Source organism: Balaenoptera ricei, chromosome 10 (assembly GCF_028023285.1).
Source record: "Balaenoptera ricei isolate mBalRic1 chromosome 10, mBalRic1.hap2, whole genome shotgun sequence".
In the NCBI taxonomy this organism is placed as follows: Eukaryota; Metazoa; Chordata; class Mammalia; order Artiodactyla; family Balaenopteridae; genus Balaenoptera; species Balaenoptera ricei.
In genome coordinates, this window is record NC_082648.1 from 42,323,932 (window position 1) to 42,393,461 (window position 69,530).

Below are 69,530 nucleotides of genomic sequence, written 5' to 3' on the forward strand. Positions count from 1 at the left end.
GAGGAAGCCAGGGACTGGGAGGAGTTCAGTCAAGGGAGGAACAGTAAGTCCTCCTCCTGGCTGGTCTCCCCTCCCGCTAGCGCCCACAATGGCTCCCAGATGCCCACCTATACAGCAGCTTTATTAGCATGCATGCCGGGCTTCTCCATGCTGCAGAGCTGTATGCGACCCCATTCGTCGGCTTGTCCAGCCCTCAGCCTGGTGCACCAGCTCCTGCCACAGCTTCCCCGGTGTTTGCTCAGCCTTCTTCGGACTCCTCCAAGAGCTCGGGAACTCACTACCTCACCAGGCAGGGTTATTATTAGAAAGGTCTCCCTGCCCCTGCGCCCCTTACTCACACCTAATCCTCTTAAATGAGAATAAGCTTGTTCCTGACCCCTCCTCACCCCTCTTACCCATTGAGAAAGCGCTTTTCAGCCAGGATCAAAAACAGTGTTTTGCAAACTGTGAGTGGCAACCCATTAGTGGGTCATGAAGTCAGTTTAGTAGTTGTTACCTAAATGAGTTTTTTTAGTGAAATAGAGTAGAGGAATTTAAAACATCACATTTAGGAAATATTGCTTTGTGAAATGTTAGTTTTAGTTATCTGTCTCTTTCTGTCCATTGAGATAATGTTTATGGGTTAGGATATCAAATGTATTTCTTCCTGCAGGTCTCAGTTACAAAGGTTTGAAAGTCACTTGCCTGGAGGAAGAGTTAGCCACGAGAAAATGGTGGTGACACCTGTCCCAGGTAGAGGGAACAACGAGTATCAGGGCCCCAAAATGAAGGAGTTGGCCTGGCCTTGTCTTATGGGCAGTGGCAGCCGTAGGGTGGTCAGGTAAGATCCCATCTTATTCATCTCTGGGTCCCACCCCAAGGGCGCGAGGGAAATGGCAGGAAGCTGTCTCTGGGTCTCCCCAGGAGCTTGATCCTGTGACCTTCCCGCCTCTACCTGGGCCTCGGCTGTCAGGACTGCCTGGCCTTTGAGGACGAAGTCAGCCAACCACGGGGGCAAAAGCCTGAATTTCTGAATCAGACAGATATGTATTTATAGCTTGTCTCAGCTCTTTACCAGCCTTGCGATCTCAGGCAACTTTCATAACCTCTCTGTGCCTCAGTTTCCTCCAGTGTTCAATGAGGCTAATAAGACTCATCCCCAAAAGTCCTTGTGAGAATTTAGTTTGAAACCCAGATGTCCCCAGGCCTTCAGTCCTCTGGGTTCCCTCTTTGCTTTCGCATAGAATAGGGTTGTCAGATTTAGCAAATAAAAATACAGGGTACCCAGTTAAATTTCAATTTCAGATAATGAGTAATTTTTCAATATGAGTGTGCTCCAAATATTGCTTTGAATATACTTATGCTAAACAATTGGTTATTTCTCTGAAATTCAAATGTACCTGGGCATCCTGCGTTTCGTCTGCCAACCCTACATAGAAATCCAAAGGCGCGCATTCCATCCCAGAACTGCGTGGATCCGACACCCTACAATACTTTTCAGGCTTCCTGAGGGGGCCAGAGCCGCAGACTCCCAACCCCTCCTGCCAGCTGCTGCCTGGGGTTGCTCTTTTCACTCTGTCCCACTTCGCCCGACTGCAGATCTGCCCTGTCCCTTCTCCCTCCTTCCCCAAAGTTCCAGCCTCATGGGCTGGGGTGTGTGACCCACTTTTACCGACCTCGTAGGGACAATGGAGGGCACTTGCAGCTCGGCTCAGAGCAGGAAAAACACCTCACTTCATCTGTCAGACAGCACCGGTCCTGAATTCTGTCACTGTGCTTCCACATGGGGCACCCTCCCTGGCCCAGCTCCCCACAGACACCCTCCTCCTACTTCTGCTTTTCCAGAGTCTCGGCCCCCTCCTTCAAGCCACCAGCAAACAACACACAAATCCCCACTTCTTTAGTAATCAGAGTCCTTTAGCCTTCTTTCTCATTTCTTTCCTATCTTGATTATTTCACAGGGTGGGTATGAGGTAGGGGTTCACTTTCACAACTAAAAATGTCCTCTTAAAGTCAGACTCCTGAGACTTCCCTGGCGGTCCAGTGGTTAGGACTCCGCGCTTCCACTGCAGGGGGCACGGGTTCAATCCCTGGTCAGAGAACTAAGATCCGCAAGCCATGTGGCGCAGCCAAAACAAAAACAAAAACAAAAATAAAAGCAAAAAAAACCCTTCAGACTCCTGGGATTCTAATTCCGCCTCCCCACTTACTAGCTGTGTGGTCTCAGGAAAGTTACTTAACCTCGCTGTCTCATTTTCCTCATCTCATAAAAAATGAGATAATTTTAGCTCAGGGACTTCCCTGATGGTGCAGTGGTTAAGAATCCACCTGCAAATGCAGGGGACACGGGTTCGATCCCTGGTCTGGGAAGATCTCACATGCCGTGGAGCAACTAAGCCCGTGTGCCACAACTACTGAGCCTGTGCTCTAGAGCCTGCGAGCTACAACTACTGAGCCCATGTGCCACAACTACCGACACCCGCGTGCCTAGAGGCCGTGCTCTGCAACAAGAGAAGTCACTGTAATGAGAAGCCCGCGCACCGCAACGAAGAGTAGCCCCTGCTCGCCGCAACTAGACAAAGCCCGCGCGCAGCAACGAAGACCCAACGCAGCCATAAATAAATAAATGAATAAGGGAGAGCACAGCCCAAGTAGGGGCCCAGTCATGGTTGGTGCCCTCCCCTCCTTCCACACTTGGGTCCAGACCGGAATGTGGGCAAGTCACAATCTCTCTGGACTTCATGTTGTAATCTGTAAAATGGGATCCATAGTCTAGATGACCTCTAAGATCCTGCTGGGTTCTAAATGTATGACCATGTGACTGAATAACCAACATACACATACACAAATTTGGGCTGGGGGTTAATGGCTACAGAGAGAAGTCATGACACCGCTTTTGGGTATATCGGGAGGTAAGAGATTTTACACTTGACCAGGTTAGGGGAGATCCTGCCCAGAATCAAGGGTCAGAGGGCCACTTTCTCTCTCAAGATCATGAACACTTTGACCAAAGAGGAAAGACCAGAAAGGCTGTGTGGCCCATCCAAGGGCACACAGCAACACAAGGGGCTCCACTCTTCAGTCTCCAGTCACTCTCAGATTTCCATTCCTGGGACTGTGACTTGCCCAGGGACCTGCTGGACAGGAGAGAGAGCAGGGCCCAGAGCTGGTCCTCTTGGTCACACTCTGAGCTTGACCCTGCCTTTTGGTCCCCAGGAGAGGGCGCAGGGCTGGCAGGATTAGAGAAGTGCGATGGAATGGGGCCGGGGGGACTCCCAGACCTAAATGTCTCTAGACCTCGGGCCAGAGTGGCATTGATGGCAGGAGGTGGCATTGCCCAGATGCTGGGCTGAGTGGGCACTGAGGCCGGAGGGCTGCTTATTGCAGCCTCCCTGAGCCTGCACAACTCACTGCCCCACAAAAATGTCCTCCCCCTGTGGCCTGGGTGGCTCCAAGCTCCAGGGTGTGCCTAGAGCCTGTCACAGCTTCTGGGACCCTGACATGTGAGTTTGGGGAGTCGTGGTCTCCACCTCAGAGTATAAATAATGTTATTAATAACAGGTGATATCAATTGATAGCTTGCTGTGGGCCAGGCGCAGCTCTGAGCACTTTCTATGCATGAATTCATTTACTCCAAACCCCAAGCCCATGTATGTTTATTATCCCTTTTAAATCACAGAGATGGACCATGGAACAGAAGCCCGCAGCTTCCTCAGTCGACCCCAGGTTGACTCCATCACCCAAGGCCAGGGTCCCAATGCCTCTGAAATCACCCCCTGCCTCCAGGCTATGGGAACTGCTATTTGGCTGGGGTTTCAGGGAGCAAGTGAAGCTTAATAACTTATGGATGATTGACTGCAAGAAAGTGAGCACAGAAGAGACACAAAACCTTTATGCCTTGGAAGGTTCACGTCACATCAACCAGTTATTTTCCATTCCCTCCCTGCAAGAAAGGATAATTGGAGGTCAGACAGCAGGAAGAACTTCCCAATCACCAGAAGGGGTAGCGTTGACACCCTGTCTCATGGTCAGTTTTGTAAGGTGTTGCCCCTGCCTTGGCCAACAGTTTGAATCAGAGAGAGGGGTTTGGCGGTGCAATCCCCTAGAGAATCCCCCTAGGACGGGGGTGGGGGGGGGCAGGGGAGGCCCTGGGGCAGCAGCCATGGGGTAACCAAGGGAACAAACACGGAAAACTAGGGGACGTCAGTCCTTATCTGGAGCTCATTAATGGGGAACATTATTCAGCTGTGAAGTCCAAGATGGGGTGATAGGCATGCTGCAGGCAGGGGTGGAGAGCGGGGGCAGGAGGCAGCCACAGGGGACAAGAGGTACTGGCCCAAAGTCCACCTCCATCTCACGTGTCCAAAACCAGGCTGGAAAAACCCTATAAATGCCCATGACCAGCCTCCCCAGAGACCCTGAGAAAGAGAAAGACGGAGAGAGAGAGAGAGCGAGAGAGCGAGCCGCAAGCTTCCCGTCCCTGAGACCACTGGACTAGCCCATAGAAGTCTCCACAGCATGTGGGAACTCCGATCCATAGCCTTCTCCAGGGCGGTGTTTGCAGAGTTCCTGGCCACACTCATCTTCGTCTTCTTTGGCCTCGGCTCGGCCCTCAACTGGCCACAGGCCTTGCCCTCTGTACTGCAGATTGCCATGGCCTTTGGCCTGGCTATCGGCACCCTGGTGCAGGCTCTGGGTCACGTCAGCGGGGCCCACATCAACCCCGCCGTGACTGTGGCCTGCCTGGTGGGCTGCCACGTCTCCTTTCTCCGAGCTGCCTTCTATGTGGCGGCCCAGCTGCTGGGGGCCGTGGCCGGGGCCGCTCTGCTCCATGAGATCACACCACCAGACATACGAGGGGACCTGGCAGTCAATGCTGTGAGTAGCCAGAACTTTGTCCTTTCCACAGGGGCAGATCCTGGGGAGTCTCTTATAAAGGATGACATGGGAAGGACCAGATCTGGGTGTGGGTCTAGGTGGGGAGAGAGAGAGAGAGACAGAAAGAGGGAGGGTGGGCGTATGGGGGAGGGGCAGAAATTCGAGAGCCAGGAACACAGCTGCCATAGGAGGGTCAGGGTAGAAGGAGCAGTAATGTCAGAGCAGATTCTGGATACACACGGGTCTACTGGTACCTTCTGTCCTGAGCCTCTTGGAGGAACAGGAGCATCAAGGTTTCTGTTGACTTGGTACCTGCATTACAGTGAGGGCTGCACTAGGACTCGGTGGAGGACAGGGTCCCAGAGCAGACATGCTTTACGAGCTGGGAGGAACCTCAGAGGGCTAGTCCCCAGCATCTTCTCGAGGGAAGAAGACCCAACATTTCTTCAGCATCTACTGTGTGCAGGCCTCACAGCAGGGGCTCCTCATGAGCCACACGTTGATACCTCACAACAGCCTGCGAGGGAGGGATGAGAAGATCCACTTCTTAAGGACACGGAAACTGAGGCTCAAAAAGGGGAAGTACCAGAGCCAGCCTTCAAACCCAGGCTTGACTGCAAAACCCAGGATCTTTCCACCCCACCAACGTCCCCTTCCTGAGCCACCACCTAAGCCTTGTTTTGCAAACAAGGAAACTGACGCTCCGAGAAAGGAAGTGACAGGCTAAAAGTCCTACAGTTTGTCAATACCAGAGAAAGCACCAGAACCCAGGGCGAAGCTAAAGGGGCAAGGTCTCTCCAGACCTCGGAGAAGGTCCCCAGAGCCCATGAGCTAACTGATGATTCCATGAACAGTGGCTAATCGGGAGCCTTGGGCACTTTGGGAGCTGAGAGTGACGCCGCAGCCCCTTCCCCCTCCCCACCCCCACCCTCCCCCTCTCCCGGGTCTCTGAAAGGCCTGGGCATCTGAGGGCATGGGTGGGAAGGGACAGTCTGTGTCCCCTCAACACAGCTCTTGCTCCATCCCCCATCCCAAGCCAAGACGGCAAGTGCCTCTTTTGTGCGTCAGTCTCCTGCATTTCTTGGCCTTCTCTATCCCTGGGCCACTGGATAAGAGCTCTGATGTCTCTGAAGAGTCCTGCACAGTCTCTGTGGCCATCCCCTCCTCTGCACAGGTGGCCTTCCTCATGCAAGGGGCAGGGGTATCCCAACTGGAGAACTTCTCTCTTCTTCAAAATGGAAAATATCATTAGGCTGGGAGCTCAAGGTGGAGAAAAGGCGAGAGTGGCCATGGTGGTGGACAGACTGAGAAATCTGACCATTTCCACTGAGAATGAAATTAGTTCAGTCTGCAGCAAGATGAGGTCTAGTTAGACTGAGAGAGGAACTTCCTGAGAGCATGGCCAAGAAAGTCTCAAGAATGTGTGGTTAGGGAACCTCCTCTAATAGCAGGGCAATGGGAGTGCTAAGGGGCCATGAGGACATGGCCTCCTGCTCTTCCATCAGCTCACAGCTGACTAGGGTCCTCAGAAGGGAAGGGTCTGAGGAGGCTCCCCCAAGTTACTGCTCAGCATTTACCATCTTGAGGGACTGGCGAGAACCTTCCTGGCTGGAATGGGGCAGCCGTGGGACTGACTTGTCCTGAGGCTAGTGAGAGCTAGTTGACCCCCATGGCTGTCCCAAGTGTCCTCTGAGGTCACTGGAAAAGCCAGTCTGTCCACCAAGAAGTTACCATTGATGCGCATCGGCTTCGTGCTAGGCCAGATTTCATCTCATTCTAGGTACAAGACTGTAAGGTGAATTCTGTGATTCTCCACCCTGAGTGGTAAACTGAGGTTCAGCATTTAATTGACTCAAATCACAGAACCAGTGTCAGCACCTGGAAGTGGACCCAGAGCTGTCTGACACCAAACCCACATCCACAGTGTCTCCCTTAGATCCACTGTTTACCAGTGGGAGTGGAGCTGCGGTTCTGCCCTTGTCATTTCTGTTTCCCAGACAGTCCTCCAGGATCCATTCTGTTATCCCAATTTTACAGAAAGACAAACTGAGGCTGAAATAAGTACGGCCCCACAGCAAGTCAAAAGCGCCGAAGTGTCTGCCTTCAAAGCTCTTGACTGCCGCCCACTATAGGCTCTGACATTGGAAGACCGGGGGGGAGGGGGGCACGGGGGCGGGTGTTGAAGTTAGACTCTAGAGAGACCCAAGGGTGCCAGCTTGAGGGCTAGGACCCGGGGTTGGGGTTCAGGGCCTGGAGAAGGATCGTGGGAGCTCAGAACTATCACAGCTCCGCCCAGTGCAGTGCCCAGACCCAGAGGGCAGGATGTAGGGAATAAGATGACAAAACCCAGAAAGAAATCCAGTACTGGGTGCAGCCCAGTTATGAAATCGCCTCTTTGCTCAGCCCCAAGTTCTCTTGTTACCCAAGGCAAGGTCTGCTGGGACCATGGGCACCCCACATGGGTGTGGAGGCACCACAGTACAGGGCTCCAGCACCCCAACCTCAACCTCTGTAGGATGTGCAGGGAGCCAATCCACAGGGCAAAATTGAGGCCTGAAATGCAGTTCGGAACAGGCAAGGTCAAAGGGAACAGGCAAAGGTTAGAGGAAAGAGTTGTACAATGCAGTCACAGTGGGAGGGGGCACACTAGCACCGTCCCCTAGATCCTGTTCCTGGAAGCCCTTTGACCACAGGAGGAAAGACCGCAGGCCTCTCGTTACACCAGTATCTGAGAGGAAGGTCTTCCTATTACCTGGCCTAAAGCTTCCTGCTGCTATCAAAACCTCTTCCCTCCTTGTTCTTCAGGAAGCAGAAATTCTGGATCTCAGCATCCTTTTCCTTTCACATTGCAGGCGCACAACCCCAGCTCCCAAATCTAATGGGCTATGGAGTCAGTTTCCCTACCTCTGGCCTGGGGACCACAAGCAGTTGTAGGGTCCATCCCCCTGCCTTTGTGCCATGGCCCAGGAAGAAGCCATCAGTAGTTTGGACTAAGGTGGCTGGTGAGCCCTGGTGTTCTGGATTGCTGCCCGGAAGCCTATCTGGAGCTTTGACTGCAGGTGGGCAGGAAGATGGCACCAGTGTGGGGAGCATGCTCAGTGTGTCCCCCCCACCCCCTCTCTGTCCCCAGCTCAGCAACAACTCGACAGCTGGCCAGGCCGTTACTGTGGAGCTTTTCCTGACCCTGCAGCTGGTGCTCTGCATCTTCGCCTCCACGGATGAGCGCCGTGGAGACAACCTGGGTACCCCCGCCCTCTCCATTGGTTTCTCTGTGGTCCTGGGCCACCTCCTCGGGGTAGGTCATGGCCACTGGTTCCAGCATCCCTGGAGGGACAGACACACAGACTTTCCGCAAAGAAACAGACACACAGACGACTCTAGAGACGGATACACAGAACGCCCAAAAGTGAGAGCCACAAAGACCCCAGAGGGACAGATACACAGAACTCCCAAGAGGGAAAGACACAGGGACACACCCCAGAGGGTTTGACTTCCATATACCACAAAGGGACAGATATCACTCCAGCTTCAAATGAATAGCGAGCCCTGTAAATATAACATGAACTCAATTGTCCATCGCATGGATTCCCTTTAGGCTGAGGTCAAGCACTGGAGAGAGGCACAGAGACTCCCTCCCGCCCCTTCCTCACCTCCCTCCCCTCCCTGACCCCTGCCTCCCATTGCAGATCCATTACACTGGCTGCTCCATGAATCCTGCCCGCTCTCTGGCTCCAGCTGTGGTCACCGGCAAGTTTGACAACCACTGGGTAATGGCTGAAACCTCCCTGCCTTCCCCTCCCCCAGAAACCCATCTGGCTGGAAGAGCTTGGGGTGGGATCAGCAAACCCTCCACAGTCATCCTCTTGGGGCCCCGTGGAGTCTTGGGTCCACCCTTCAGGTCTGACGCCAAAGACTCTGTTTCCACATCTGTAAATGAGGATAAGAGCAGTTGTTGCTTTGGCTTTTTGTAAAGATTAAGTGAGGTAACTGGTGTAAAACAGATGACGCAGTGCCTTAGAACTCGATAAATGGTAATATTTATACTACGTAACATATTTCTATTATTTAGCACTTATCTAGTACTTAGTATGTGCCAGGACTTCTTCTAAGTGCTTTGCAAATATTGACTCATTTAGTTTTTCACAAGAACTCCAGAAAGTACGTCTTATTATAGTGAGGAAACAGGCACAGAGAAGGTAAGTAACTTGTCCAAGTTCACCCGGGGAAGTCGGCTCCAATTCGCACCATTAGCCCCATTAACAAGTCTTCCCAATTGCTCACTAGTCATTGATAACTACATGGATACGCGTTTGATTACATTCACCGCGTGAGGCCCCCTTTCAACGGGAAGCGGGAGAGGAGCACTCCCGCGAGCCGCCCTCTCGCTCGCCCCCAGGTCTTCTGGATCGGACCCTTGGTCGGCGCCATCCTGGCCTCCCTCCTCTACAACTACATCCTGTTCCCGCCCGCCAAGAGCCTGTCGGAGCGCCTGGCCGTGCTGAAGGGGCTGGAGCCCGACACTGACTGGGAGGAGCGCGAGGTGCGGCGGCGGCAGTCGGTGGAGCTGCACTCGCCGCAGAGCCTGCCTCGGGGCAGCAAGGCCTGAGCGCCTGGGCCGGGCTCGGGGGAGCTCGGGGGAGCGCCCGCCAGCCCCGCCGGAGCCCCTCTCCCCAGGTCCGAAGCCGGCCCCCAGGGCAGAGTAGCTGCTTCCAGGACGTGCCGAGGCCAGGGCGGGGGTAGCGGTGAGCGTGGCAGATCCCTTGCCTGGAGGCTGCGGGGCAGCGAGTAGGCGAGTAGTCGACCCCGTGGCGCCTTGCAGGGAGCTGGGGACTTGGGCACCGCGCTGGGGAGGAAGGGCAGAGGAAGGCTCTGGAGAGCCTGCGCAGTGTACTGGGTGGGCTGCGGGGGACGGGGTCTGGAAATGGGGCATCAGGTTTTGCGCGTTCATCCCCCAGTGCCTCTCTGTCCCCAGGTGCAGGGTTGTGCATGCTCCTGAGTGTAAGCAGGTGTGCCTGTGGTGATGCAAGTGTGCAATGGCTGGCCACCTCTTGCTCCCCTCTGGACCCCTCCCTCCCCCATCTGCAATAAATCCACTTCCTCTGCAGTGGATGAGTCCTTCCGGCCATTCATCCCCAGGAGCTCTAAGTGTGCTTCCCAGGAGAAGGGAAGAGGAGGGTATGGAGGCCACTTTGAGAAGCCGAAGGGAGGCCCTGATATCCAACCCCTACCCTGCCCCTTCTGGAAAATTTCCCCAAGCAGTAGCACTGGGTCCTAAGACTTGCCAGGACCCATTGCTAGACGTAGTGAGGTATCAACCAGAGAACAACTCCCAAAGTGGCCTCTGGGCCGTGGTTTGGGGGGGGGCGGGGGGATGGTGGAGTGGCCAAGGACCTCCTTCCTGCCCTAAGAGAGGACCTCGCCCAGGGAGGAAGCAGGCATGTGTGTGTGTGCTTGCCCAACAAGTGTACATGCTTTCGACCTCATCTCCAGGGGGGGCTCCAGACTCAGAGATTAGCCTCCCACTGTGGCAGAGAAAACAAAAGGCCTTTGTAGGCCCCTGGCCTTTGTCTTGGGAGAGGGGGAGATTTGCAACTAGACACTTCTTGAAAGGAGACACTCAGTTTCACAAGTGAGCCCTCTCGCCCAGCACACACCTATGGCCGGCTGGGCAAGGCACTCAGGCACGCAACCACAGGCACCAGGCAACACGCCTCCATCACCCATCGCACCGCCAGCCCCGCTCCCCAGGCAGCAGCTCTTCTTCCCCTCTCTCCCTTCCACCCCCCAGCCCTGGTGCTCCCTCCCTTCTGGCTCCCACCACAGAACGTTACTGTGCAGAGAGCACCCTAGTGCCCTCAGGACCAAAGAAGGGAGATGACTTTTCCAGGCAGAAGCAGGACTGTGTCTAGAGCTGGGCTTCTAAATTTCCAGGCCAATGCAATGGTTCTCAAATGAGATTAACTAGGATTAAGTGAGATGATGCATGTAAAGATGCTGTGTGAACTGTATTCCTCATACCATTATCATGCATTATTGGGATCATTTCATCATTTCTGATTCCTGGGGGGAGAATGCAGAAGGGGCCTGAGCTTTGGCCTCCTTTATCTCCTTTAGTTGGTGGTCAAAGCAAAGGAGAGCCCTGCGGCCCCAAGGTGCGGGCAGGAGATGGGTTTGGGGCTGGCCCCATCCTGGTCCAGCCCCTTAACCTCTCTAAACCATGAGCGCACACTGGCTGTTCTCCCCTCCCCTCTCCCCACCACCAAGACCGTCCATTCTACCCTCCCTCTCCAGCCTGCCGCATAGCTAACCTAAGAATCACACCTTGAGCCCCCTTCTCCATGCTCTGTTGCCTCCATGCTTTCAAGGCTTTTATCTGTGTCTGTCCCACACTGCACCAAGCACCACTGTGTACCAGTTTCCAGCCCCTTTGGGCCCTCCACTCCCTTCAGAGACTGACTGTGTATGAGGAACACATCTCTGTAATTATGCCCACTACCTCCTCTATGCTCTTTTCTGTCTTCCTTGAACAAACCTCCCTTCGGGTTAGAAGGTCATAGGTGCTATGGAGATGATTCTCCCAGTCCCCGACAGCTGATGACAGTCGCTTAGCCTCACTACCGGGGGAGGGGTTGAGTCAGAGACCACAGTGACTTCTGGGGCTGTACTCTTGTCAGCTGAGTGTCCTTGCTCTGGAAGTTCAAAGGCAGCAAGGCACTGAGCTGTGAGCCAAGCCTGGATGTGTCTCAGGTATTTCATCCTCACCTCACCTCTCCCCAACAGATCACTCTAGAAGTTGCCAAGAATTTCTCTCTAGTCTGTTCTTCTTCCAAGATTGCGTCTCCCCCCCAAACTAAATGTGAGATCCCCACCACTTCCAGACCCTATTGCCCAGTTTGGGGGTCACTGAGGTCAGAGGTCAAAGCAGGATTCAAGTGATGGGGGTGGAGGGGAACTGACACCTATTAAGCATCTCTTGTGTCCCAGTTTCTGTGCTGGGTGCTTTACCTGCGTTAGCTCATCTAATCCTCCTAAAACTTCAGGCAGGTTAGGGAAGGACAGCAGCCAGCAGCCATGCTGGGTTTTACTTTTTCCAAAGCACTCCCTTATCATCTCCTGTAATTATCTCCCAACCCCTCGAGATAGGGCGAGCAAATACTGTCCTTCCCATTTTAGGCTGAGGCTGAAAGACTGGTCTAAAGTTACACAGCTGTATATAGAGCTAAGACTTGAACTCAGGCCTTCTTATGCAAAATCTCATGATCTTTCCACTCAGAAATCAGAGGAGACGAGGTTTGTGCTGAGACCAATCCTAGGCCCCTCCTGGGAGCCCCTGGCAGAAACCAGCGCACACAACCCAGCCTGCCCAGCCCAGCCTGCTGCCTTGTGGTAGACATGGGGCCTTGGGGAGGGCCGTGGCCAGGGAGGGAGAAAATGACAAAGACACGAGCTGGTTTCTGCCCTTGAAGAGCACCCAGTCTGGAGGAGGGTGGATATCAGACACACGCCAAACCAGACAGAGGCAGGGAAGCATGGAGGCAGATGAACAGAACTTCAGGTCCCCAAGCTGGAGACTGAGAAGATTCTGAGCTGAGGGGAGGAGTGGCTGACCACTGGGTCCCAGCTGCCTCCACCTCCGCGCTCCCACTTTGTGCCAGATGACTTTGCACCTGCACATGTTGCTTCCATATTGTTTTGTATCTTTTAAGCTGTGATTCTGTATCTAGGCGGTGCCTCCCAGCTAGACTGTGAGCCCACTGGGGGCAGGGCTCCTTCCGCTTCTTGGATGGCACCCTCCTCTCTATCTTCCCTCCGCACGCAGTGAACACTCAATAAATGCTCATTTGTCAATGAATGCTGTTTCTTTCACAACTTAGAAACGGTCCGTGCAGTCCAAGGTGCCAGAAGACAGACTGGGGTCTGTGGCATGTCATGAGCTTCCCAGAGCTGCTGCTAGCGATGGTGCAGAGGGGACTTCAGTGCTGAATAAGCTCAGCTAGGAGAACTCTGGTGGCCAATTCCCACTGTCAACCTGGCCAAAATGGGCATGCTGGGCTCTGTCACCCAGATGGCACCACAGGGAGGCCACCAGGACATGGGCCGGCTGTGTGTCCTCCAGAGAGAGCAAAGGACAGCCCCTTTCAGTCCCCTCGTGCTGGCTGTAGCACCATGCTGGGAAGTCAGGGCAGGGACCCTAGGGTCTAGGACAATGCCTAACATTCAACATGTCCAAAACTGGCCTTCTGCTCATCTCCCCAAACCTGCTTCTGCCACAGTCCTCCCCATCCCAGCTGATGGCAACTCCATCTTTCCAACTGCTCAGGCCAAAAGGCTTGAGTCATCTTTGACTTCTCCTTCTCACACCTGACCCTGACTCCACCAGGGAACCCTGTCAGTTCTACCTCCAAGGGATCCAGATCCCATCGCTCTCACCTTCAGCACCCACACTCAGGGCCAGGCCACTGTCTCCCCGCTTCCATTCCCGCCCCTCCCATCTCTTCTCTACACAGCAACAGAGGCGTTGTGTTAAAACTCTGTCAGCCCCCGCTAGTCCCTGCGTAATGATTCCCTCTTTCGAGTGAAGCCTGTGGTCCGTCAGGTGACACACAAGGTCTGCCCACTGCTACCACTCTCTGCCCTCCCTTTCTCCTGCTTCAACACGGGCTGCTCCCACTGCCTGGAAGTTTCTTCCCCAGATACGTGCACGGTTCTTTCCCTCTCCTCTTGAAACCAAGCAGGACCCTGTGGGGCTCCTGGGCACAAAAGCCTTTCTGTGTCTCCTTCTCTGAGTTCCAAAGGGCAGGTTCAAACAGTTGCTAATCAGGGAAGGGAAGGGATACGGAGACAAGGAAGGAGCAGTCAAGAAACAGTAGTACAGCCTTGAGGGCAGGGTCCTGGTTCCCCCTCAAGGGATATACACATAATGTTATCTTTGAGCTCTTCGGAAGAACTAAAACCCTCACCAAATGGAAGATGTGATGAAGCATTCTTCATTCCAGAGAGGGTCACAGTTCGCCCATCATAACCTGACACCAGATGATCTCTGGATTGAAGGAATGCGGTCCCTGCATGCACCCTGATCCTTATCAGCAACCCCACCCCTGGACTGTAAGACTCCTCACAGGCCCCCCCAGGGTGGAGCACACAGTTTTGAGGGCATTAGCCTACTGTGTCCCCCTTTACCTGGCAAAACAATAGAGCTATTCTTTTCTACTTCACCCAAAACTCTGTCTCTGAGATTTAATTTGACGTTGGGGTACAGAGGCCAGATTCGGCTTCACTCTTCAAGTCTTTCCTCAGATGTCACCTTCTCAATAAGACCCACACGACAACCATTTAAAGTGCAAAGAACCAGTTTCCCATAACATATTCTACTTTTCCATAGCACTTAACCACATTCTATCGTACTATATAATTTCAATATGTCCATTGTTTATTGTCTGTCTCCTTTCACTAGAATATTAGCTCCACAACGCAGAGACATTGTCTGCTGGCTCATGGCTATATCCCCAGTGCCTAGAACAGTGCCTGGTACATAGTAAGTGCTCAATAAGTCTTTGTGGAATGAATGAATGACTCTTCCCCAAACCTGGGGATATGTGGAGTCCTGGCAGCATCACCCGCTGCCAATTACCCTACCATTTCTGCCCTCAACCAGAAACTGCTCCCAAAGAACCAAGGGGGCCCAATATCAGGAGAGGAAGAAGGGGTTCCCCCTGAGAGATCCTAACTTTCTGTGTCACACATGGGGAGATCCATCTCCCAGCCCAGAGTGGTCCCAGGGAAGCATTCCTCTGGGTCTGTGGCAGGGAAGGGTCCAAGTGCTCAGGGCAAAGATAATTCCGGCATGTAGGTGCTCTTGTGACAACCTGGGGACAGAGTGACCCTGATGGTTAGAGAGAGGTGGAAGGGCCTTAAGCACAGGCCTAGGAGATGTAACCAGCTGCCCCCATTTGAGCAATCTGGACAGATAGGGTCTCCTTCTTCAGCCACACCAGGCCACTTCTGACGACGCCATGGGTCCCATCTCAGGTCATGTGTGACCCTGGGCAAGGCAGAACCTCTCAGTCTGATCTTCCTCACAGGTAGCTTGGAATTTAATCACACAGTGGAGGCCAAAGCCATTTGTTAGCTGTAAAGGATTGGTCTCAAATCCTCAAGTAGGAGCTTCCTTCTCCTGGTGACACTGCCGAGTCCTTCCCACTCCACGTGTGGATTCACAACAGTGCCTGAAGAGAGAGGATGAAAAAGAAGGTGGAAGGGGGCAGACTGGAGGCAAGTTCAGCAGTGAAAGGGCTTAGTCCCCAAAGGCCTCTGGGGTCATGAGGGTCATTGTCCCAGTCTGTACCAGTCTGAACCAGGCCCCGCAGAGCCCTGAGCCCTAAGCCCAGATGAAGATCCTGAATACAGCTGCCATGCTCTGCCAGGGGCAGGGCCCCAGGACCCATGGCAGAAGGGACAGACGGGCCTCCTGCCTTAAGAGGAGAGACCTGGGGGAGGAGCTGGTCCAGCAGGAAACCGGGGCAGAGCAGGAACAATAGCGAGGTTTCTTCCTTCCCTGTTTTCTTTGGCAACTTAGCTGCCACAGAGCCCACATCCCGCTCCTCCAGGTCCTTGGCTTCCCTCCGCGCCCCTCCCTTCAGCCCCCTGACAGAGGAGCACCTGTTCTCTCCCTCTGCTGCACCCTCTCGCTTTGCTCCACACAGAGCCCTCAGGGGGGTTTTAACATTACAGTCACAACTTGAGGAAACTTTATTGAGCCTTACTCTGTGCCAAGCACTGTGCTGAGTGCTTCCCAAAGACGTGTCATGGTAGTGGTGGTGGGGTGTTCAGTGCATCTCCACTCCTGGAATCCTGGCGGTGGGTCCTTGCCCCTCTTCCAAGCCCTCGAGGGCCCTCCAGCCTCATTCCCCACATGCCTAACCTGGGGGTGGGAAGAGGGAAGGGTGGGAGGGGTGGGTGGAAAGCAGCTGGGAGCTCAGAGGGAAGGGGCAAGGTCGGAGGGGGGCGAGGAACGGGACTGGAAGGAAGTGTCACCGAGTCCAGGGGTAGGAGGACTTGACTTTGGGGAAACTAAAAGAAACCACGTGTAAGAGAGACAGATATGGAAAAGGATGTAGAGACAAAGTCATAGAGAGTAAAAGAGATGAGGAAAGGTGAAATAGAGAGAGTAGGTTGGATGGCTGAGTCCGGGGCAGGCTGGCACGGTGCCCACTTATCTCAAAACGCCCCCTCTCCAACCCTGGAGGCCTGCCGGGCAAAGTGCGGGAGAAGCCCACGATGGCCGGACCGCCCCGCACGGCCCTGCCCGCCGCCCGCCCCTGCCACCGGCCGGTAGGGAGCTGGATGGCGGCGGCGCTGTCCTCAAGAAAGCGCATCATTCCAACCCTGCCGGGCGCGAAGCCGGGTCAGGATGCCCAGGTCGCAGGAGGAAATGGAGGAGCTGGACCCAGCGCCCGAAGAGAAGAAAAGGGGAAGACCATAGCCGGAGATCAAGGCCCAGCGGAGGCAGACGGCCGGAGGTCGGTAGGACGAGAGAGCCCGGACCCGACAAAGTCTCCCGGGGAGCCCGGAACAGGCAGCGCGGAGTAGAGCACGGGAGCCGCCCGAAGCGCACCGTGCGCGGGTCCCAGGCAGCCCGACGGGTCTACACCGCCAGCCGGGTCACGTGGCCCGAGCGGGCGGGCTGCTGCCCGGGCGGGGGGTAGGGGAGCGCGGGGCCTGGGTCAGCGGCGAGACCGCGGCGGCCTTGAAGTTCCCTCCCAGCGCGCAGTGCTGGCCGCCGGGTGCGGGAGCCGCCCACTGCCCCCGCCCGCGCGCCCGCCCCGCCGCGGGGCGCCTGCCTTGTATATAGCGCGCCCCGCAGGGCCCGCGCCAGGAGGCGAGGCACGCCGCGGGCGCCGGAGAGCGCTCGGCGCCCGGGAGCCAGTCCCCCCCGGCCCGCTGCGCCGCCGCCCCGACGTGCGACCCCTGCGGGGGCTGCTGCCTCAAGACCATGAAGAAGGAGGTGTGCTCCGCGGCCTTTCTCAAGGCAGTGTTCGCAGAGTTCCTGGCCACCCTCATCCTCGTCTTCTTCGGCCTCGGCTCGGCACTCAAGTGGCCGTCGGCGCTGCCCACCATCCTGCAGATCTCGCTGACCTTCGGCCTGGCCGTAGGCACCATGGCCCAGGCCCTGGGGCCCGTGAGCGGTGGCCACATGAACCCCGCCATCACAGTGGCCCTCCTACTGGGCAACCAGATCTCCCTGCTCCGGGCAGCCTTCTACGTGGTGGCCCAGCTGGTGGGCGCCATTGCCGGGGCTGGCATCCTCTATGGGGTGGCACCACGCGATGCCCGAGGCAATCTGGCCGTCAACGCGGTGAGTGCCCACGGGGCTGGTTGTGGGGCAGGGACCCTGTGGTGGGCTCTGGACCTGGCCCCCAAACCCCATCTCCCGAATGGGTGCCACAGAGTGGTCCAGTGCACACCTCTGCCAGGAAGGTCACAGCCTCCTAAGGCCGGGAAGATGAATCTCGGTGTGTGCCCCTCAGCCCACTCCTGTGGTTCATATTCACCTCCTCTGCCTGACCCCCTCGTGCTGCCCCATGCTGGCCTCTCTCCTGGTGCCTGCCTACTGCCCCTCTTTTCTTACCCCAAACTTCTCTCTCTTTGCCTGTCTTACCTCTGAGCTCTTCTGTCCTCTTGGGCGCCTCATTGCTCCTGTGTGCTCCTCAGTGGAGTGGTCTCATGGGACCATCGGAGAGAGGTGGGTTGTGATGCTGTCTTCGGTGACCCTGGCCTCTCCGGGTCTCGTTTTTCTCACTCACACTACGTGGGAATGGCCGTAACAGCAGGGACTATTACGTGGGACTCCTCCATAACAGCAGGGGTCAGGGAGTTACGTGTAGAAACCGTGCTTGTGAACTCCCTAATGTGGTGCCAGTGCATGCAGTCTCTGATGAGTATTGGTTCCTGCTCCTGGCCCCCTGCTGCCTCCCCCGCACGCAGCCCCAGATTCAGCCCCCATGTCCCATGCAAACTGGGTTCATTAATCAAACACAGAGGAGGATTTTCTCGGCCATTGTCAAGCGGTGAGTCAGCCCCGCCAGAGAGACGGGTTTGAGGTTGGAACTGGCAGCGGGTCAGGCACAGGCGGGAGGCGGGCTTGGGGGGTGCCGTAAGCAAACTGGGCAGCTGCCCATAGGAGGGAGGGTAAATGCCAGCTTGTGGGGATTGGGGACTGGGCAGAACGAGTGACAGGCCTGTGTCCAGGAAGAGCTCCCGTCACACTTGCCCTTTAGCCACAGCTTTGTGTTCCAAGCTTTGTGCTCACTGCGAAGTATGTAGTCTCTTCAGCAGATGACCTCCCTGATGTGACAGGGCTTGGCTTCCAGCTGCTCAGGCTCTAGATGTCCCTGGAGACCAAAAGCCCATCCCCCCAAGTCCCTGGCCATAGAGGCAGAAGAAGGCAGGGTCTCTACCACACCCTTCCCTTGCAGCTCAACAACAACACAACTCCGGGCCAGGCCGTTGCGGTGGAAATGATTCTGACCTTCCAGCTGGCGATCTGTATCTTCTCCTCCACCGACTCCCGCCGCACCAGCCCTGTGGGCTCCCCAGCCCTGTCTATTGGCTTGTCCGTCACACTGGGCCACCTAGTGGGGGTGAGCATTGCTGCCCCTTGGGGCAAATAATGGGGAGTACCTTCTGAACCAATGAGCCTGGCAGTTAAGGCCTGGAGTGGAGCTGCTCTACTCTGGCCCAGACTTGATCCCCTCAAACCTTCTCCAGTCTGAGGAAAGATGGAAGTGAGTGGGAGTTGGGACGGGGGCAGGAAGCCAAGCCCAAGCGCAGGACAGAGAGGAGAGGAGGGGTCCGTAGGAACCTGTGGAGGGAGAGGTCACCAGCCTAGGAATTGGGAGACAGTTGGAGACCTGGCTCAGCCCCTGAACTGCTGGGGGACCCGGGGAGAGTCCGGGCCGGATGGGAGTAGAGAAGCACGCTGCCCTCCTCACCACCTCCCTCCCTCCGTCCAGATCTACTTCACCGGCTGCTCCATGAACCCGGCCCGCTCTCTCGGCCCCGCAGTGATCATGAACCAGTTCAGCCCCTCGCACTGGGTGAGTCTGGGCCTCCCCTGGCTCCCTGACAATGAAGGCCTAGAAACCCAGCCTTAGCAGCTGACAGCTAACAGGACTTTCCGGATGATGGGGGCCTAGAGCTTGGGGGTGGCTGGAGAGAGAAGGGGATGCAGCCGGAACAAGGACAGGGGCGGGGGTAGATTTTTTAGGCAGGGGACCCTGGTTTGAGGGGAGGGACTGACTATGTGTGTCTGTCCCTCTGGGGAAGGGAAAAGGATCTGTACTCCAGTGCTGCTCTCTGAGGATTCTGCTTCCACCTTTCTGGGTGGTGGGGGGCAGGGGGCCCGTGTGTCTGTCCTCTTTGATGTTTTATTTATCTGTCCCTGTTGGGGGAATGGGGAGAGTCTTCCTCCCTGTGGGTCTGTCCCTCTGGACAATCTGTCTGTCATCTCCTTTGAGAGCTCTCCAGAGTCTGTCTCTATCCCTGTGTGGAAGGGAGAGGCGTTCTGTTCATCTCTCCGAGGATCTCCATGTCTGTTCCCTCTGAAGGTTCATTTGTCTCTCTTTAGGGTGGGGTTGGCGGGGCCCTGTCCCTCTGGAGATGTCTGTCTCCTCTGAGGATCTGGGTGTCTGTGGTCCATGTCCCTGTCATTGGGGAGTGGGGTGTCAGTATATCTGTCCCTGAAGTGGGGAGAAGTCTTTCCTTCGGGAGGTCTGGAAGTCTCTCTGTCTGTCTCCTCTGAGAGGCCCATAGGTCTGTCCTCTGGAGGGGGAGCTCTTGGTCTCTGAGGCCTGGGGCTCGGCCCACTGACACTGCTCTGTCTCCACCAGGTGTTCTGGGTGGGGCCCATCGTGGGGGCCGCCTTGGCTGCTATCCTCTACTTCTACCTGTTCTCCCCCAACGCCCTGAGCCTGAGTGAGCGTGTGGCCATCGTCAAGGGCACGTACGAGCCCGAGGAGGACTGGGAGGAGCAGCGAGAGGAGCGGAAGAAGACCATGGAGCTGACTGCCCAGTGACCAGCATCACGCGGGGGCCAGCCTCTCGGCCCCTGAACCGCAGGGGGAAAGAAGAGAAATATAGGACAGCAAGCTTCCTTCCCCCGCAGCCGGGTCCTCTGGGCTGGGGAGGGGGTGCTGGCTCCCCAGGCTGAACGGTTAGAGTTGGGAGGAGGAGCCCAGGATGGGACTCTTGGGGTGGGGGCCAGGGGCTGGGGTCTGGTGGGGAAGGGGTCTCTCTGGCACAGGGCAGACTGCTGCAGCGAGGTCAGACCTCAGGCATTGTGAACGCAGTGCTAAGCTTGCAGGCTGCCCCAGGCCAGGCCAGGAAGGGGTGGTTGGCAGTCTGTGTCCCCTCCCTCTCCCCAGCCCCTCCTCAAGAGCCAGGGGGATCCCAGCCCCTGGGACAGCAGAGGCTGACCTTCCCCAGAGCTCTTTAGGAGGGAGGCAAACTGGTTCATTACATGCCGCCTTATTTATTTCTGCTCAAGGATGCATGGGGTAGGGCTGCTGGTGTTAGGGGTGGAGGCTTCCCAATAAACCACTGACATTCATGTTCGGCCTCGTCTCTCTCCAGAAGCCTCACCTCAGGATACTCTGGCTCATCACCTCTCCTCCTCATCATCCCACACCCTCTTTCACAGTCTCCACAATCCTCTGGGGAAAGACAGGGAAGCTGAGGCCAGGGGAGGCTTAGAGAGTCAGAGACGGGGTTGGGAGGAGAGAGAGAAAGAGACCAAATGTAGCAACAGAGCTAGAGGTCAGGAGGGGGGCAGTGGGAGCAGAGAAGGAGGGGTCCTCACCGAGTTGCCTGCCTGCTTGCCCCTCCCTCCTCAGCTATGTCAAGTCCCTGCCACTTGAGGAGGGCCTGGCACCAGTGCCAGGGTGTGCTAGGCAGAAGTGAACCGGCCGGGCAGCCCCTTGAGATGCCGATGGGGTGACCAGCCAGGTCTGTCATTGGGCAGGAGACACAGTCCCGGACTCCCCTCTCTGCCCCTCAGTGTGCCAAAAATGTGCCACGTTGGGCGCCTGTGCTCAGAGGGAGAAGCCCCCTGCCCCCATCCCTACCAGAAGCCATACCCAGCCCAGCCTCTACCAGCCATGGTTCCCACCGTCTTCCCCTCTGGGCCTGTAGCTCTGCCCTTACCCGCCCTTGTCCCCTTGCCACTGACACTCCTTAGGAGACCCCCTTCAACTCACTAAGCCTCCCATCTCTTAAGCTATAAAGTGAGGATAAAAAATGCTTTCCTCACAGGGTCCTTGTGGGGTCGGATGAAGGGAGGGAGTGGGATTCCTGGGGCTGGGCTGCTCTCTGTGGCGAGAGGGGCACACAACAGCTCAGGACACGACTCCTTATCAGAGTCACTCTGGCTTTGAGTTCAAACCTGGTTGTGCAACTTTGGATAACACAAGCTGTCTGGGTTTTAATTACCTCATCTGTAAAATGGGGATACTTGTACCCATTTCATGGATTGTTATGAGGATAAAATGAAACAATGGATAAAAGGGAAACCCTTGTGCAAACAGGGACAGGCACCTCAGATCGAGGGCTCGATTTGCTAGTGTGAAGAAAAACCAGCACGTCCACAGCTGGGACCCCAGCCACACCGCAGTTCTGGGCCTCTGCTCTCCCGAGAGTGTTTAAACCCGAGCTCGCGCTTCTCCCTGGTGTGGGAACCTCTCCCCCGTGGTTTTCAGTTTTGCCTCAGAAGAGGAGGGGCCAGCAGGGCCAGGAGATGGACTGAGAAGCGATGGGAGAAGCTATAGACAGTGGCTGGCCAGGGTCAGTCCCAGGGGCTGTAGGTGAGGCGGGGCAGACTCCCCAGCCCTCCTCCAAACTTGAGTCTAGTATATGTAAATGGCAGCGGCAGCCGGCACCCTGCCCTGCCTGCCTGACGGCTTGCAGTAAACACCAAATGGCAGTGTGTGTGAAGCCCCGGTAAAGGAGCGGTCCCCCACCCGCTGCCTCCACCCCTGCCCCTACCCAAGAGCCCGGCGCAAGTGTCAGCTCCGACCAGCAGGGGGGGACCTCGTCCACCGAATCCACCGCTGCGGCGCTTCCTCTTCCCCAAGTCCCGGGTCTGGGCCAGATGCGGCGTGGAGGAGAGGGGGCCCTGGGGAGTCTTTCAGGCCTCGGTCCCCTGGGCCACCAGGAAGCAGTTACCCCCAGCCCCCCACCCCCACCCCACTGTCTGTACAGAAGAGAGGGGATTCCTCTGCCCGCCCAGGGGCTGCCAGTTTCACCTGGTAGGAAAGTGGACAAGGTGACAGAATGGAGAGATGGAGGAGGACTAGGGGTCAAGGCCAAGAACAGACAGAGGGTTAGCTGTCTAGATGGGTGGGCAGGAGGATGGGTTGCTGGGAGGGTCGGCTCTCTCAACCCCAATCTGAGCCTCAGCTTCCTCCTCCGGCGGTTGTGGACGAGAATATCAGACCTCCTCGCAAGACTTCCACGCAAAACTCAAGTGAGGCACAGCCGTGACTGGGAGGCAGGCCTCTCCATCCAGCCCAGCAACTTGGTTCCTTTCTCCGACGGGTCCCACGGGGAGCATGACGGGGTGAACGGTGGGCCTATGAGGGACAGGCCCTCAGGGATGGGCGGGGCACCCAGTCCGAGGGAGGTACTGGCCAGTCCGAGGGCGAGGGTCCGCCTAGGGCATATGGGGCTGACTAGGTGCCGCGGGCCGGGCAGTTTGGCCAGCAGAGGGCGCTGCGCTCCCTGGTGTCGGATCCTCCCCGCGCGGCTCGAGTCCGGGGCTCACAAAGACCTGCGCACACACGAGCCCGCACACGCTAGCGCCGCTCCGCAAGGATCTTCGGTTGTACCCAGCGGGCTCCGTCTTTCGGCATAGACCGCTCACTCCGCGTGTGTGCAGAGCCACATCGCCCGTCCCCCATTCCCTCTCACAGGGCCGCTCGGGACCAGACCCAGCTGCCTGGCCCCACGTGTTCTCAGCGAGGTATACGTGTGTGTCATATCCAGGCACACACATGCTCAGTCATCCCTCTGACCCTCTGCTCCACCTGAAGACAGAACCCAAAAGAGCTTTGACTCTCCTGTAGGAGGCTTCCTCCCCTTCCCCTCCTCCTCTGCCCAGGGGCTACCAGTTTCACCCGGTAGGAAGGTGGACATGGTGACATGATGGAAAGATGGAGGAGGACTAGGGGTCATGCAGAGAACAGACAGAGGGTTTGCTGTCTAGATGGATGGACAGGAGGAGGGGTTGCCGGGAGGGTCGGCTCTGTCAGCCCCCTTCTGAGCCTCAGCTTCCTCTTTCCACCATTTTGTGGGGAAGGGTGAGGGGATACAAGGGAAACTACCTTGAATCTTTCCCTTTCTGTCATGTTTTTATTGTCCCTTCTCATCTCTTCCAGTTCCCTCCTCCTTCCCCTCCTTCTTGCTCCCCCATCCTCTCCAAGCCCTGAGAGAGAACCTCAGTCAGAGCTCACATTGCCCCTTGTGTCCACGCACACACCACACACACATCTCCCCACAGAGATGCCCAACTCGCTAGTCTGGGGAGCCCAGAGACAGGCCTCTGAGAGGTTAAGAGCACACAGCCACCTGACAGGCAGCTGTAGGCAGCCAGGTGTGGGGCTTGACAAAAGCTCTTGGAGCAAGAGTGACCTCAGAAGCGTGCTACCAGGGCCCAGGACTGGCTGGGTCCAGGGACATGCTGGCTGGAGCTGGAGCAAGTCCTGGCCAATGTCCACCTGTCCTCAGTGGGTGAAGGACCTTGTTCCAGGCCAGGCAGGGCCCCAGGAGGTTCTGCTCTAGGCCAACTGGAGACCAGGGCTGCCACTACACTTAAGACTCTCAGTCTCCAGGGCCCAGAGCAGGGGCCTCAGGTGCTGCTTGTCCTGGACCCTTCCCACCCCAGCACGGCCCTCACAGCTGTCTCGCTGGAGTGGGAAGGGAGGTGACAGTCCTAATAACCAACATTTTCTGACTGGGGGACGCTCTCCTAGGGAGGTGGGAATTATCAGCTCCACCTTTTTTTTTTTTTTGGCCATACCACGTGGCTTGCAGGATCTTAGTTCCCCAACCAGGGATCGAACCTGGGCTCCTGACAGTGAAAGCTCAGAATCCTAACCACTGGACCACCATGGAATTCCCAACATCTCCATTTTAAAAGTGGGAAAGCTGAGGTCACAGGAGTTAAGCACTGGTCAGGGGTACAGAATATGTGGCAGTGTTCAAATGCTTTCACTTTCTTGTCTTATCAAAGGTTCTCAACAGACAGGCATTACTGCTGTTTGGTGCCTGTGTACAGGTGCAGAAACTGAGGCTAGGTAAGATGTAGGGACCGGCAGGTGTCTGTCCCCAGGCCCTGTATGACCCTGTCTGAGGGGAGGGAAGGAGACAGATGCCCGGGAGATTCCCTGGGACAGCCCCTAGGCAGGGAATTCCCCCCACCCTCACCCCCCAACCCCAGGGCCAGAGAGGAATGTCACTCACACTACATTCCTTCAATCTTGAGCATTTCTTGAAAGACTCCTTCATGCCAGGCAAGCCTGGGAGTCTGCACTGGAACAGTGGAGGCACTGAGGAGGTCAAAGCCAGAAGTAGCCACTGGCTTTGTCCAAGCCCAGCTTCTCTACAAAGCTTGCCCTGACTCTCCTGGAGGTGAAAATTAGGGCAGGCTTCATAGAGGAATTGAACTTGAGCAAAGTCTTGAAAGAGAAACAAAGAGGAAAGGCATTCCAAACCCATGGTCTCTCCACTACTCCGTGATTACCCAGGCACATTATAAAGAAGCAGCCAGGAGAGGGAGAAGTGAAAATTGTAGATGAGGCTGGGAATGGCCAAGAGAGGGCCCCAGTTGCCCAAAGGGAGACAAGAACACAAGGAGGGGCCCCCTGACGCAGACACAGGAGAAGGGCTGCCTCTTCTTCAGGGTCAAAGGGAAGCTGGTAAGGGCATGGGGCAGCTGCAGGTGAGTTTGCGGCTGGGGGGAGGGTGGGGTGGAGGGATGGGAAGAAGTCTTGCCAGCTGGTTTCACTTTCTAGGTAGGACAGGAGGCAAGTAGATCTGCCGGAGGAAAGCCAGAGCAAGGTAGGGTACTTGAAGAGAGTACGGAAGGTTTGAAGTAGAGCTTAGAAGAATGGGGAGAGAGCCGCCTGGCGACGGTGTGGTGTAAGGATTGCTGAGCAGAGCTGTGACCCCTACTGAGGCCAGAGACCATGGACTTGTCATGGCGGCAGTCTGCACGGCTGGGCGAGTTTCTCCAGCAGCGCTCAGCAGGGCAGATGGGGGCAGAGGGGTGTGGAGAAGAATGAGGATGGAGGGACACGGTTGGGGGGGGGCGGGGTGCAGAGAACAGGGAGCTGGGACAGAGGGCACTGAGGTGAGATGCCAGGGGATCTGGCTGGAGAAGGTAGAGTCAAGCCAGGATGGCTGGATGAACAGAAAGGGGCTGGGGGAGACATTGGGGAAGAATGTGACTGGGACTGAAATGGGGGAGGGTGGATGGACAGAGCCTGTGGTCAGAGTTGGGATGTTTCACTTGAAGATTTCAGAAGACCCAGTCCCAGGTGAGGACAGGTATAAGGCTGTAAGGAGAGCCAGCTGAAATGAAGCAGACATGAAAGTCACCTGCCTCCAGGAGGCCAAGAAGCTTTTATTCACTCATTCATTCATTCAACAAATATTTATTGAGGACCTTAGTGGCAGCAGTGAGCAAATCCCTGTGCAAGACGTTACATGTAGGGATGAACAAAACTTGGCTCCTGCCCCCTCACCCAGGAAAGGGGGAGGTGACATCAAAGCTGAGCCTGAGGAATAGGACTCACCCAAGCAAAGGACGTGGGATGGGCTTTCCAGGGAGAGGAGAGAGCATCCCCCAAGGCGAGACCAGCATGGAGTGTTCTAGAACCATTGGCCATTTGGTGAGGCCAGAGGGTAAAGGACAAGGCAAAAAGTGGGGAGAGGTGAGGTAGGAGGAGCAGGATCCCAGAGGACCTTGTAGGCCAGGCACGGAGCTCACAGAGGGGACGGGAGGCTTTAAAGTGACGTTACCAGGGAGCAGCAGGATCAGATTTGCATTTTAGAAAGATCGCTCAGGCTGCAGCGTGGATAATTGATTGGCGCGGAGCAAGGGAGAAGACAGAGAGAATGGTTAAAGGCTGCAGGGCAGCAGGGGTGGCAAGAAGAGGGCACAGTCAAGAAAGATTTAGGATTCAGTATCAGTAGGACTTGCTGCCTTCGCTGGATGGGGGCGGGAGGGTGAGGTCAAGGATGCCTCCCAGGTGCCACCAACTGAGCTGGGGACAACAGGAGGAGTGCTTTTGGGGTCACAGGGAGAGATGAGGATCTCGTTGTGAGACAGGTGGCATTTGGGGAGCCTGAGGACACCAGGGGACAACCACTGGGCAGGGAGATATGGCGGGGGGTGAGGTCAGGGCACCCAGATGTGGTGAACAGGTGAAGAGTGTACTATTTTAACAGCTCGGCAGGTTCTTCTTAGGGAAGGAACACTTTTATTTGAGAAAATACCTTGGTATATTGCTGGGGGTTAAAGGGCAGAGCCTAGGGCATGGGTAACCTTAGGGCCAGCATAGCCACAAAAATAGTAAGCTACGCTGTGTGGCGTGAGAGGGATTGTTTTGGCCCCTGAGAAGGAGGAGAGCAGAGAAGTAAGGGGAAGGGCTGAGTTGGGGGAGGGGAGGCAGAAAGAGGCAGAAGTGGGTGAAGGGCCAGTGGAAACTCCTGGCTGGCGGGCAGCAGAGGTGCCCATTGCCACGGCTGTCACTGATCAGCTGTGGAATAAACACCCCCTCCATCTGCCCCCCTGCACCCACACAGGCCCACGTCCTCAGTAAAGCTGACTCCGTTCACATCAGCTTTCAGTGAGTGGGGTTTTAGGTGGGAATGGAGGACAGAGCTTCATTCATATCTGGGTTTATGGGGCTCAGAATAGCATGAGCCCACTTGGAGGCCGAGCCTGCAGGCAAAGGGGGCCGGGAGAACAGGTGCTGCGGAGAGTGCACAGGGCCCTCTGAAGCAGGCCTTGGACTTGGGGATCTGAGTGATCTTGCTCTGTCTAAGCTGACATCGGGGATGGGAGCGCCCTGGAATCCCACGGCCCGCGCTACTCCGGCACCTGCGGCCCCCGAGGCTGGGCGTCTGCCCGCAGCAGAGTTAGGCCTGTCCAGCTTGGAAAACTCCTGGGAGGTTCCAGCTCAGTGCCCGGGGAGGGCCCCCCTCCTCCAGCCGTCAGGTGAGCTTAGGGTGGAGCGGGCATGTGAGAGCCACCCCTCATGCCACCCCTACTCCCACCCACCCAGACGCACATAACCCTGGCAGCCCGCCCCCTGCCAGTCTGACCACACAGTCCTCAGGACAGCAGCACTGTGGTAGAGAGCTGCAGGCTGGGGCCGGAGCAGCCCGGAGACAGGAGACCAGAGGAGGCAGAGGAGATCAGAGGGAAGAGAAACAGAGGCCCCGGGAGCAAAGGCACCAGGACCCGGACGCAATGGAGTCAGGCAGGCGCAGCTTGGCCAAGATACTGGTGTGCCGGCTCTGGACGACCATCAGCAAGGCTCTGTTTGCCGAGTTCCTGGCCACGGGGCTGTACGTGTTCTTTGGCGTGGGCTCGGCTCTGAGATGGCCCTTGGCGCTTCCCTCTATGCTGCAGATTGCCATCACCTTCAACCTGGCCACGGCCGTGATCGTGCAGATCACCTGGAAGGCTAGTGGGGCCCACGTCAACCCTGCTGTGACGCTGGCCTTCCTCGTGGGCTCCCAAATCTCCCTGCCCCGTGCTGTGGCCTACGTGGCTGCCCAGCTGGCAGGGGCCACAGCGGGGGCTGCTCTGCTTTACGGGGTGACGCCTGGGGACATCCGAGAGACCTTTGGGGTCAACGTGGTAGGTGCAGAGAGGGGGAGGGGGCAGGTCCATACAGGTGGAAAGGGGGGTAGGGCCAGGCTGGAGGAGAGGGGACAGGGAGGTAACAGAGCATGTGCTCCACACCTGCTCTGGGCTGGGACCTGGGACCCAGGGGAATGACTGTGGCCTTAGTGCAGGGAGGGCAGGAATGGGATTGTGGTGCAAGGAACAGGGGGAGCAGGAAGAAGCCACACTAAGGGATAGGAGTCGGAAAAGAACCAGGCACTTAAGGGTGGGGGTAGGTGGGGAGAGGTGGAGCTGTGGGTAGCGGCAGGGGACCCTGCACGCACTTCACCTCCCCGGGTCCGCCCCACGTCCCCCGCTCCTCTGTTGTCCCCTGTTCCTCCCTCCCCAGCACCCTGAGGCCTGTCTCACTCCCCCAGATTCCTCTAATCATCTGTGTTCCACTTACTTCCCTGAGTCCCCACCTTCCACTCCTACCCACGGCCCCTCCCAGCCAGGCAGCTTGCAGACGTGCGTCGTGCATCTTAGCTGCCCCAGCCTTCCTGTTCCCACCAGTCCTGGGCCCCCGCCTCCCCCTGAACCACTGGCCCCAACCGAGCCGTGGAGTGGGGGGGGGGGTGCCACTCGCTTCTGCAGGGAGCAAGTGTCTGGGGCTCACCTGAACCCCACCACACAGCTCTCCTCAGCCCATTAGCTCCTTAAGTCCTGGGACTGGCAGTGGCGAGGCGTCTCACCCCTTACAGTGAGGAAATGAGGCCCAAGGGGTCACCAGCCCCGGGCAGAGCCCGCTGGCTGCAGTGTAACCCCCTTGCACAGGTCCGGAGCAGCGTCTCCACGGGCCAGGCGGTGGCAGTGGAGCTAGTCCTGACCCTGCAGCTTGTGCTCTGCGTTTTTGCTTCCACCGACAGCAGACAGACTACTGGCTCCCCAGCTGCCACGATTGGAGCCTCTGTGGCAGTGGGCCACCTCATTGGGGTAAGAGGCAAAGGGGACACCGGGCCCATGTACCCACTGGTCCCTCCCTGGGGAGGCTGCAGGGGCCCTGAAGGCGAGGAAGTGTCCTTCCCTGAGCCCTCGTGTCTTGGGGCCAAGGCTGTGCCCCGCACTCCAGGCCCCGGATAGGGTGTTGCAGAGGCCAAGTCTGGGGCTGGGACTCTGAGCCATGGTGGAGGGCACCGTCCCCTCCCAGGCCTGCCTTCAGCCTCCTCACGCCCTGACCTGCACTCACTCCCCAGATCTACTTCACCGGCTGCTCCATGAACCCAGCCCGCTCCTTTGGTTCTGCTGTCATCGTCGGGAAGTTCGCAGTCCACTGGGTGAGACCCTCTGCTGGCAGCCAGGGGAAGGGAGAGGGCCCCAGTGGCAATAGGGACTTTCACCAGCAGGAGGACCACAGACACCTGGGGAGACAAGTCCCCCTGCCACAGACCATCTTGACCCCCAGTGGAGGTTTCCCGAAGCTCAGAAGACCGGGGCCAGTATCCTTTCTTTCCAGCTTCAAAAAGTCTGGGGTACCCAGTGGACTGGCAAGAAATGAGCCAGGGCAGGAGCTGCAGCCTTGGCCCAGGCCTCAAGTCCTGGCTGTTTCCTTATTCACTCCTTCCAGCTGGACCAATTTCCAAACTTGGATAAAGAAAAAGACAAACAGAAATAGACACACACACACACACACACACCAGCAGGGACAGGAACAGCACTAGCCGGGGTTCTGGGCTGGAATGGGAAGGCGAGAAGAGAGAGGCAGGGGTGGCGGGGAGCCTGGCCCAGCCCTGTGGGAGGCAAGGTCCCTTCACCTGCGGGCACTCAGAGTGGGAGGTCAGGACTTGTGCTTCTCAAATCTGCCACCACGTAGATGGCTCCAGGGTTCCTGGGAGACCAAGTCAACACTGGGAAGCAGGTGGGGTCCCAAAACCACCCTATGGTCCTGACGGCTCACGAGCAGGGTACCCACTTCTGCCTCCTCAGATCTTCTGGGTGGGACCCCTGACGGGGGCTGTCCTGGCTTCGCTGATCTACAACTTTATCCTGTTCCCTGACACCAAGACCCTGGCCCAGCGACTGGCCATCCTCACAGGCACTGCGGAGGTGGAGGAGGTGGAAGGGGTGGAGCCCCAGAAGAAAGATTCCCAGTCCAGTTCAGAGGACACTGAAGTGGAGAATGTGTGTCAGGTGGCATAGAACCTGGCCCCTGCCCTCAAGCTTCTGAAAAGAGCCCTGAAAGTGGGCAGCATGCTTTGTGTAACCAGACTTCAGGTTTTCCTGGGGGGCGGGGGGCTTGCGAGGTGCGGTAGGGAGGCTTGGCCTCTTGTCCTAACAGGGTGGGCGGGGGATCCCTGGCATTACATTTCTAGATGGAATCTGGGAAGCAAATCTGCTCAGTTTCCTCCTCCTACCTCTCTTTTAATGGGACAGAGCAGAGCGAGGCAGGGGGAATTCATGATTGCTCTCCCCGTCTCTCATCTGTCTGGACCCCAGTGGGGGTCCTGGGCTTCCAGGTCCCCATGTCTTGGAGAAAAGGGAATTTGAGCGCAGACAAGACACTCTGCTTAGAGACTGAGGGCTATGGGGACCTCTGGGAATCCCAACTTCTCACCCCACCCTTGGGGAGGAGGGGCCAGACTTCCCAGAAGAACCAGGCCCTAGGACAGCCTCTGCACTCCTCAGAGGGATGTCTCTGCTCTTGGATGAGGACGGGGGCTGTGGCTCCCCCCTCAGACGGGGGGCTTCCTGAGGCCAGAGATCGCCCTTCCAATAGATCTTCATTCCTTTCTCCTCCAAATGCTCAGCAGAGAGCCCCTCCCTTGGGAAGAGCTGACACAGAGAGGAACCTTTTCTCCCGCCAGCGGAGGGGCATGATATAGGCAAGGGAGGTTCAGGCCAGACAGGCCTTTCTCCCCAGGTGTTCTCCTGCCTTCCACTCCACAGCCCCATTCACAAGAGCAATCCTGAGAGGGGAAATGTCCTATCCCAGCATTTGGTCCCTGACCTGGGCCTGAAGAAGCCGTCTCCAGCCTCATTCTCAGCTCTGCCGGGATCCCCAAAAAGCTGTTGAATATATCCCAAGGATGGTAGGAACTCAGGAATGACCCAGGAAACCAAGATTTGCAATTCAGTGCCTCTGAAGTATTATCTGAGTCTCACCTTGTTTGTTAATATTTACAAGCTGTGGTAAATCTACTCTACCTGTGATTTGCGGTCCTGTCTGGATCTCAGCTTCCTCAGCTGTAAAGATCTCCCCCAGAGATTGATGTTAAAACAAACAAGAGGTTGGAAAATATTTTTGGAGGTTAAAAAGCTAGAAAAACAAACCCAATAAATGATGATTATTGTTGCTGTTACTGTAATTATTGGGCTTGAATATAATTGCTGTTGGTAATGGGAGGAAGGAGGCAAGAAGGGAGAGGGAGATGACTGAGAGGGAGGGAAAAGAGAGTAGGCTTTTCTTTTCATCTGCTTTACTTACCAAGGGCCCTGCCTTCTTCTCTCCTGGGCCTACTGACCTGGGAGCTTTGTGAGTGTGTGTGGGGGGTGATTGGGGGAACCGGAGTCAGGCTGGGGAGGGACCCTGGAATGAAGAGAAAAGCCAATAAAAGTCAGTTCTTCTCATCTCTATCGTGCCCGTCACTATGGTACCCTGCGATAGAGCAGCCAAATGCACAAAAAAAGATAGTTCCTTTTCCACAATGCCTCCAAAGGGGCTGGAGATAGGGGAGGGGCTGCCAAAGTCTCCCAAGGACAGGGCCCAGCCTGTGACAGTGCAGTAGCTGAGTCCTAAATGCTCGTGGCCACAGCAGCTGTGTTCTGTAATATCGTCAGTGCAGAGTACTACTCACATCTCTCCAAGCTGGGCCCCACTCATCCATCTTCATGATCTCTCAGAGCCCAGGGCTTCCTGTGCCCTTTTATGAGCAGGGACAGCTGGGCACGCACGCGCATGCGTGTGTGTGTGTGTGATTGACTTGCTAAAGGTCATCCAGCTCGGTACCACAGCCCCCCAAGGTCTCCCCAGCTCCCAGCTTAGAATTTTCCAGAATAGAGCTCCAGGGGGGCTTATACAAACTGCAGCCAGAGGAAGGAAGGAAGCAGGAACTAGGAGGTTGAAGAGGTCAGGGGGGTGGAGCTCCCGCAGTAGGCTTTAAAGCTCCTAGACAAATCATCTCCACATCCCCAGAGCCAAGCACACAGTGGGTACTCAATAAAAGTTTGATGAATGAATGAATGAGGCTGGTGGCTGCGGAGGGGAGGTGGTAATTGATCAAGAGGAGAACTCAGGAGTCATAGCTCTAAATGAGCCAAGATGACAGAAGCTGAGAAGCCTATGCTTGCAGGTCAGGGGAGCTGCGAAGAGGGTGCACAGCCACACTTGAACCTCCGCCCCTACACCAGAGGAGACTGGGCAACCTCTGTCCCAGGGACTTCCGGGACAAGAGGGTAAGGGTGATTGCCTGAAGAGAAAGCTGGGGTCTATTTTCACAAATAGTTCTTTAAAGCTGTTTTCTGTCATAACAGACTAGAGCAAGAGGAGACAAGCTTCATGAGAGGTGAGGAATTAGGTTAGAATCTGAAGAGGATCCAAAGTTAGACACAGGAATAGTAACCAAAGGTTAGCTTCTCCTTCTCTGGAGCCCTTTAATAGGACAGCCGGCCATCTGCTTGGATGTGGGAAGGGTTGGCTTTCGGGGGGGGGGGGGGGGGCGCAGATCTCAGCGGTGCCAGCCAGGGGCTTCGCTTCACAGGCACAACCCCTGAGCCTGGATGGGGGTCGGGAGCCTGGGGAGGGCAGAGACCCAACCAGGCCGACCCTTGGTGTGCGCTCCCTTCCTCCCTTTTTTGTCAGGGGAAGTTTTTAATTAATGGTGTGTAATCTGATCTGGCCCTTCTCCCCGCTGAGCACTGCCTTCAATCATCGGAGCCATCTGCAATTGCAATTCATAATTCTCCCGAAAGGGAGGGGGGCCCAGGGCGGGCGCCTTGGTGATTAATACAATTAGCCTTTTATGTTGATGATTGTCTTAGCAGGAGCAGATGATGGGAACACAGAGCCATCCATGGCTGTCGCATCCCCATTGGCTGGCAGGAAGCCCCTCTCCGCTCCCCCCCCCCCCCCCGCCACTGCCTCCTCCGGGTGTAAAGAGGACAGGTCTAATCTGGGACCACGCTGCACAGTGGAGGCGGCTCCACGGAGGGGCCAGGCTCCGGGACACATTCGGGCTCCATGGACTGAGAGGAGAAGAGGAGCATGACGACGATCCGGAGACTTTCACTTTCCAGAGAAAATCACTTTGACCTGAAGGAATTCTGTACACCAAGGTTTTTTAAAAAAAAGACCATGTAAAGATAGAATAGGGGTTGAGAGGGTTGAAAGAGTTTAAATACAGGCTCAGGCACTTACAGCTGCATGAACTTAAGCAAGTCACTTCAGGATCCTGAGCCTCACTTTCCTCATGTGGAAAACAGGGTCTGTTCATAAGCGTCTGGAAGAACCTTACGGGGCGTGTGCGTTCAGCACTGCGCCTGACACACAGCTCTCGATCAGTGGTGGTTTTCACCATCATCATGGTAGATTGCCATGCCCTCTGCCAATGAGCTCAGCTGTTTCTCCTGCAGTTTTTAACATGGCCAGGCTATTACTAAAGAAGGGATTACTTCCTCCCCATACCCTAGGCTTAGCTTGAGTAAAGGAGAGAGAGAGGAGGAGGGACGGGGGGAGGGGAGAAGTCAGGGCTAATCAAGATGAAGCATCCGGCCAAGCGGTCACCACTTGGGCAGCTGGGGAAGGGGGTCTGCACAGACACGTAATCACTTCTCAGGGGGGAGCAGCTACACTGAGGAGCAGTCACATATTTAGTAAAAGCTGCAGAGGGGAGGCACGGTAAGTGAAGGGGGTTTATGAAAGTGGGGAGCCCAAAGACTCTAATTAATAGGCTGCAGTAATGGGCAGAAAAGGGGAGGATGAAAATTTTTCAGAGCTCTATGTCAGATAAAGGGGCAGTTTTTCTCAGAGCTGGGGGTGGAGGAGGCCAGAGACAGAGGCAGGGACCAATAACTCGCCCTGCACACCCGTGGGCAGATGGAACAAGGCCCAGCCAGGCCAGGGCCCAGCCCCGGGTCAGAGGAGAGACCAGGACAGCAGTCCAGGACAGTCTCCGGTTATGGAGCACCAGCCTAGAGGTGCTTCCCCAGCCCCGATTGTGCGAGAGGCCCGGTTCATGCTGAGACCCCACTTTGATGTCATCACCGCTGAGGCTCTCTGAAGCCTCCAGCTCCTTCCTCCTCTGAGTTCCCACAGCACCCTGCACCCACCTCCGTCCTGGCACTGAACACATCACTTCATAGTTATTTGAACACCTCTCTCTACCCAAGCAGGAAGACTTTCTTAAGCAAAACTGTATTTTTAATCTCATCTCCAGGCAACAGGTTCCTTAACTTGACCATCTGTCCCCTTTTTTTTGGTGCCCTACCATGGCCTTCCAGTTTCTAGTGAGGAAAGACCTCTGGTATTCTGGATTTGGTGAGCCAAAGGTTTGCACAGATTATCTAACACCTCTGTGTTAAAGAACCCTGAACGTTTCAGTACTATACTGTGATTTCAGAACTCCACCAGAAGGTGCTATTTTTTGGGTCATAGCCTCACTGATTCACAATGGCTTCTTTTGCCCCTTCCTCAATTCAGGGGTCACACGTGAGGGCTCTGGGGGTCATGATTGGGACAGATTTTGATCCTCTCCTACAAATTACTTGTCTGCTTCTTCATGCCAAGCGTCCTGGGGTTGAGCCTTGCTTTTCCTACACTGTAGCTTCCCTCAGACCTGGGGAAACTCCCCATTTTAATCTTTTTCTGATCACAGCTAAGTAGCAGCTTCCCTCACCTCCACATCTGGTCTAGCCAACAGCCTATCTCCCAAGAACAGCTAACATTTCCAACCCAAATAATGTTGATAATAAGATGCACCGCTATTGTACAAGCCACTAAGAAAGAAAAGCACTGCATTATATGCCACTGATTGTAAGTCATCTCAATACTCAGATATTAAATTGTATTTTTAAGTGCATTTTACAATCAAGGAAATGATCATTTCTCCTTCAAATCTTGGCTCTTTAAGTCAGATTTGGGAATGGAAGGCCCAAGGGGGGACCACATTGGAGGGTCTCAAGTCTTCTTCCTCTAAAGGGGATGGACACCATTGCCCTTGTACGCTCTCAACTCCTCTGCGCATCTGTTGCTATTCCAGCTTTTGAATACCCAGGCTGCCCCTCACCCCGGCCATCTCTTCTCCTTCAGCGCCAGGGAGTCCACTGAAGAGAACCCCACTTTCCTCACAGAGGCAAAACAAAACACAAACCCTGCCAAAGCCGGGACCGCCATTTTTTATATCATCACCTAGCACTCCAACACCATTTATCCAACCACTTCCCACCCTACCGGGTTACCTTCCCCTAAGCCTCCAGGCCAGTGCCCTGAGACGATGCCGAGATTAGTTATTTCCTCCTAATCGGGCTAAGACAGCACCGTTAAGCTGCCGACTGCAGGCAGTTCCCATTAAAGCAAAGCAGCTGGAAAGGGCTTAGCCCTTTAATGCCAGCAGCTGTATCTCCACAGTGCGGCTGCTCTGTGAGGGGCTGGACTCTGTCCAGAAGCATCAGGCATTTAGCCCCAGTCGATGTATATTAACCTAGGAGGAGAGAGCAGCCAGCTCCCTGGGAGAAGGGGAGGGGGTTCAGTTAGGCACCTCCACCCACAGGCTTTGCTTTCCAATAAAGAAGAAAAATCCCAGCCCCTTTATAGTGTTCACTCTACTAAAATCTGGACAACTGGTATCTCACAGGCAGAAAGAGCTTTCTCTGTAGCAAGAACGACTCCATTTTTAAAACTCACCTAAGGACAGATCCACTTGTTAGTTCTGACAAGACTTTAGGCCACTAACCACACACTCATTCTCCTTTGAACTGATTTTTTCTCTGAGGTCTCAAGTATTGTTTGGATCCCAGGTGTGTGTACATGTGGACACAACAGACAGGCTTCCTCTTCTCAGAGAGCACTGGGCCCTGGGGTTGATGAGAGAGAAAGCTGAACAGCCCTCAGAAAGCCCTGGCACAGAGCGGGCTGCTGAAGAGAGATCACTTGAAGACTTCTTACTCAAAGCCAGATGGTGAGCATGAGACGGGGTGAGAGCTAATGCCACTCAAGGGGAAAGCCAATAAGCTAATCCGCTGACACGTCTCTCAAAGCAGGCCGATGGCTTTCGCTCAGAGACTTGCCTGTTTTTGGCTCTAAGCTTCAGAGCACACAAAACGCTCACGGGTGGTCTGACAAAACAGACTCCCACCAGGAGCAACCTCAAGCTCCTCCTCCACCAGCTCATCCTCCTCCTTCCACACAGAGCTCAGCCCCGGGCCACCAAGCCCAGGTCCTCCATCCTACGAGACAACAACCCAACGTTAAGACATTCTCCTATCCCACTGCTTTTCCCAGCAGCCTGGGCCTTCCTGCTCTTTCTGGGTCATCTGTTGAGAGCACATAGGCACATCCACATACAGCCCTGTGTGGAATTATTTACATACCTAATAATATATTAACAGGCCCCACGAAGCTGAGGAAGTCTGAAGCAGCAAGCACCACAGCTGACCTCCAGAGCAGGAGCTGTAACCTCCAGGTTCTAATCCCAACTAAACTATAGTTTATGAGAATTTGAGCCAAATGACCTCTCTGAATTTTTCATCAATTGGGATCATATCACCTATCCCGCCCACCACACATGGGTGTGCCGAGGTCAAATAAGATGATAAATGGAACCAACCAGTATACTGTAAATCACCATATTATATTTCCTAGAGGCTTTGTGGGGAATCAGTTCTTGATTCCATCTTCATTGATGACCAGAGAAGATATTAACTGGCAAGTGCTTTATGAGAAGTCTACATATCCATTTACATGTGTCTAAGCCTAACACACAGATGGTGTCCAGCCATGTGAGATGCGAGAGTAATGCTGTATAAAAACAGTGCAACTAAATGAGGCCTGGCAAGTTACAGAGGGAGAAGGTATACAAGAGGAAAAAATTCCTGCTTCCAACTCTGTGTCCCTGAAAAGTGGCCTCCTTTCCCATCCCACACGACTGCAGAGGACAAGGCTCCCACACACTGCAAGGTTATTCTTGGTGACGTCAAGCTGTCTTCAGCCTGACTTCGTGAACAGAAACCATCAACAAATACAGACTCTGAAAACGAGAGTCTAATAAATTACACGAGTTAAGGACCTCTTGGCCTGGGACCTTCACTTATTTACAAAATATACCAGCTACAGGGAGCAGCTTTTTTTAAATTACTAAATTCTTAGGTTAAGTGGCCACTCTCCAAACCCCGTTTATACTAAAAGCACAATGACTAACATGCCCTGACTCTGCATGCTTAAAAGCTTTTCGCACCAGTGGCTGAAGCCTGAGTCACAACTGAGATTACCATCAAAGCACATTGATCGAGAACCTACTGTGTGAGCTGTGCCAACTTGAACACTGAACTCTGTGCCTGCCACCCTTGCTTCTCAGATCTGGACGCCACAGCAGCTCCCTTCCCCGCTCCTGCTGAGAATCTAAGAAAAGGTGATGCATGATTAAGCAAACTGGTCAGTATTCCTGGCACAGCAGTTGGTCTCCCAAATGCTTTCCAATAGGAAACCATATACCATACGTATATGCGTGTGTGTACGTCTGTCTACCTACCTGAAGCATGAGGTGGGCAGAGAAGCCCTATAAAACAAAAACAGCAAGCCTGGGATCTCTGCTCACTGCACTCACACAGCACTCCTTGTCACTTTGTGCTGCCTGATAACTTAAGCATGAATTTAGGAACTCAAGACCCCTTTCAATGCCACAGCGTCAGTTCATAGCCAAAACTTACTTTTTTCCCCATGGTAAGTCAATTGAGTATCCTTGTAGTCCTCTGATGGAAACATATGATGCCTTCTTGCCCTCTATTTCTGCAAGCAAAGAATTCACCTTCTTAAGAAAAAAATCGTTAAATGCCAATAATAAACACAAATTGTTGCTGCTAAATCAAACCATGTAATGCTTGCCCAGTTAAATAAGCATTAAACTTAGGAAGACTTACATAGATTGATGGAGGTGAATGGATTTAAAGATGTGAATATTCCAGCTATTAGCAAGTGGGGTAATAAAGCTAAACTGCATTAAAGACAGAGGAAGAGGAAGCATCAGAAATGGTTAGGAGCAGGAGGTGGGGTGACACCCACTCCAAAGCCCCTTCCATAGATCTCACATCAAGGGAGCATAATTTAATTAAGAAAGCCCTCGAAATTCAAGCTGTTCCACATGAAGTACTGTTAAAGAAGTTGAAGGTTGGTACACATTTCCCTCTGCCGATATCAGAATTATTTTCATGGCTAAGGTCTCTTGGCCTAGCCCAAAAACTGAGCAACTGGCTGCCAACATTTGACACACAGGACCATTTCCTTTTTCGTTAATGGGCCATCAGTTCCTGCATAGCGTCATCTTGCCTTCACTCACATTATACGATCCATTTACTGCCTCTACGTTAGCGACTTAAAATGCACCTTGGGGAGACACCACAGAACAGCAAATACGGAGCCAGGCCAGCACTAGGCTTGCAGAGACATAAGAAAGGAGATGGCATCTAGAACAAAGTTTAAAAAAACAACAAAACATAACAGGCCTGTGTGTGTGTGTGTGTGTAAAGGGGGGTAAGGGGAGACAGGACCCATCTTCTGTCGATTTGCTGAGGCAGATGGGCCCTGCTGCGAGAGCTGCCACCTCCTGGGAAAAAAGCCAGTAGGTTGCCTCCTCTCTCCTCTATTAAGCCTGCCACTGTTTACGTTCAATCTCAGATACATTCTGTTCACCAGCCTCAGAGTTCCAAGTGCAGGTGCCCTCAGTTAATCATCCCAGCTCACTCCGGAGTCACTTCCAGCAGTGAAGGATGTTCCAGGCAGTGAGCCAGACAGAATCGTTTGGGTTGTTGCTGTTGTGGTTGTTTTTCTGCACCATTCTGGTCCCTAAAGACTTGTTTAAAAAGTTTGTTTTTTGTTTAAAGTCGTTTCTTCAAACAAGAGGGTAAGAGGAAAAATCTAGGACTTCAATTTGGACAATGAAAGAGACTGAAACGAAGAAACAAACTCCTTGTGGTGGTGAAGTTGGGAGAAGGTGGTGATGGGGGAGGGGAGAAATGAATGATAGACTCAGGACACTTTGAGGAAAAATATTCCTAAAAAAAAGGAATTTAAGGTTACCTTCCAGGGCAAGAAAACCAACCTCACATTCATTTTGAAAAAACTATTTACTTTTTTCCAAATATTATTCCAAATACATGTTTTACAGGCCACTATGGGTCAGAAACATTCTCTAAAAGAAAGCATTTTGATAGACATTGGAAATAATTTTAATAGAAGAAAAAGCTCATATTTATCTAGATGTAGCTATGTTACACAGGAAGATTTCAGTATCCAAAGTGCAAAGACAAAATAACTGTGGCTTTTCTTGCCACTCAAAATATTGACAATCCTCCCTTATAGCCTACTCTTAATTGTTAGTTGGGTACCAAATAGATGGTACACTGACCTTTAGAAGCAGGGCTTCTAAATGGACAAGGGGGTGGGGGGTGTCAAGCACCAGAATGAATTCAGTTTAAGAACAAACTGGCTTTGAGCCCAACCAAACCCAAAGTCCAGCCAGAGGCCCATTAGAAATAAATATAAATTGTAGTATCACTTTTACAAGGTTGTACCACTTAACACTATTAAAACCTAATCAATCCAAATTAAAGCTAAGCACACTCCCATTATTAATTCAGTCCTCACCGTACCCCATTTCTATGAAGGCTCCGTGTTATAGCTCAGTTCACAATGGGGGAAGGGCAATTTCCAAGTTCTCGAAGGAGCCATCCTAAATCTTCTGTCAAAACCTTTCTTTACCCTGCCCTCCCACTCCCCACCCTGAGACAAGTCAGTCTTTCCAAAGAGGTAGGGCTTCTACCAGTCTCATGGAAATTACATCAGAGAAAGGTCATTACATGAGAGAATTTGGCTTTAAGCCAAAGGGACGTACCCCCAGCCCCCAAAAGAATCACAACGAATTTCATACCCCACTTCTACCCCGTAAAGATCTCCCATCTAAAAGCTCCCAATGACAGCACAAGGTGTTGATATTACACTACTTGAGGAGAAGGAGATATATATAGTTTTCATAAAGCCCCCATGCACAATTAAACTTGATTAAAAGCCTGGAGAATGCTAAAAGTAGTAATGAGTACAGGAGGCTGCAGAGCAGAGAGTACAGGTGCGCCCTTCCTTGCAGTCAGTAAACGCTGGCAAGTAACAGGAGACGTGACTTCACTTGAGCAATGGAGAAGCAAAAAAGTTGCCTTGTCGTCCTAGGTTGGTGGCAGACTTGCTTTTGCTCCCAAATCTAAAGAAAAAGAGAATGAACTGGAAAAGTATTCTATAAAAAATGATAAATAAACAACTATAACATTATTTGACATAATCAATTAAAGTAGGAAACCCTCAACAACTACTCTGTAAGCTACTATTTGTCACCTGAGATGAGGGAGAGGAAACAGTAAAGACCTTCAGACCCTTTTTAAAAAGAGGCTTTTAAAGTCGAGCTGCTAGCTAAGATCTAATTCAATTTTTCTTTCAGTAAGCTTCAGCATGATGGGAAAGAAGTCTAAGGAAGCGGTCATTGTTTATTTCCTGAGCAGACCAATTTTGCATACCTGGGAGTGTTCTTGGTGAAGGTGGAGCGGACTCTCTTTGACAGGGAGCTGGATGAAGGAGTCTTGAGGAGCTGATGCTCAGGAGTGGTCACAGGCCCCAGTAAACTCACTTCAATCAAAGGTAAGACATATTTTTAAAGGAAGGGAAAAAAGAAAGCACTCTTGCAGGCAGCCAGTATTAAGCTGAATATCCTGTGAAACACTTAAGAGCTAAGGTTAGAGACCTAGCAAAGTCCCAGAGGTCATTTTTGTCATCATTTTATAACACACCAGTATATTTTTTTAACTATGCAGGCAACTGCTCAACGAGTAGCTGACATTCATTTTCTGAGTTAAGCCATTCTCACATTCATTTTCTGAATTAAGCCATTCTCAAACTCCAAACTTCACAAATCTAACATCTATTTGATTTTTCCCTATACTAGAAAAAACAATATGCTCCCTTAAAAAGGAACTTGCAATAATGAAAGAACAGGTCTCTGAAGCCAGTGAAGTTGGAATGAAACCAGCCTCATATATTTTTGGTGGCAGTACAAACTGGCAAAAGCCTTTAAAAACTCAAGTTGGGGCTTCCCTGGTGGCACGGTGGTTAAGAATCCACCTGCCAATGCAGGGGACACGGGTTCAAGCCCTGGTTCGGGAAGATCCCACATACCGCGGAGCAACCAAGCCCGTGCACCACAACTACTGAGCCTGCGCTCTAGAGCCCGCGAGCCACAACTACTGAAGCCTGTGCACCACAACTACTGAAGCCCATGCGCCTAGAGCCCGTGCTCCCCAACAAGAAAACCCATCGCAATGAGAAGCCCATGCACCGCATGAAGAGTAGCCCACACTTGCCACAACTAAAGAAAGCCTGCGTGCAGCAACGAAGACCCAATGCAGTCATAAGTTAAACACATAAATAAATAAATAAATAAATTTTTAAAATCTATATTAAAAAAAGAAAGAAATAAATCAAGTTGGTAAAACATACCAAGAAATAAAAATGTTTAAAACCTTTAATTCGGTAATTCCCACTCCTGGGAATTTATCATTAGGGAAAAAAAAATGGTATATACATATAATGTTGATGGCATCACTATATGTAATTATGAAAAGTTGAAAAACAACATCAATACCTAATAGAATAAGCAAATTCTAGTTTACAACCATAAAAATGATAAATAAGATCATACAGTAACAGAGAAAGTTCTCACAAAATGCTAAGTAAAATAAGAAATAATTATATCTAAATTATTCTATCTATATTTTTTAAAAATATCTATATGGGTAAAGAAAGAAGGAGAATATGGAAAAGTGAAAAAAAAATTAGGATGGAACTGTACAAATTTTTCTTTAATGTTAGAATTCTCAAAATTATTTTAATTTTATTGAAGAATATACATTTCAAACAGCTCTAGCAAAGGCAAGGAGAGGGCCCCCGACCAAAAACCAGAGAGGGAGTCAGGCCCTTTAAAAAGCACACCTTAGGCCTTACCTTACCTTTAACATCTGGGGTCTGTGGTGTTGAAAAGGCATTTGAGTTTTCGATGACATGCATGGGGTCAATGTTCTCTTGTTCCACCATCATGAACTGACTCCAGTATTCCAGGGGTAGTGAAAGCAGGCGCTCTACCACCTAAATGCCACCAAATATGTTAGCAAACTTCCAAAGCTCAGGGCTTTTACCTCTCACCATTCTCTCCTGTTATGTTACACAAGTTCATGTATATAGACATACATGCTTGCTTACCTTGGGTTGACGCTTGATGTCCTGTAACATTATCACTGGATCTGGATTGGGCACAGCATGGGCAACTATTGTAGGGCCAAAGACTTTAGCCAGATTTGCAACATCCATTTTAGTGCTTGGGCTCTGAGCCACTCTAAGTAAAAGAGCATTAAATTAGAAGACTTGTCCCTCTGCTTAAAAGCAGACCAAAATATAAGATCTATAGGAAAACAATTCACCCCTCACATTCCCTCCCTAACACCCAACCCCATTCTCTTCCCCTTGGCAAAATTCCCTGACTCCCAGAGACAAATTTCTGCTCTACTCACCTCTGCAAGTGAATCATGAGGAAAGCTAATGTGTCTCTGTTGGCCTGGGGCAGTTCACTAACAGCCTGGTACATGGCAGCTATGCTGTTGTCCTCATCTGTGATTTCTATAAATGAAAAGAAAGTACCAAGAGGCCTAGACTTCTTTCCTTTGACAGCGGGCTTCCCAGATATTGATCACAAAGTCTCATCTATACAGTAAGCTTCTGAAACTTCTGATTAAGTTCATGACTGCATCAGACTCTAGTTTCATTAACAAGCAGGATACTGGCCAACAGCTCAATATTAGAAATCAGAACTCTTAAAAAACCAGCTCTTGCAGTTAGGGAAAGCAGCTGGAAACTCATGTTTCCAGGAATGCAGACATATAAGTGCAGTGACTACAATTATTAAGAAGGTATTTGTTCACAAAACATGTTAAGAGCCTACTATGTGCCAGGCACTGTTCTAAGTGCTCAGGATCAAGCAGAACTACCAGAGGAGTCAGTCAAAAAGCAAATACCTATCAGGCAGTGATACATATAATAAATAGTAAGGCAGGCAAGAAACTAGAAAGTAATGGTAGCTGTTCTTTCTGACAAGGTGGTCAGGAAAGGTGTTTCTGAGGACAAGCTATCCAAAAAGAAACCCGAAAGGAAATAAAGGAGCAAATCATGCAAATCACTCCAGGCTGAGACAACACACATGATGGCCTCGATGGGAGTAAGCTTGGTTATGTTCTAAGAACTGCAAGAATTCCAGTGTAACTAGAAAAGAAGAAAGGAGGGGAAGGGTGTTGAAAGAAATGTTGTTGCCAGGACCCAAATCATGTGGGGTCTTTGGGGCCTGTTAAGGACTGTGGATTTTATTCTGAGACTTTTGGGAAGACTTTGGAGAATACTGAGGACAGAAGGGACATTACTTAACTTAAATTTTAAAAGGACCACTCTAGCTTCTGTGTGAAGATTATACTGTAGAGGGCAAGAGTAGAAACAGGAAAACCAGTAGGTTCTTACATCACTCCAGGGTAAGAGAGGTCAAGATAATAATAGGAGTGACACATTTTAAATTTAAGATATATTTACAGGGCCTTTGTTGACATGATTTGCCAATGGATTAGATGTTGGGCATGAGGTAAAAAAATCAAAGATGGCTCCAAGTTCAAAAGGACAACCTAATTGTGATCAAATTTTCGACTGATGTGGTGTACTGTTAGTATTTTTAATTTTTAAAAATACAAAAATAGGTCTGGTTTTCCTTTCAATTTAAATCTGCTGTTCCGAAAGTAGAGAGGGAAATCCTATCTAGGTTTGAGTAATTAGTAATAAAGATGGTTTCCAATTAAAAAAAAAAAAAAAAAAAAAAAAAAGGACAACCTAAAACTTGACCAAAAAAACAACACAAAGCAACAACAAAAAAACCTGTTAGGATCCTATACAGTTTAGACAGGAAGAGGAGATAGGCAAAGGGAACATGGATATAGTTATTCATCCATCAAAGTATTTGAGCATCTGCTATGTTTCAGGCACTGTACCAGGCAGGGGATAAAACAGGAAACAGAAAAGTCAAAAATTCCTGCCCCCGTGGGACTCACATTTAAGGGTTTTTTTGTTTTGTTTTTTTAAATTTATTTGGCTGCACCGGGTCTTAGCTGCGGCTGCTGGGTGCAGGATCTTTGTTGCGGCACGCGGAATCTTTCAGTTGCAGCATGTGGGATCTAGTTCCCTGACCAGGGATCGAACCCAGGCCCCCTGCATTGGGAGTGCGGAATCTTAACCACGGGACTACCAGGGAAGTCCCACATTTAAGTATTAAGATCTGCTCTTACCTGCTGCTTCCATAAAGGTCTTGTTTAGCCGAAAGGTCAGAAGGGGTTCTTTGAGGTTTCGAAGGAAGTCTTTCAGGAGGCTACAGATAGCATGGATGTCATCCACTTTGCTGAGGAGGGGTACAGTTTTCACTCTGAGGAATTTCTCTTTCAGCTCTTTTACTGTCCGGTCACAGCCTGAGATCCGATACAGGCCTGTCTATTATCAAGATGACACTTTCAGTTAAAAACCTCTTAATTACTGACACAAGTAACAAATTCACCCTCTCCAAGGGTGGACTCTTACCTCGGTCAGCCCTCTCTGCTCAATCTCATTTACACAGTGGACAACAATTGAAGGGATCATTGGAGAAGTCTGGGACACATAATCTGCCAGCATTCCCTGAAAAAGGCGAGTTTAAAATTAGTATTTACACCACTTAGACCAGCAGATGAAGACCAATGGAAAGAGCCATCCCCAGACTAATATTCAGGCTGGGACATCATGTTTACTTTTAAATTCCTCTTCCCAAAGCATGTATTAAAACAAAGACTCAATTATTTTCCTACCTCCACACCAGGACTGATTTATGGTCACATATACCACACTCTTGCATGAACAAGTAATAAAAGACCACTAGCTACAACTCTGTCCCTGCTCCTCTTATAGTCAAGGACATCAGAAAGAAAGCAATAATGAGATCACAGGTATGGAGTATAATATAAACTAATTTATTACTCTAAAAAAGAAAACCTTTTCTATACTGTAATTAATCTTAGTAAGAAAAATTATTTAACACAACTAACTCACAGTTGATCATGACACAAACCTATCTGTAGGAGAGAACTCCATGGTTCTATATTAGAATACAGAAAATTTGTAAAAAATTACATGCATGGATAAGAACTCTAAAGAAAAGTAACCTTTGATTTGCTGGAGGCTGGGTAGCAGCATAGCCATTTTGTTTTGATTCTTGCTAATGTTGCTTATAACAATAATTTCTTAATCAAACTTTAGAAATAATCTAATCTTAAGAGCATAGTATGGAATATCTCTAACATAAGAGAAAGAATATTCAAAGATGAAATTACATGATGGCTGGGATTTGCTTCAAAATAATTCACTGAACAGGGTGAGGAGGAGGAGATGGGGGTATTAATAAATCAAGACTGGACACGAATCAGTGATCGTGGAAGTTGAGTGATAGGAGCTAGCGTTAGTTATACTAATCTCTCTACTTTTGTATAAGTTTGAAATTTTACAAAATTGGATGGGATGGGGAGGGGAAGGAGGAGGAGGAGGAAAGGAAGGGGGGGAGGGAAGGGAGAAGGAAAAAAGGATGAAAACAAGGAAAGGGAGGGAGAGAGAAAGGGGAAGGGAGGGGAGGAAAAGGAAGAGGAATTTGGTTTAGAAAGGTTACTAAACAGACAGACAAACCCAAACAGGATTCTGCTGCAGGTTAACATTTTATAATTTCTATTCATTATTTGTGGGAAAAAATATATGTGGCATCATTAATTTTTGAAAAAAATGACCTCAAGCTTTTAAAAGCTAAAGAAGCCATAACACAGTGATGGCTCCCACAGGTCATACATACTTCTCCGATCTTGACAGGTGTCCCTATCAGGGTAGGAATGCAGGGAAGGGGACAGCGGTCCCGACATTCTGGATGAGAGACCACACGACAGTCTCGACACTTCAGAGACAGCTTGCCAAATTTTATTCGCTTTCCACATGGTACACAAGATTCCGGTTTAATAACCTGAGGATGAAACAGGAAGTGGTATGAATTAGAAAATTATCATCATATCAACCGATGTTTATTAAGGACTTAGCATGTGCCAAACAACTTCCTCATCCCTTTACACATATTTACTTGTGTAATTCTCACAATAATCCTAGAGAATAGGTTTTGTTTTTTTTAAGATAAAGAAACAGAAGCAAAAGGAGGCTAAGTAACTTGCATAAGGGCATCCAGCTGCAAGGGATCACTGTACAGTAGTGGAAAGAATTTGTTGGCAAGGAGTCAGAAAACCCCCATGTTAACTTTGCTACTTACTATCCTGTGGCTCAAGCAAGTCACTTAATTCCTCTGAGCCTCAGTCAGTTTGCTTGGGTTTTTATGAGTAAATCAAGTGGGACAAAGTTAAAACGTGCCATGTTCAAGCATGAAATGTAAATACACATCACTAAAAAGCAACAACTGCTTCTGAAAAGTTGCTTTCTTTTAATTTAATATTACTCACAGAATGGAAAGATACACACCCTCTGTAACCCTGGAAAGCGGGATAAGAAGGAGGAAGGAAATTCGACATTTAACTTTATAACACTAAAGTATTTAAATTTGTTGCTAGTAAATATTACTCCCACAATTAAAAAAGTAGATGTGCCCAAGAGCAGCAGCAATCCCAGATTTACCGTCTTAGAGACAAAGTCATGCAGGCGCATCCCTCCATTGCTTTGTGGAGTGTTGGAGCCGTCTGTGTCGGTTTTTGGCTCCGGCTGCCTGCTGCTCAAGGTGGAGTCACTGTTCCAAGGCTGTAAAGAACCTAGAAAGCAGGCAACTCTAAGCTTTGTGTCTTAGGTATTTTGTTCCTTCTGAATTTTTTTTTTCTTTTTGTTGCACTGCATGGCTTGTGGCATCTCAGTTCCCCGACCAGGGATTGAACCCGGGCCCTCGGCAGAAAGCGCAGAGTCCTAACCACTGGACCGCCAGGGAACTCCCCCTTCTGGATTTTTACCCCAATTTTAATATAACTGGTAGATAACCAGTAATCTGTAACAATAATCAGAAGTGAATACAATGGCTATTCAAAAAACTGTTTCCAGAGAAACAAGTTATATAGTGGTGTAGGCCAGGTTAGCAAGCCAAAGGCAGGGCATGACACAAACAGTGCTGTGGCCCTCAGTAAGCAGCAGTAAGAAACTACCCAAAACATCCAACCCCTGCCTCATGAGGGTTCTAAGAAACCAATTCTCCCCAGATTTTACCAGTTGTTTTACACAGGCAATTCAGCCACAAACCCAGCGGACCTGTTTTCCTTCGGCTCCTGGTCCAATATGGCACAGTCTCAATAGTGGACACAGCTTCAATGGGCCCGCCATCATTGGGAACAGTCACTGTAGTTTTTGCAACTATGGATTCATTTCCCTGAAACAAAGGTTGTAATGAGGGAAGGATAAATCTAATTTCCCCTCTACTATAGGTGTTTTGGAATAGTTAAAAAATACCTGAGTCTCGGTCAGGACTTAAGCCCCCAGCCCCAAACACTCTTAAAGTTGAAATCTCATACTTTCAAATAGAAATACAGGTCACAGGAACATACATACAAGCAACTAAGAACCACACATAAAGCTGACAGCTGTTTACTACTCTATTCATATGGATGATAAGGATCCTATTACACAGAAAAACTTTCACTGAACATCTCTCTCAAAATAACACTGCAATGTTGACTTGGGATTTTTGATGCTTGGGGCCGCTAAACTTTGATGTGTTCAAGACCACAGTTCTCTTGGCCTGGCTATTCTTTTTTTTTTATTTATGTATGTATGTATGTATGTATGTATGTATGTATTTATTTATTTATGGCTGCGCTGGGTCTTCGTTGCTGCGCACAAGCTTTCTCTAGTTGCGGCGAGCGGGGGCTACTCTTTGTCACAATGCGTGGGCTTCTCATTGCGGTAGCTTCTCTTGTTGCGAAGCACGGGCTCTAGGCGCGCGGGCTTCACTAATTGTGGCACTCGGACTCAGCAGTTGTGGCCCGTGGGCTCTAGAGCATAGGCTCAGTAGTTGTGGCACAGGGGCTTAGCTGCTCTGCGGCATGTGGGATCTTCCCAGACTAGGGTTCGAACCCGTGTCCCAGGGTTCTTAACCACTGAGAGATTCTTAACCACTGTGCCACCAGGGAGGCCCTGGCCTGGCTATTCTTACCTGGTCTGCTGTGGAGCCAATGGAACGAGTTTTCTTTACAGGTCCGGGGGGACCATCAATGAACTGTCGGCTACTAGAACGCTAGAGATGGGGCAAAAACCAAGAACTTTAGTGCCAAATAGAAGATCTGAAGCACAAAAGATAAAATTATTCCATTGGATAACTTGGATGTAAGCCCTAGGTACCAGGACTGCAGGAAATAACAATGTGCACTCTCTCACTGCCTATTTCCACATGAAGCTTAAGTTGTACCAACACAAAAATGCCCTCAGTGCCCTAGAAGAAACAAGCAAGCTTTGGAAAAATTTAGATGACAGCACCAGAAAAAGTAGAGTGTAATCCTATCTAAGGACATGAAGTCTTTGGAAACATATTAAGGACCCTAAACAAGCACAAAGATAGATCTCTGTATATCCCATTATACACACATTTCATCTGAAGCTTACATCAGAGCACAAAAGTCCTGCATAAAAATTCATATGACAACTCAAACAAACTTAAATATATCCTTTTACTCTCCATGAATGAACTGAGAGCAGCCCAGAAGAGTGAAACAGGACGGGATCCTGTCCTGAGTTAGGACATCAAGGAACATCAATTACTGCCCCCGCAACATGGATTCTCTTGTAATCTGTGTTTAACAACAGCTAGAGCAACATGTCAGGAATGCAGTACAATGGCAACATTTCTGGAGAAAACTTTTATTGTTACTTTGTAAAAACAAACAAACACAAAAAACCCCCAAAACTAAACAAAACCATACATACCCTCTTTTCTCTCTTCTTCAGTTTAAAAGTCTTTACCAAAGAAGAATCCCAATCCTGTTGACAATTACACTGTATTAATTTCTTTCTTTGGTTAGTCCTCCCCTAAACGCTGTACAAATAAATTTACAGAGAATTTTAAAGGCCTCTTGAGTCAGAGTACCTAACTCACAATTTGGGGAGACAGAAAGGGAGGGTCTCAAATGTTATAGCTATAGAGCTGTAGTAAGTTAACATGCTTTCTTTCCAAAATTGAAGCTATTATAATAGAATCAGGAATCAATACCACAGAGGCAAGAAAAGGTTAAAGGATCAACTTCTGTCATGATTATCTTCAGCCCGGTCCTTTATTTCTGATTATTTTTGTAATTAGTTTTAGAACTTACAGAATATTGGGCACTATACTGCTGGCATTAGATGTGAGCCTTACTCTTAAGGGACTGCTATCATCTAATCAGATGTTCTGTACAATGTAGCCACTTTAAAAGTTCTAGTTTAGGTTTTACATCTCTCAATCATCCCTCCTCCTTGGGCCCTAAAAGACATTCATGTGGACACTGAAGAATTATTTGTCTTTCACTGTGGTCTAGTTTCACTTCACTCATTTTAACCATTTGCATTCATTTTTAGTAGCTACCTATGACCTCCTGATCCTGATAATCCCCGAAAACACAAAATCCAAAAACAGTCGTATATAGCTTAGCTAAATAAATTTAACCTCTCCAATTTATGGTCAAGTAATTTTAGCTACTGGTTGTTTGATTCAGCTTCAGTTACAACAGATATCACATCATAGGTCTAGCTCTAAAATCAGCTAGTAGTATATTCTAGTTTTATTACATATCCCAGACTATGTCATTCCTTATTTCAAAAAGGTGATACCTAATACTAATATCTACAAAACGGCAATTATTTCCCTAGTCAAACTCTGACAATTTGGACATAAAACCCTGCCTATGTAACAAGTAGTTGTCATTTATTTTGCTATCATCAGAAAACCAACTACTAATAACCTCCTGATTTATTGTTTTGTTTGCTAGCTTTCAGCCAGTAAAACAGGAGAGATACATAAACCAATAAACTACAAGTCTCTGGAACATCAAAGATTGAAATATCAGGAGATGACCTTTTATGGAGAAACACCACCATAAGTTACAAGAAGGGTTCTGCCCCACAAAAGCAGGGTAACAAAGAGCTTAGACAGGTGAACCACTGTTCATCAAAGCATTATCTCGTGCCTGGAAACTTTCATCAGTCTTCTGGCTGAAGTTTCAGGGCACTGGTTTCCTTCTAATTGTGAAGTATGTCTAAGTTTTCCTCAAGAACCAATTTAATTTAGAAATAAGGCACAAGTCTGTTCTCCCCAAGAGCAGCAAATAAACCCTGGCTGGATAGAGTCTTGCTAATTATTATTATTATTTTTTTGCTAGCTGGGGTTTTAATAAGTCAAGATGTAGTAATCAATTAATACAGGCAGTTCACAGATCCGTTAAATAAATTTAACCTCATGCCAAATCCTAAATTCTATATTCTCACTTCCAAAATTAAATATATAAGCCAGTCTCTTACAGCTTATATTTATATTTTTAAATGCTAGTCAGTATCTATAACATATCAACTAATAAAATAGTAATAAGGGAATTTCAGAAGAGAGGACAGGAGAGAGGTTCCTGAGGGAGCAGGGTTAAGAAAAATAGATAACTCTCAGAAATCAAGTGTTCATTACCAGCGATTCATCAGTCTTGTCAAAGCTGATATCCGATAAAATGGAACCGGATTCATCAATGGTTGACAGTCTAAATGAGTGAAACAGTAGTGTTAGAAACAAGACTGGAAAGTAAAATCCACCAACACCAGAACAAGTCACACTTGTCAGGTAACATCAGCTATTTCACAGTAGCATCTTCCCTGTGGAGATAACTACAAGCTCAAACCCTAGCTGTGGTGGGTTGCTTTTTATGGTTTTCATGGGGGACTATGTGCGTGTGTGCAGGAGCACACATGCAGCACAGTTGCTATTTTCAGCTAAGGCCTTATAACAGAAGTTGAAAGTTACAGTCAGGGGTATGGGTGCTATTCCCTGCTGAGTCTGTACTACAGGCTACTAAAAATTCACAAGGCAGATGAGTGAAGTTTAATTTGATCCCAACTGTGGTTGCTTTCTACAAGACAGAGTATTACCCAGCATTAGCTTTTTAAGAAATGAAGCCTGTACATCTTGTTAGTTATAAAGATTCCCCATAAAACAACCAGGCAACAAAATAAATAGCTCTAAAAGAGTGCTGACCTTTCCCTACGTATTGTATTGGGGGTGTTAAATTGAAAGCCTGGTTGAGACTATTCTAAATAGCGATGCAGTGGAACCAAAATTATTGTCTGGTCTTGGCTCACAGAAGGCCCTTCCAAACCAGAAGAGCTACGAGAGCTCTCTAGAGAGTAAACACTGCAAGTATTGCTGAACTGCCACTTCCACCTTTAGGTTTCTTAGCAATGTGCAAGATTAGTTATTGATGTGCAATTCAGCATCAACATCAAATTTTACCCATGATGAAACATCCTAAGGAAAAATAAAAAAATAAAATAAAGAGGGAGGCCTCTGCGCCTTTATTTCCCACACACCCTTCCTCCAAAGTCTTTTTCTGCTTTATTCAGCACATATTCCAGAAGCAGTATATCTAAGAGTTTAGATAACAAGAACTTATGACAGCTGTGTTGCTTATGATCAGATAACAACAGATGCAGTTCCCCCACCTTTTGTTCCCAGCATTGCCGCTGGATGGTTGGCCTCTGTTGAGAAAAGCCAGAGCTGATCTTTGCTCCTCGCTTAGTTGAATGCTGCCAGATGTGTCACACATGAGCATCTCTCGAATCAGCTGAATCTGTCTTTCCTACAGACCAAAGAGGAGTAAAACACCCTAACTAACCAGGGGAGAAAGCTTCACCTCAAATTTATGGGACAGGCAGACCAGAAGACATTAAAATACAGCATTATGCAAATGAGCCTTCAGGAAGGCTGCTACACCAATAGCATATTAATTCACATCAAGCCCAGGTTGTGCCTCCGATTTCTGACTTGTAAAATGAACTCCATCTAGAATAGTGGGGTTTCTGCTACAGGACTTTTGGATCAAACCGCTAATCCAAGAGAAGACAGTACTGCAAAATGAGAGTCCCAAAATAGATTTCACGTAGCAAAAACACTTTAGTGTCATCTAATTAGGACAATTATTGGCTTCTTCTACAGATCAAAGCAGCCACCCACCTTTCTAAATGGTGGAGCAAAATGCATTAAAATGGATATAAAGCTGTGATGCACTGGAACCAGACAATTTGAGCTTACTGAGGCATCTAACACTGTACCAAGATGAATTAGTCCCTCCTAGCAAAGGCTTGCCTTTGTACCATGACCCACCCTGGTACATCAGAATGATAGTGCTCTATGTTCTAGTGTTCACATTGGCTGAATACATCTATCCCTTTACCCTAAATTAAGAGCAGTGATAAAGGAAAGACTTAAGAGTTGTCCTGCCTATATCAATGACAAAGTACTAGCTATTGATATCTTATATGAGGATGTTCTAGGTAGCACTTATAATCAACAATGAGACAGATCAAATATGCTAGGATTTCTCTGCCTTTCCCCCTAATTTTAATTCTTTAAATTCTCATTTGAAATCTGTCTATTAAGTAAAAGTTTCAGGTCTAAAGGAGAAAAAATTTTTTTAATTTAAATTTCAGCCTATGAAGAATAGGATTCCTTGGCTGCAATTTCAGCTCCAATCATAGACAAACTGCTTTTAGTTCTTTAATGCAGAAGAAGAAACTGGGTATATCTGGGCAAGTGGAAACATTATCCGTTGATCTTCCCCCGTCCCCACTGTCACAGTTGTAGCATAAAAAACAATACACACCAGCTTTTCACAGTCAGCCTCAGCTCGCTGTCTCCGTTTGATCTCTACATCCACCTGATTGCGTGCATGCTTCAGCTTAACATCCAGAGCACTACGCTCAGTCTCTACTTTCATCAAAAGATCCTTGTATTTGCCCAGCTCGTGATCTGTTCTCTGCCACTTTTTACGGAAATCTTCAAAGTCCTTTGCCAACTGGATAAATTCTAAGAAAAGGGGGAAACTTTAATAATTCAAGCACCAAACAGAGTATAAATGCTCTAATAAATGAGTCCTCTGGTTAGTTTTACTCCAAATGCATAATTAAGGGACCAGCTGAACTATGGGCAAATCCATCTGAAAATAACCAGGAGTAGATCCTGGATATATGTTCATCACTCTGGATGAGAGCTTTGTGGGGAGCAATTCCTATTTCAATAGGCCAGTTACTTTTGGCTTAGCCAGTGGCATCTGCTATGGAATAAAGTAAGTCATTAGTCACCTGGCTCCAGATGTAACACTAACAGTGAAAGCTCCTGAACAGAAGGCAATGAAAGGGGATACCTTTGGGGCAGCTGTCACCCACCAGGACAGTTACAGCTATAAAACAAAAACAGCCTCCTTTAGAGTCACGCATTGCTGTGCCAGAGAGGCGTTAAACAGCAAATTCAAATGTAACTGCTGTAATATGCTCCAGTAGATACAGATTAATATTACAGATGTCTAGGCCTACAATTGCATTCAGCTATATAATTATACAAATACTGATTTGAAAGTAAAGAGCCAATTTGCTTTTGCTGTTTAACACAGCCCTGAAGGGTATGTAAACATTCCAGTTGGAAAGACAGAGGAAGAGAAGATCATACTAGCTTTGGGTGAGTCACTGATAGAGGAACATGGACTCTTTTCAAATGTCTGCAAAGAAAGTATCCCTTCTAAGGCAGCACCTCAAAGCATGATAACCCTGGTGGCATCCGTTCTTATCACCTGTTACCGGCAAAGACTATTCTATAATGCCTTACTATTCTAGTTAACCTCAATCTACCCCTAAGTTTCACTCCACCAGCATCATGGAGGAACTTTCCAAGGTGTACATCTGCTGCAGGTTAAACTAACCCAGTTTACAGCTGAAACTAGGCCAAATTGCCAAATTCACACAAAGCTAGCAGATTCTCAGGTAGTAAGGGCACTTCTCCCATTTGAATTTAACCTGAGAGCACAGAAATAATATAGTGCTTTTTTAAAGCAATTTTAATAATTTGACTAAATTTCAAGCTTACAAATTAGGATAACAATTCAATCTAGAGAAACCAAGTCTGACACATAGGGAAACAGGTTTTTAGTAAACAATCGATTTTAGCAAAACAGGATATTATGACCTAGTTATCTTAGACAATGCAAATATCAAGAATCTCAAAAAATAAAATATATTATTACAAAATTCAAATAGTTTTAAATGATATAGTGGTTTAGTTAACAGTTTGGAACACATTACTAAGGGTTTTTTTCTCCTTAACTTAAACAAAAAGAAAACAAGCAACATATCCTTTTGCAAATTTAACTATTTCAAAATTACAGATTCATAAGAAAAAATTAAAAACAAGAGCTGGTTCTTAGCCATGTTTACTCTCGCGATTCACCAAGCAATGCACTTATTATTTGTGTACTTCTCGATGTATGTGATACTTCCATTTTAAAGAATAAAGAACAGGAAACACACTTTTCAACTACACAGTCTAAAAACTTTCTAGCTCCACACTGTGGTCAATTAAATGTTTCTAAATATAGTGTTGCCTACACACTCCAGTATTTACTGAATTGAAAAACAATTTTGAGAATGAAAAGATTTTCATTTGACCTAATTTTGCTGGCTTGCTTGTTCCTTAGGATACTCCTTGAAAAGTCTTATTAAATTGGGGTTTTAATTCCCATTCATCGTTAATTGGCATATGTTACAGGTCTAACTGAATTGGATAACAGAACTGAAACCAAATAAACTATCAGTTCATTTCAAGGAAGGAGTTCCTATTTTAATAGTACAAATGGTTAAATTACTAGTTTAGTTTGTTAGACCAAAACCAGAGCATTTGCATACATGACTAAGATATTACTTTTATGTACAATTCTGTTACGAACTAATTGTGCTAGCATGGGTCAAAAAGGCACTTCGGACCACAGACCAGGAAAAACTTTGATGTTGGAGATCAATAAACACAAATGGCATTTTTTTGGTCAGTGTGTGAATCACAATTCAATTTGGTACTAGCCTCTGTCATGAAGTATACTTTCAAAAGGTTTATTAAATTCAAATTGTCTCTTTAAAAAAGTTATGTGTATATTAAATTACAAAATGCATCTATCAAAAAGGAGAAAGGAGAAGGGAAATTTCCTTAAAACAAATTAAGAATAACCTTAGATCCATTAAAAAAAAAATCAGGACTTGGTTCATAGTTCAGCAAAGAGATTAAAGCAGCTCCAGAAATCCTGTTTTTTTCAGCTCACTCCTGCTAGGGCCTTTGTACAGGCTCTTCCTTGTCTTTCTCACTACCCTCTAAGCTTCTTAAGGGCAAGGACCCTGTGTCTCTTCTGCTTTTTTATCCCCAGGGCCTTACACTCTACCCAGCACATAGCAGGCACTTAAATGTTCAATGAATGACTGAACAAAATTGCTGTTCAGATCAAATTTAAACTCCAGGCATCCAGGCCCACCTCACCAGTCTGATCAAACTTCCCATCACTACCCAATACCCTCTTTCTAGCTAAACCAATTTGTCCCTGCCCCAGGAAAGACCTGTGTTCATTTCTGTCTTCTCACTTAGGATCAAGCTATGCTCTCCAAATGGAATGCCCTACCTACTCTTCTTATTTTTTTTGGCTGTGCCACGCAGCTTATGGGATCTTAGTTCCCTGACCAGGGGTTGAACCCGGAACCACAGCAGTGAAAGCACTGAGTCTTAACCACTGGATCGCCAGGGAATTCCCCACTCTTCTTTATGTACCCATTTTTCTAGTCCCAACTGCTCTATGAATCCTTTCCTAATTTGTTTGCTCCATTTTTCTATACTTCCCCAAAGCATATATTTTTATACTTGTATTATCTTCTGTTTCATGAGACAGAATCCTGTCTCTGAAAGTTAAATACCTTAATCTTCTTGAAGACAGGCACCATGTCACATACACTTTAGTATCACCTACTGCATATAGCATAGCACCAACCTAGTATGGTGTTGGCACACAATAAGCACCTGATAAATATTAAGTTATATTTATTCCTGATTTACACACCAACGTCAAAAAAGTTCAGGCGTCTCATGATAAAAATAGAAGATAAAAATCATGTAGACTGGGGAAAACAAAGATAAAATATCTAGGCTATTGAAGTCATTTTATTTGAATATTAACTTTCACTCTGATCTTTCGGTAACCTTGGACTTAGCTTTAAAAAAAAAAACTATAACTATACAAAAAGGAGAAAGAGGAATGAAGTTATTATGATGAAAAGCAAGAGTAAGGAGTCAGGGGACACGTAGGGATGGGAGGAATTCCTAGGATCTAAGAAGAGGACAGACTGGGGTGGTTGCAGAAAAGGAGATTCTAGAGTCTAGAAAACACTAAGCCACTTTAGTTCCTCAAAAGCCAACATTCCGGGACTTCCCTGGTGGTCCAGTGGTTAGGACTCCACACTCCCAATGCAGAGGGCCCGGGTTCGATCCCTGGTCAGGGAACTAGATTTCACATGCTGCAACTAAGAGCCCACATGCCGCAACTAAGACCTGGCAGAGTCAAATTAAAAAAAAAAAAAAAGCCAACATTCCAAGTTAGCGATTTGGAGAGGGGACAAAACGTACCTCTGGGCTTCCCTGGTGGCGCAGTGGTTAAGAATCCGCCTGCCAATGCAGGGGACACGGGTTCAAGCCCTGGTCCGGGAAGTTCCCACATGCCGTGGAGCAATGAAGCCCATGCTCCACAACTACTGAGCCTGCGCTCTAGAGCCCACGAGCCCCAACTACTGAGCCCGTGTGCTACAACTACTGAAGCCCGCATGCCTAGAGCCCATGCTCCGCAACAAAGAGAAGCCACCGCAATGAGAAGCCCGCACACCGCAACAAAGAGTAGCCCCCGCTCGCCACAACTAGAGAAAGGCCGCGCAGAGCAACGAAGACCCAACGCAGCCAAAAATAAATAAATAAAATAAATTAATTAATTAAAAAAAAAACCCAACGTACCTCTATTTTATAACAGAAATCAAGGGAAGATAGAAATTTGCTTATAAAATAAAGGTTCCTGTAAAAGTAAATATCTTGTATTTTGGGTGGTATAATTATTTCAAAAGGTATTTTCACAACTAGTATCTCATTTATCTCGAAATCCTCATGGCAAAATTCCTTTTCGACAGATGGAGAAACAGACACAGAAATAACAGTTAAAAGCCAGCACTAGTTACTAATACTCCAAACCTCAGGTTCCTCCCTCTGCCCCCAAATACTATCAGCTGCCTCCTCCTAGAGATCTTATCACAATCTCTTCCACCCATTTCTCCTTATTTCCATCTTCACAATCACCACTCCAGTTGGGGCTCCCCAGTGCCTCTTTCCTGAGCGATGGCAACCATGTCCTAATCAACCTCCCAGCCTCCACTTCTGATGCAGCCTCCACCTCTGCCAGGGTAACCTTCTAAAAGCACGGCTCTGATTAAACCACTTCCCCTTACTCTTACTCCCCTCACACTCCACACCCTCTTGTCTCCACTCAGGTGGCTGCCCTGACCCTAAATGCCCTCTTTCATGTCTGTCTGTTGGGATCCTACCCTATACCTAATCTAAGGCTCAACTCAAACCCTACTTTTTTCCATAAAGCCATTATTTGCTGAGTGAACCTGAATTTTAAGATCTCTTATTCAATACTCCTCCCCACTAGACTCCAAAGCAATCCATCTTCTGAGATGATGTGACCTCAAAGAGAAGCCTAATTAGTATGCCATCATGGTTACTGAGTTGGTACCAGATGATAGGGTCATGCAACAGCTATTAGAGAGAGAAAATAGAATATTGTTTTGAAAGGCCTGTAAGTAGATGAGAGCTATCAAATCAAAAACATGAATCAAATTAAAGAAAATATTGAATGCCACAAGCAAGACACCATACTAAGTACTATGGAGATTGTTTTTTTCTTTTTGTTTAAGTTTAAGACACAGTTCTTGCATTACTTTTCTACCAATGAGACTGACTTAACAGCAACACCCGCTAAATTAGGTTTACATGAAAACCTGAAATAGGAGAGCATGGTAACACAAAGAAAAGCTGGTAAAGAAAAATTCCCTTACATCACTTAGGTCAGTGCTATCAGCCCCACCTTTCTTTCTCACTAATCTACTTCCCAGAAGACTACTGTGTCACCACCTCCTTTTTCTTCCTAGCTCTCCACCCAACCTCAACCCTTTATTACTAAGCATCAAATAGGTAGATGAAAGCAGATGAACTGTCCCTCCTTCAAAAAGAAACTGTCATTTTTCTCCTCTTCAATTGAAAATGTTTTATAGAACACAGGGAAAACCCAGGATAAAAAATGTAGACAACTACTACTCTAAAGAAAAAAGGCAACATCCTTAGAAATTCAGTAGATTTTGCCCAGTTCGTGATAAGAAAATGAAACTGACAACTAATGCCAACTATTTAGTGAAAAGAGAACCTTGATAATGAAAAAAGTCTGGGTAAAACCCATTTAAAAACAACTACAGAAAAATAAGTGACCATTTAGAATGAGTGTCCATTAAGCTTTGACCATAGATAAGTGACCATCATTTTCTTTTTAGATAACTCAAATGAAAAACAATTTTAGGATTGGAATACACTTTGGCTTTGCAGAAAACCCAAATCTGAAATCTGTTTTTTCTCTTCACACAGGCCAGCTCAGAATGACTTACGGAGTTCATTTCCTTCACTGAGAATCTCCATCCGGCGTGCAAGCTGCTCAAACAGATTCCGCATATTCAGCATCAGAGTTTCCATCTTTCTGCCAAGAAATCAAATATACATTAGGGGTCCTGCCATCTCCCCCAGACAAAAGATTCAGAAGCAATCCAGTACAGTGATCAGTGACTAACATCTGGACTCTTCCACGTGTAGCTACCAGTGTGAGAATCTCGAGCTAACAACTGATGTTTTGTGTAATCCTTATTATAAAAACAAAGTTGGAATGTTTAAGACTCATTTGAAAATTACAAACTCATTTCAGTCCCCTGAATATAACACCCCTTCCGGCCTACTTCTTTTCCTTCACTCTGTAATCACTCTGGAGCTGAGAAGCAATTAGGGACAAGTATGTCAGTTGATTACTAAGTGACCAACGACTTAGTCAAGCCTATCAATATAACATTTTTGCCACTTTAACCCTGCTGCACTTTGGAGACCTTCAATGTAAATTAAAAGGTTTATTTTTAATTTCATCTTTAGCTAGTACCCCTGTTGCAACTGCCTTTTAAAACGCAGGACATGGTCAGCACATTTCCTACCAACAGCGCAGATGACGTCACACAAGTGATTAAGTGGGGAAATTGCCAGCTCAGCAGCTCAAGAATTATTTCTGTAATGCAGGGCTCTCTGCTGGACTGCGTGCAGGGACTATGTCTAATAAATTTATACTAAGTATAGGCAAAGGATTATGTTGTACCATATTCTGGCATCAAGGAGACAATACACCACCTTCACAGTTAGAAGGGCAAAGGAAAAATCATTTGCTACTGTGTTCTGTAATAGTGAATTTCAGGCTTCATATTTCCCCCCGCAAAGACTTGCTGATATTACATTAAAAATGGTGTCCTTACAGGCAGTTCTATTCCAAATAGACTTTAACTGGGAACACTTTGAGGAACTAAGATCTTCAAGAAAGAAAAAACTCAGCGGGATGTTATGAAAATTATCAAGGAAATGAAATTAAAAAATCAAATTTCATTTGAAAATTGAATGTCCTCAGAAACACCATTAAAGGATTCTTCTTATGTTTCTCCTAATCACCCCTTCAACATTCTAGTCCAGGCCCTTTTTTCATGCATCTAAATAAAATTTTAAGAACTCTTTTACGAAGGTTTAGTGATTTTACAATGTTTGTAAGATTGTACCATAAGCTATGAGGGCAAGAAAGGGCAGACAAAACACAAAGGAAAAAAGAATATATAAACGTAAAGATATTTTCTATTAAATGCTACAGATTTATTGATTTGTACTTGTATGATGGTTGCTCTAATAGCAAAAAAGCTTTCAATTCCAAGCTTGGATGCAATATATACATGAATCAGGGCTGGAAACCAAGATTTTCAAATGGCAATGTATCTGTTCCAAGCTACATAATCACGGCAAGCTGCTAAGCAACCAGACCAACAAATTTATTACAAAGCTCTTCCTCTAAACTAAGAACAAAACTAAAAGAATAGCATTAAAACTGGTAGGAAGAGATGTGGAAGTCATGGAGATGCCCATGGGTTTTAACAATATGACAAAAAAGGCAAATACTTCTAAGTGCTACAGGACAGAAAACAGGGGCAGGGCATTCAGTAGCCTATTCAAATGATGATTTCCTTTGGCTCCCAATAAAAATGAAAGACAGTGATCAGTTTTGTTTTGGTTTTTTTTAAACGTTTATTGCATCCAGCGTATTTTTTGGGGGCCGCACCTCGCAGCATGCAGCATCTTAGTTCCCCAACCAGGGATTGAACCCGAGCCCCCTGCAGTGGAAGCGTGGTGTCCTAACCACTGGACCACCAGGGAATTCCCAGTGATCAATTGTTTTATTTTTATTTTTTATTTTTTTGGCTGTGTTGGGTCTTTGTTGCTGTGTGCGGGCTTTCTCTAGTTGTGGCCAGTGGGGGCTACTCTTCATGTGGTGCGTGGGCTTCTTATTGTAGTGGCTTCTCTTGTTGTGGAGCACGGGCTCTAGGCACGTGGGCTTCAGTAGGTGTGGCGCATGGGCTCAGTAGTTGTGGCTCTCAGGCTCTAGAGTGCAGGCTCAGTAGTTGTGGCACATGGGCTTAGTTGCTCTGTGGCACATGGGATCTTCCCGGACCAGGGCTCGAACCCGTGCCCCCTGCAGTGGCAGGCAGATTCTTAACCACGGAGCCACCAGGCAAGTCCCCCCAGTGATCAGTTTTAATATGGGGTATTATTGGTTTCTATCATCTCTGCACTCATCTGTATATTCTGAAACTATAAGACAGTGAGCTCAGTACATAGGAAAACTTCTATCTGTCCAGGAATGCAGAAAAGGAAAATGTGACAGTGCAACTAGGGCACTGAAAACTGGTTATTTAAAAAAAAAAGAAAGAAGGGACTTCCCTGATGGCGCAGTGGTTGAGAACCCACCTGCCAATGCAGGGGACATGGGTTCGAGCCCTGGTCCAGGAAGATTCCACGTGCCGCAGAGCAGCTAAGCCTGTGCGCCACGACTGCTGAGCCTGCGCTCTGGAGCCCGCGAGCCACAGCTGCTGAGGCCTGCACGCGCCTGGAGCCCGTGCTCGGCAACAGGAGAAGCCACCGCAATGAGAAGCCCGCTCACCGCAGCAGGAGTGGCCCCCGCTCGCGGCAGCTGGAGGGGCTGCGCGCAGCAACAGAGACCCAACGCAGCCAAAAAAAAAAAAAAAAATATATATATATATATATATATATATATATATATATATATATATATATATATAAATAAATGGCACTACCCTGAAACACACACACACACACACAAAATTCAGAGGGTTTTTATGTCTTAAATGACAATACAACAACCTGATTCCTTGTCTCCTTTAAGAGAAATCCCTCATTTTCTCAAGTTCCTCTATTCTTCTTTCCTATTTTCTTTGTGCATACCACTCCCTAGAGTGAGTGCTGTGGAGAGGTACTTTCTTGAAAATACAACCTGATTCCTGAAAAGACTACAGACACAGAGTACCTACCTGTGGACATCTCACCATAGTAACTATTATCTCATAGAACTACCTCGATCTACATTGTTCTCCTATCATGATGCCTAGTACCTAGGAGATAGCTGTTTGACTAAACATATCAAACTATCCCACTTTAGCCATTACATCTCTACAGACAACTCATCCATTTCTCTCTCCAGCCCTCAGCTCTCTCCTAAGTCAATCCTGTAACTCTCAATTTGTTTCGGTTGCCCTGGATGTTGACCTCGATTTTGAGACATCATTCTATCCTTCCCCCACACATGTCATCAACTACTCTACCCAATGACCTACCCTACTCCCTCTCCTACCGATATCCAACTTTGATTTCCTTATTTTTATCATTCTCCCAGTCACTCAGTTCCAAACCTCAGAGTCACCTTAAGTTACTCCCTTTCCTACAGGGAAACCAAACTCTGTGGATTCTTCTCTCATGTGTGTTATACCCAGCCCGTCATCACTTGCAGGTCATTAACACTCACTTCAACTGGCCTCCCTGGCCCCAGTCTTTCCCTAACGACTTAGCTCAATTGGCACTCAGACACCTTATACTCTAATTTAACTTTACCATGTTTCTATCCTATGTCCCAGCTAAACTGTAGATTTGAGAGGAGAAACCTTACATTTTGCACCACTGTATTGCACAAAGACTCAGTATTTTTAAAAAATACTTGATAAATCGAAGTCAGAGAACAAACACATGAACGAACACACACACACACACACACACACACACACACACACACACACGCCCCCCCACCCCATGATTCTACTGTCAAAAGGATTTCCATTGTACCTGAACATTAATGTTTAATATAGATGAAAACGGAACAGTTAAAAGAAAGGTGAGGGGGCAGAAGCCCTAGGATAAAATTTTAGTTATTCTATTTACCCGTCGTATAACCTTGCATAAGTCACTTAAATTCTGACACACATCTATAAATGGGAACGATAATACTTGTCCTTATTTACCTCACAGAATAATACAAATTAATGTAGGTAAAAGTTTTATACCGTATAAATTGAAACTCATTGTAAGAATATAGGGTATTGGACTTCCCTGGTGGCGCAGTGGTTAAGAATCCGCCTGCCAATACAGGGGACACGGGTTCAAGCCCTGGTCCAGGAAGAGCCCACATGCCGCGGAGCAACTAAGCCCGTGCGTCACAACTACTGAAGCCTGCGCTCTAGAACCCACAAGCCACAACTACTGAGCCCGCGCGCCTAGAGCCCGTGCTCCACAACAAGAGAAGCCACCACAATGAAAAGCCTGCGCACCACAACGAAGAGTAGCCCCCACTCGCCGCAACTAGAGAAAGCCTGTGCACAGCAATGAAGACCCAACGCAGCCAAAATAAATAAATAAATTAATTAATTAATTTTAAAAAAGAATATAGGGTATTATAGTGGGTATGAATTTTTTGCTTTTGTTTTGGTCTGATTGTTGTTATTTACATCCTAGAACAGTGATTACCAAATCATAGCTGGAACCCAGATCAAAAAGAAGGGAGGAGATAGCAAAACTTGACCTGGTCTAGGCTCTTAAACAAGCTCTTCTACATGAGGCTCATAGCATCTGAGAAGAGTTAATTTTTCCTCTAACACAGATTTACTTTGGGCAATCCAACAACAGCACTAGAAAATATAATCCTCTTCTCTTTATATGCTAAGGGACCATGTATTTTTATTAATGTGCTACAGAAGTGACTCTCAGGAATTATTTATAGATGCCAAAAATATCTTTCTGTATCAGTACTAACTCTGATATCTCAGCCAAATTGTAGCTTGAAAAACTAAAATTTACTCATCCTATTCAATGTCAATTGAAAATGGCCTTAATTTTCCTGCTGGGTCACATTTTTACCCTCATGAATACTTCTTTATTTCCCCCCCTTTATTATTTAGCTCATAGCTAGGAGATACACTAATGTGAAAGGAAACAAAAACAAAGTCATATTGCAGAACATTGCTTTGCAGCTGTAAAACAGATGTCACTTTTTCACTACAGAGGCGACTGCCTTTCGGGAAAGCTGAAATGATCCTTGTGTGTAGAAAGGAAATCAGTTTGTTGAGTGCTTTAAACAAAAAAGTGCTAGAGAATCTCAGCTGTTATTGATGAGAAGCCCCAGAGGTGGAGAAGTCACTGTGTTACAGATTCCCAATCTGTGAGTATCCCTAAGGGAGCAATTTGGCATCACCAGGAAAGAGTCTCAGCTTGATGTGATTGCTTTCAGTCCCCAATTTAATTTCAATCACCCAGCCACGAGAACAGAGATCATCCTTCAGAATAACAGACTATTACAGATCTTACTGCAGAGTATCCTGGGAAAAGTCTCTAGCCTCTTCTTCCTCCCCTTACAAACAACATTATTAAGAGAACTATACATCAGGTTTTAGATGCATTGAGGGTGTTAAATACTGTCACACAAAGCAGTGCGTTTTTCAGGGAAGAGTTTTAATGAAAAGCATTCTCACAAACATTACTAAATCTGGAGAGTCCCAAGAAATCAACAATACAGGTTCTCTGTTCTCTGCTGTCAAGAAAAAACATTCCCTAAGACTGTCTCAATACTACAAGATTCTTTCAAATGAAAGCATTTCGGAATAATTCTTTTTCCCAAATGTCCAGCTTCTGCTTCACCATATCAAAGCCTCTATTCAACTGGCAGGCAGAAGGAACATCTTGAAACCGAATGTTCTCATGAGCAAGTCAATTGCAGAAAGAGTAAACAGAACATCCTCAGTCCAACATGAATGAAGATTAAAGTACGGAATGGGAGGGAATTCCCCGGCTGTCCAGAGGTTAGGGCTCTGCACTTTCACTGCCAAGGGCCCGGTTCGATCCCTGGTGGGGGAACTAAGATCCCGCAAGCCCCTGCAGCATGGCCCAAAAAACAAAACGAAATAAAACAAAAAAAACGGAATGGGACAAGTTGAATTACTATTTTTCAGCAAATGATTACCAGTTCGTTATACTAAGTTCTCCTCTTATTTTTTCTTCTGTGAATTCCTTCCATTCCATTCCTCAGGGTCTAGTATAAGTCTTACCAACTCACTAAAGCATTCCCTAACCATTTTAGTCCAAAATAACCTCTTTATTATCTATAACACTCACTTGGCAGATATAAAACACTGCCTCATACTGTTAATTTTCTATGTTCAAAAAAAAAGGATATCCCTGGTGGTCCAGTGGTTAAGACTCTGGGCTTCTACTGCAAAGGGTGAGGGTTCGATCCCTGGCAGGGGAACTATGATCCCTGCATGCTGCAAGGTGCGGCCAAAAATTTAAAAAAAGAAAAAAAAAAAAAAAAGTTTTTTAATGGTGAAACTAAAACCTCACCACCCTAAACAACTATATGCACCTCCCTATCTAATCTTTGCCCATTATGCACTCATATTTCATCAAGTTGCAATCATAGATTTATACATAATTTTGTGTTTTACTTTTTTTATATCATGTTTCCATTAAGTTACAAAAAGTTCATGAACATTTATTTAACTGTTCTCTTCCTTGGACATTTAGGTAATTTCGTTTTTCTGTTACATCTACTTAGAACCTCTCACATGGTCACTCCTTCACTTCCTTCAGGTATTTATTCAAATGTCATTGCCTCTTACAGATGGCCAATAGGCACATGGAAAGATGCTCAACATCGCTAATTATTAGAGAAATGCAAATCAAAACTACAATGAGGTACCACCTCACACAAGTCAGAATGGCCATCATTAAAAAGTCTGCAAATAACAAATGCTAGAGAGGATGTGGAGAAAAGGGAACCCTCCTACACTGTTGGTGGGAATGTAAATTGGTGCAGCCACTATGGAAAACAGTATGGAGGTTCCTTAAAAAACTAAAAATAGAGCTACCATATGATCCTGCAATCCCACTCCTGGGCATATATGTGGAGAAAACTATGATTTGAAAAGATACATGCACCCCAATGTTCACAGCAGCACTATTTACAATAGCCAAGACATGGAAACAACCTAAATTTCCATTGACAGATGAATGGATAAAGAAGATGTGGTGTATATATACACAAATAGAATACTACTTAGCCATAAAAAAGAATGAAACAATGCCATCTGCAGCAACATGGATGGACCTAGAGATTATAAGTGAAGTAAGTCAGAAAGAGAAAAGACAAATACCATATGATATCATTTATATGTGGAATCTAAAATATGGCACAAATGAACTTATTTACAAAACAGAAACAGACTTAGACACAGAAAACAAACTTATGGTTACCAAAGGGGAAAGGGGGTGGCATAAATTAGGAGTTTGGGATTAGCAGAATCAAACTATTATATATAAAATAGATAAAGCAACAAGGTCCTACTGTATAGCACAGGGAACTAGATTCAGTAAACTATAATGGAGAAGAGTATGAAAAACAATATATATATATATAAAACTGAATCACTTTGCTGTACACCAGAAACTAATACAACATTGTAAATCAACTACACTTCAATTTTTAAAAAAGTCATTGTCTCATTCTTAACCACACTATTTTAAATTGCATCTTTCCCCCCAACACTTCTCTGCTTTATTTTGCTCAAAAGCACTCATCTCCATCTAACATACTTATATATTAACTTACTTATTTTGTTTATTGTCTGTCTCCCCAATAGTTTAAGTTCCAAGAAGGCAGAGATTTTTGTTTGTTCATCGCTGAGCCCCTGGTGCCTAGAACAGTGCCTGACACTTGGCAAATGATTATTAAATATTCACCGAATAAATAAATTGAACATCACCGAGGACAGTGTTTTTCTTCAGGTGGCCGTGTGCCTTAAAATGGATTTCCAAAGCTGGGATTACCAAGTCAGAGGTTAAAAACCTCGTATGACTCTTGATAAACAGTGCCAAAATATTTTCTAAAAGGGCCGTACTAATGCACAGTACTCTCAACAGTGTAAAGGCCTACTAAAGGTAACACAATCTGTTACCTTTCTAAGTTCTATTAACCCAAATAAACTGCAAGCTCCTTTAAAGCCAAGTAAGATTGTCTTGTACTTACATTTTGCACTTAATAAGTACCTGTTGAATGATTAAGCTATAGGAAACGCGTCTTCTCTAAACACTTTCAATAACTCGAAAAGTTCACCTTCTACGTTGAAGAGTATGATGACGTTTCTTTAAAAAAAAAAAAAAAAAAAAAAAAAAAAGCTTATCTTCCCACCCACCTCACGTTCCTATGCACACCCTCTGTCGAGGAATGAAATCCTGAAGAGGGATGTATGTGAAATGGCCTCGTTGTTACTAAGGCTGGGATTTAGGACGGGAAGGGCAAGATGTCATTGCCTACCCAGACACACACAGCCCACTAGGAAGAGGGGCTCCACTCGGAGCCTCGCCGGCCTCTCAAACACCAGGGCTTTTTCCTTCGAAAAAGTCTTGTTCCTCTGTGGAGAACGGGGGTGTTAGCCCACCCACTCCCTAACTCTGTCTTTAAGTGAGAGCCACTTCTTTGGGGTGGCTCCTGCCCTGTTCAAGCCACCATCTCAAAAAGACGCCCCCGGCTTTCCACAAGACACGGCGCCAAGAAAGAAGCCACCCACTTCCCAGCCACCGCCCCCTCAGGCCGCCCGCGCCCCCGGCCCATGGAGAGCCTTCAAAGGAGGGGCTGTAGGTGCCGGCCTCCACCACGACCCGCGAGGAAGCCACGGCTCACAACCGCGGACGCCTGCCTCCCACCACAAACCCAGCGCCAGACGCACCTTTTCTCGCAACTCCCAGCACCCACTTGGCCGGGTCCCCCGGGCCCCACCTGGGCGGCCTTCCACTTCCCTCCGCGCCTCACCCAACGGCAGAAAAGCTCCTCGCCGCCAGCTCGTGTTTGAAATCCGGCACCAACCAATCACAGAGAAATTTATTCCTCCCGCGCTGACCCCTACGCTGCGACGCACGCGTCGGGGCCACGGGGAGGGGGCGGGGACAAGGCTGGGCATGCGCGTTCTGATAGAGCGAAGCCAAAGGCAGCCATCTTGACTAAGGTCAACCGTTTTTTGTTTTTTGTTGTTGTTTCCCCCTTCCCCCAACACCCTCCGGAGCCCTTTCCTGAAGCCATTCACGATACCATGTTGACTAAGGGCAAGTGATACCTCTTGAGTGCAAATTATTCTTGGCCTTACTGTTTTCTACAGACTGAGAAATAGGACTTTTGGAAACTGTTAACTGAACAGTGTCTCATCTCTCGATTGAATAGGAAGAATTCCGGAAGGAGATAGAACAGCAGTCATTTACAACCATATATGCTGAGCTGTACACTGCCTTCATTGATTCCTGCATTCCAGGTTTTCATTTGACACACATTTATTAAGTGCACCAAATTTGTAACAAGGACTCTCCTAGGAACTGGAAAAATAAAGATGACATGATATCTGCTTTCCAGTAGCTACACATCGGGAAAACAAAAATAAATGTAAAATGAAAGCGCCATGATTTCATTTAATAAACGTTCATTTAGAACTTGGCATTGTGCTAACACGGGGCTTTCATACTTTCTTTTAATCCAAATCCACAGTGAGAAGCAGATTTTACATTACAACCACGTAGTACAGAACTCTGCTTATCCTTACTCCATGACTGTATTCTGAACTATTTTTTTCCTATTCTCTTACCACCACCCCTGCCATGTTGGTTGTCCCTACCTCATTGAATTTATTAATGATTAGCTACCTGCAACTTGAAAAAAATACTGGCTAATGCATGCAAGAAGCAGTGCGGTTTAAAGGGAAGATCACAGGTTTTATAACCAGAAAACTTGACTCCATTTAAACAAATACTGTGGAGCACTTCTGTGCCTCCGCATACTGCTGAACCAGCTGCATCATCACTTTTTAACCCTTCTGTACTTCACTTCCTCCAACTATAAAACAGAAATAACAGTATCAACCCTATCTCACAGGCTTATTCCTAGATCAAACAGGAGAGTATGTGGAACACTATCAAAGTTTACACTTTGTAAACTGTAATAAAGATTTTTCTTATTATTAGGAAAGAGATGAAGAAATATTAACTGTACATATATTATCCCATTTAATCCTTCCCACAACCCTTCAAGGTCAGGAGCGCTCATTTAGGTGATTGCATTAGCCTGTGCCTCCTTACACCTATAATACAGTTAAACATATACAAGGACAGAATATGTGTAAAGTGCTTTAGAAGCACAGATGAGGAAGCAATTAATCCTATCAGGGGAGCGGGAGTGTTAGAAAAGCCTACAGAGACTTGTTATCTGAGCTTGGACTTGAAGTATGAATAGGAATTTACCTGATAGAAAGGGGAGGCAATTCCTGCCAATGTGACCTTTCAGAAATGAGTCACATGTATATATAATAAATACACAAGCAAAGGATTTGTGAAGGTTTAGTGCTGTGAAGGAATATTTATTTACCTTAACATGCAGGTAACTTTGGGGGTTCAGTGGGTGTGACACCTCTTGTGCAGCTTGGGCCTGAGGAGGGGAAGAAGCTAGCAAAGAATGACCAGACTAGGAAAGGATGGGACTTTATCCTGTAATTGACACAATGACAAGACAATGGGGCCTGGGTTGACTCCGACTATGTTTGCATTTTACATAGGTCGTACCGGCAAATGGCATGGAGGATTGTCTGGAGAGGGGAAAATCTGAAGGTAGAAAGACTCTTGCTTCA

At 48.5% G+C, this 69,530-nt stretch overlaps 4 protein-coding genes across 6 annotated transcripts in view; 3 read left to right on the plus strand and 1 right to left on the minus strand.

Moving 5' to 3' along the window:
• The first annotated feature begins 4,380 nt into the window (after positions 1–4,380).
• AQP2 (aquaporin 2) lies at positions 4,381–12,709 on the plus strand. The gene is made up of 4 exons (XM_059935861.1): positions 4,381–4,857; positions 7,988–8,152; positions 8,544–8,624; positions 9,254–12,709. Exons 1-4 carry the CDS (start codon positions 4,498–4,500, stop codon positions 9,461–9,463), a joined length of 816 nt encoding a protein of 271 aa, XP_059791844.1. The 5' UTR covers positions 4,381–4,497; the 3' UTR covers positions 9,464–12,709.
• Positions 12,710–16,744: 4,035 nt separating this feature from the next.
• On the plus strand, positions 16,745–20,093 carry AQP5 (aquaporin 5). The gene is made up of 4 exons (XM_059935862.1): positions 16,745–17,212; positions 18,333–18,497; positions 18,870–18,953; positions 19,746–20,093. Exons 1-4 carry the CDS (start codon positions 16,850–16,852, stop codon positions 19,929–19,931), a joined length of 798 nt encoding a protein of 265 aa, XP_059791845.1. The 5' UTR covers positions 16,745–16,849; the 3' UTR covers positions 19,932–20,093.
• A 7,111-nt stretch (positions 20,094–27,204) lies between these two features.
• Positions 27,205–31,094, plus strand: AQP6 (aquaporin 6). Its single transcript, XM_059935863.1, has 4 exons — positions 27,205–27,778; positions 28,580–28,738; positions 28,999–29,079; positions 29,729–31,094. Exons 1-4 carry the CDS (start codon positions 27,386–27,388, stop codon positions 29,939–29,941), a joined length of 846 nt encoding a protein of 281 aa, XP_059791846.1. The 5' UTR covers positions 27,205–27,385; the 3' UTR covers positions 29,942–31,094.
• Positions 31,095–39,054: 7,960 nt separating this feature from the next.
• RACGAP1 (Rac GTPase activating protein 1) overlaps positions 39,055–69,530 on the minus strand; it is a 32,917-nt gene continuing 2,441 nt past the window's right edge. For 2 of the 3 annotated variants that reach the window (XM_059935865.1, XM_059935864.1), the window contains exons 2-17: positions 58,848–58,936; positions 52,949–53,151; positions 51,789–51,925; positions 50,764–50,833; positions 49,041–49,094; positions 48,274–48,354; positions 47,373–47,490; positions 46,758–46,888; positions 45,937–46,101; positions 44,646–44,741; positions 44,360–44,558; positions 42,554–42,659; positions 42,246–42,378; positions 41,996–42,131; positions 40,511–40,619; positions 39,055–40,200 (exon numbers count right to left, since the gene is read on the minus strand). In XM_059935865.1, the coding sequence (XP_059791848.1) occupies positions 40,125–40,200; positions 40,511–40,619; positions 41,996–42,131; positions 42,246–42,378; positions 42,554–42,659; positions 44,360–44,558; positions 44,646–44,741; positions 45,937–46,101; positions 46,758–46,888; positions 47,373–47,490; positions 48,274–48,354; positions 49,041–49,094; positions 50,764–50,833; positions 51,789–51,925; positions 52,949–53,151; positions 58,848–58,932 (1,899 nt within the window). In that variant the 5' untranslated portion in view covers positions 58,933–58,936 and the 3' untranslated portion in view covers positions 39,055–40,124. Of the gene's footprint in view, positions 40,201–40,510; positions 40,620–41,995; positions 42,132–42,245; positions 42,379–42,553; positions 42,660–44,359; positions 44,559–44,645; positions 44,742–45,936; positions 46,102–46,757; positions 46,889–47,372; positions 47,491–48,273; positions 48,355–49,040; positions 49,095–50,763; positions 50,834–51,788; positions 51,926–52,948; positions 53,152–58,847; positions 58,937–67,592; positions 67,691–69,530 lie in introns of those variants that run through there. The other variant, XM_059935867.1, reaches the window with a different exon arrangement.

Coding starts and splice junctions, on each gene's coding strand:
- AQP2 (XM_059935861.1), top strand. CDS start 4,498: ATGTGGGAACTCCGATCCATAGCCTTCTCCAGGGCGGTGTTTGCAGAG. Junction 4,858..7,987: donor GGGACCTGGCAGTCAATGCT/GTGAGTAGCCAG, acceptor CTCTGTCCCCAG/CTCAGCAACAACTCGACAGC. Junction 8,153..8,543: donor TCCTGGGCCACCTCCTCGGG/GTAGGTCATGGC, acceptor CTCCCATTGCAG/ATCCATTACACTGGCTGCTC.
- AQP5 (XM_059935862.1), top strand. CDS start 16,850: ATGAAGAAGGAGGTGTGCTCCGCGGCCTTTCTCAAGGCAGTGTTCGCA. Junction 18,498..18,869: donor CACTGGGCCACCTAGTGGGG/GTGAGCATTGCT, acceptor CCCTCCGTCCAG/ATCTACTTCACCGGCTGCTC. Junction 18,954..19,745: donor AGTTCAGCCCCTCGCACTGG/GTGAGTCTGGGC, acceptor TGTCTCCACCAG/GTGTTCTGGGTGGGGCCCAT.
- AQP6 (XM_059935863.1), top strand. CDS start 27,386: ATGGAGTCAGGCAGGCGCAGCTTGGCCAAGATACTGGTGTGCCGGCTC. Junction 27,779..28,579: donor AGACCTTTGGGGTCAACGTG/GTAGGTGCAGAG, acceptor CCCCTTGCACAG/GTCCGGAGCAGCGTCTCCAC. Junction 29,080..29,728: donor GGAAGTTCGCAGTCCACTGG/GTGAGACCCTCT, acceptor CTGCCTCCTCAG/ATCTTCTGGGTGGGACCCCT.